General features: G+C 31.7%; 1 protein-coding gene and 2 long non-coding RNA genes across 3 annotated transcripts in view; 2 read left to right on the top strand and 1 right to left on the bottom strand.

Annotated features, from left to right (window-relative positions):
- Positions 1-3,177: 3,177 nt before the first annotated feature.
- LOC145288172 (uncharacterized) lies at positions 3,178-12,424 on the top strand. The gene is made up of 4 exons (XM_080136228.1): positions 3,178-3,214; positions 5,221-5,367; positions 9,263-9,403; positions 10,742-12,424. The coding sequence occupies exons 1-4, from the start codon at positions 3,178-3,180 to the stop codon at positions 10,858-10,860; spliced, it is 444 nt and encodes a 147-aa protein (XP_079992354.1). The 3' UTR covers positions 10,861-12,424.
- Positions 12,425-22,944: 10,520 nt separating this feature from the next.
- Positions 22,945-40,350, top strand: LOC145287950 (uncharacterized). Its single transcript, XR_013869234.1, has 3 exons — positions 22,945-23,476; positions 26,717-26,851; positions 37,653-40,350. It is a non-coding gene; the product is annotated as an uncharacterized LOC145287950 (long non-coding RNA).
- Positions 40,351-60,076: 19,726 nt separating this feature from the next.
- LOC145287951 (uncharacterized) overlaps positions 60,077-70,000 on the bottom strand; it is a 16,094-nt gene continuing 6,170 nt past the window's right edge. Inside the window, exons 2-3 of the long non-coding RNA XR_013869235.1 lie at positions 65,559-65,690; positions 60,077-63,220 (exon numbers count right to left, since the gene is read on the bottom strand). This is a non-coding gene — a long non-coding RNA (uncharacterized LOC145287951). The remainder of the gene's footprint in view (positions 63,221-65,558; positions 65,691-70,000) is intronic.

Below are 70,000 nucleotides of genomic sequence, written 5' to 3' on the forward strand. Positions count from 1 at the left end.
CTTCAACATTTGGAGTTAAAAATAACTGGCTTTACATTTTGAATGACTTTCGTGTGACAAATACATTGAAAATAATGGGGACTATGTAGAAAAAATGCCGCTCGTTTTAATGGTACAATTCTGTCTTTGTAACTCTTCAACTTTTTGAGTTATAAAATAAAAGGCTTTACTTTTGGAGCGACCTTCGTATATTAAAATATCAATATCGACTTTCGTTCTTATGTCGAATTTCGAATTTATTACAAAAAGCAAAAACATTATTTATTGAAGTGAACCATACGTTAGTCAATAAAAATACATTTACAATTATCGAAATCGATTATCCTTCATGAGTGGGATTTTTGAAAACAAAACGATTTATTCAGTGAAGAGATTCTTTAACACAAAAAACATAATTGTTCCGATTCGGTTATTTAGCGATTTCAATCTATGGTATTTCGTTTGCGTTAAGTAGGTGGGTGTAAATCGGCGTTGATTGTAGTATGGAACGGCGTAGAAGCTCGGGATTGCATTTAGTCGACGAATGAACCCTAGTTATTTGCACAAATCAAATGATGCCGCGACAGCCCCAAGTAAATTAGAGGCGCCTCACATCTCTGAACAGTGAAACATTGTTTCATTTCCCACTTTATCTGGTATAGTAGATATTAACTTGCTGTCCAACTTAGCAAGATTTGACACAAAGTCGGAAAGTGAGGATATAAAACCAGCGCCCCTAAAGGAGGATATTCTGGCCTAGCAAAAAATTGCCTGGGCCTCTCCGTTAGAATTTCTCGGTAAGGGCGCCTCAGGTAACAAGCAATAAACTTACTCCATTCAAAAGCCAGGTGGCAAGGCCTGGGAGGGTGGACCTGTTAGGTCATACACAGGTGGCGTACCTTAAGGATTTTTAAACGGTTGGATCGATTTTCTTGAAATTTCACACAAATGTACTTTATGTATCTGTCAGTTTTCCTGGATAAATTTTGTATCGGAATATCTTTGATGAGTATCGATAATCGATTATCGAAAAAAAAATCCGATGAAATAAGAAACAAGCGATTCTGACTAAAGTTAATACTTTATACAGCCTAATATCATAAGTGCATCTGAGAAGTTTTATTACCGCACAAACAGAAATGCTAGGCATATAAAATCACTAATAGGTTCTTTGATAGGATGGAGGCGCGTTCGAAATGAATGTTTCTGTCTAGAGTACAATTGAACCATAATAGTTAACTTTTGCATTTTAAACTAATCGGCGATTTCACTGATTTCGATGACAATAAAAATATGAGAGGGTGAAACATTTGTTGATCTTCATTCAATGCAATGTCGGCTCTCCCTGCTAGTATGCAATAAAATTAATAACTTTAATCGTTTAGAAATTAATATAAATACTGTAATTATATAAGAGATTTTACAATACAAATCGGAACATTTAGCCAGAGGAATTCTTCGACGAATGAAACATGCGCGTGTGGCTTATATGGCATGGTTTCAATTTTTTTAAAAAAAATTTGTTGCTGTAATGTCATTTTAATATCTATTTGCCAATTCATAAATAGTTTCGAAACCTTTCAATCTTTCAACACATGGGGGTTTGCTAAGGCTTTAAGGACATACATTATTTTTCTATTCGAAAGTTCAAACGCTTCTGTAACGTTGTTCACAGAGAACCAACATGTTGTAGCTTCAGTCGGAAAGGAGACCAAAGAATAGGAAAGAGGAAAGAACTTCAACTCGCGTTTTCTTTGCAACAACAACATTTATGTACGGCTGTGACGTCACCCACGTGGGCGTCTTCTTTCACGTGATCTCGAACATTCTTTCTTTACGTGATCTACGTTTCTCCTGTGATCGGCCTCGTTCCTCTTTTATAGTCTTTTCTTTAGTGGTGACGTCATTTCGCATGCATTTGCATATAGCCGTCCACGCTAGCTTACACTTCTAAATTCCTTGAAAATCCGAAAGGTGACTAAGTATATTTTTTCAACTATGAATAAAATATTGAAATCGGTGACTTTCTTTATGATTAATCTTTTTCGCGAATGAATGAATGCAGATATAAATAAGTTAATTAAAAATGACACGAAAAATGTTGTTTTTGCTTCAAGTTAGTTACTTAAAACAAACAAGTTAAAATTTTAATCTATTGCCCAGACATTTTAATAAATTATTTTAATAAATTTTAATGAATTACTTGAATATATTTTAATAAATTATTTTAATGAATTTTAATAAATTATGTGTAGAAATTTTAATGAATTATTTTAATAAATTTTAATAAATTATTTGTAGACATTTTAATAAATTATTTTAATAAATTTTAATAAATTACTTTAATAAATTTTAATAAATTATTTGTAGACATTTTAATAAATTATTTGTAAACATTTTAATAAATTATTTGTAGACGTTTTAATAAATTATTTAAAGTATTTCTTTTGTTTTAATTTTCTGAAGAGTTTTAGTAGGAAAAAGGGCAGACAATTCAAATTTTAATAATTTTTCAAATTACACTTTTTTGGCAATTCATGTCGTCTGTTACGCATTCATATATTTCCGATGATGACAGCAATCGGCGTGAATGTAAAATCTAAAAGAAAACAAACAAACAAACAAAAGTCTGAAAAAATATATCTTCTAAATTAGGTGCATTAACGTCCATTTTTGGAAAAAAATCCTTCAATAAAAAATTTGGATTGTCACCCCTTTATTTACTCGGACTCTATGAAAATTTAAAAAACATCACTTCCGGTTAGTTAAAGTGCATGTTATTAAGATTTAATTCATCTTCCCTAAATACATAGAGAGGGTTTATTTGTAATTTCAGAAAGATTTTCTTTTACGAAAATCTACGATAACACCGGAAAAGAACTAGAAACATGTTGAAAATCCAATAAGGTCTTCGAACTTTTCAGAACGTCGAAGAGAAAAGTAACTAGAAAGGTTTCGAACAACCGCCAGCTTTTTGATTTGTCGACGTGATGAGTTCAACTTAAGCCCCGGTGTGATTTCAGGGTTATAAATCCAATCGAAAGAATCCCCTTTAAAACCTTTTGGCAACAAAAAGTAACTTCTTTTGAAATTTTGACCACAGATGTAAAAAATGAAAAGAATTAAGGTTTCTTTATGTGAATAAATAAACTACTCGATATACTCTGAATTTCTCCCAATTTCTCTCCTAAAACAAAGATGGCGGAAATGGATACAGTTGATGGAAATACGGAACGTAAGCCACCAAACATGAAACGAAACACGAAACCTTGCAGAAACATACCATTTCAAAAAAATTATCCCAATTTCAACAATTCTTATGTTAATATATTTAATATATTATTTTGAAGACTTTATTCATAGAAATGTAAAAAATAAACTTTTCTTTATTTTTTTTTTATTGTTTTGTGTGCGAAGTTCGAAACAATATACAGGTGTTTTGTTTCAAGAAATTGTTTTTGTTTTGACATTTCTTGTGTTATCATGAAAGAATAAAAAAAATAATAAACTTTATTTTTTACATTACTGTAAAGTGTTTTTTTAGTTTTAACAATAAAAAATGAACTTTTATTTTTTACACTTCTTTAAGTTTTGTTTTTTGAAGACTTGTCATCACGAAACAATAAAAAATAAATTAATTTTTTTGTTTTATATTTCTTTACATGAAGTGTTTTGGAAATAATATATTAGCACAAGAAGTGTTAAAACTGAGATATTTTTTGAAATAGGGTGTTTCTGCATGGTTTCGTGTTTCGTTTCATGCTTGGTAGCTTTCGTTCCATATCTTAATCAACTGTATCCATTTCCGCCATCTTTGTTTTGAGAGTGCAATTGTTAAAGATTACTTTCATTTTCATCGTCAGTTTAAGTAAAAAAAAATGTTTCTGCTAACTATTTTTTTTATCTGTGTTAAGTAAACATTACATTTGAATCTATTGTTTAATTTAATTTCTTATTGTTACAATTTTAATAATGTACTGCTGTCTGATCTAATGATATATTAAAAAGTGAAAAATCATAAATTATACATCGTTTGAAAACACATAGATTTTAATAAAAACGGTGAACAATTTATGCAATCGCAAAGATTCTTTTGAAACATATAAACGGGTTTTAAATACCGGAAATGAACAAAATAAAACAATAAAATAAGAAAGTGAAAGATTTTCAAATAGGATTTAAAAATGTCTTAGTTTACGTTATTATACTTTTATTTAAATATCATTCAAGTAATAGTAAATAAAAAAGAATAATTAAATGTGTACGTTACGTAGATACAATAAGATCAAACAAATCTGCATACATAATGGAGGCACTCTAACAATGCTATTAATATAACATTAAAATGAACATAAAATTCAACTTTTCAAAAATCAAGACAGCAGACCTACGAGGATTAATATATCCTTTTAAATAGAGCATTATGAAAATGATAAATGTGTTATCTTAACACCTTGTTTCAATTTTACGATACATCTGTATTATAATACATTGAAATAAGAAATTTAACTAAGTAGGAAAAATAATTATAACGTATCTAACGTATGTTTTTACGAACGCAATACACCTCCCTTTTCCTCTTTTTAAGCATTTTATTATCAACCAATCTACCACCCACAATTAAAATTTCCAAATATAAACGATATAGGGGGGGGGGGGGAATAGTGTGACGCCGAAAATTTGTCGTTGTTTTTCCAAATATTTTCTGATTTGTTGCAAAGTTCGAATGTACTTTTTATGTCAACACTCTTCCGGTCATTTTGTCCCCGGTTTCACTTTCCCTCCTCTCTTCTTTATATAATTTTAATTGTCGTAATGAAGTTTGCTTTACGCCCCCTCCTCCATCATCCATCTTCATTTCCTAAGTTTTTATTAAAGATTCTGTGTTATTTGTTAAAATATGCAACCCTCTTTCCCCCATTCTGTCTATCTCCTTTCTCTGAAGCACCCACACACACACACACACACACACACACACACACACACACACACACACACACACACACACACACACACACACACACGCACGCACGCACGCACGCACGCACGCACGCACACATATGCAAACATTTTATTTTCATCTTTTTTTCGTCTCGGTTCCGATTGACAATTACGTTTCAAATTTCTTTGCAAACTTTGATTTCCTTTCTTTCTCTCCCCTCTCTCTTCCTCTCTCTCCTTCCTGTTATAGCCGCCCCCAGTTTTTGGACAGTTTCTTATGACCAGCCCTAATTTGCGCAGACCCGCCTGATGGCTATAAAAACGGACGACTTGCCATTGAGATCAGACACACACCAAACGATTCCAATCTTCATTGCCATCGTCTCTTCTCATCGACTGCAACAAACAAACTTTCTCCAAAAAACCAACAAATATTCCCAGACACACGTAAGTGATTTAATTTATAATTTTTTCAGTTGTTCTATCTTTCGCAAATCCAAAATATATTCTAACAGTTTATTTGTACCGTTTGAATCCGCTATATTCTAGCCAACAACATATTTACAATAACAAACTCTGGTTGTTAAGTTGGGTTGCCCCTCCCCTTTTTTTTTGTATTTGAATAGGTTTTTATCGTTGTGTAAAATTCGTAATTAGTTGAGATGATTTATAGATGTCACATTTCTATCCCAAGTCCTTGTTTGTATATTTGAAGCATTGAATATAGAGGAAATTTAGATTTTATACCAAGCGACATTTACTCTAGGCGGGTTGAATCGGCTTCCTCCGAAGCAGAAAGTGTCAAAGGAATATTAAATTCACAAGCGGGTCCCCAGTCACTTGCATATCCCAGTCAGAGAAGATGACGCCGTTAGGTTTTGCAGTTCTTGCAGGGAGGTGTCGACGTCCACCTACATACAGCGCCTGGTATTCTCAAATAATCACCCATTTTACTACTGAACAAGCTCAACGGTGCTTAACTTCGCCTTTAAAAAAAAAAAAAACTCTGAATAAAAAATGTCCATGATTAGTATCATCAAATTTTAATTAAAAAAGGTTTTATTTCTATGCAATATCTTTTAAAAATTAGACACAAAAGAATATTGAATAACTATATGGATAACATACAAAGGAGAAAAAAAAACTAAAGAAAAACAGAACTCACCATCTCCAAATCCCTTGAACTACATTATCAGCGTTTGGTAGTTTTACGCAGACGACATTGTATTCTTGAGATCAACTGCGACGAAGCGAGGGAGGTGCAGGTTGCATTGAATGTGTTGCATAAGGTTACGGTTTGCGTAGGAATACACAAGGTGTCGAAGATTAAAGTCTTTTCGGTATTCGGGAGACCGCTATTGAAACGTGGTCGTTACATGCCAACACTCGGGACCAACACGTTGTATGCAGACACAGTCACAAGGAAACAGAGGCAAGGAAAGAATTTGACTCACTTTTTCAGTTGAAATAACAGACATTTATTTACAGTTACTTCCAGAACAACGTCTTGTCTCTGGTTCAATAGTCTTCTCGTACTCCAATGTTCTTAACAAGACTGTCGTGACAAACACGTTGTACTGTGTCTTTGCCTGGCCACATTTAGGACACCTCTTTTTCTGTCGCTCTCAGGCTACGTGTGTAATACGTCTATTCTTGTCTTTCTCGGCCATGTTTTTCTTTTTTTTATAATCTTTTTCTTTCGTTCTTTCTAGCTGTGACGTCCCCTCGCACATAGCTCAGCTATTTGCCTAAGTTGGCTGTTGCTGCTACTCCTATACGCGCTCCTGCGCTCTATTATACTATACATGAAAGATGTTTTAGAAAATATTGAGCCCTTCCTGTGTTTAGGGTCTATCGTTGTTTCGTCTAGGTTTATCATCGAGTTGGTCTGCTAGATCAACGACCTTTGTGGTTGCATAGATATTCAAACATCAAACAATAGGCGTTTCTATCAATCTGTTGTCCGCTAGATCTTCCTCTGTGATCGTGAGACATATCAAATTCAAGTTGAAAGTCATTGGCAGTTACTACCTCCGTACTATTCTGCATTGGCGGTACGCGAACTGTGTCCCAACCGTTATTCTCAACCTAAAGTTTTTGCTGCATTGACGTCACCAATAGTTCAGACATGCAGCTCGTTTATAAGAAATTAATTAATTAATCCTTTATATATTTCTGCCTTAATAGCGCAAGTGTATCAGTTAACAGAAGAGGACACGAAATAAAAATCAAAGAAACTTGGATTAGGTCTCAGATCCACAGATGGTCGACCTTCAACGATTGGAATCGCAATTAATTAAGCATCTCCTCTTACTTCTCCCGAGACTACCGGACAGGGTGTGGTTCAGCCGAGGGAATAAGACAACTCAACCCGACGATGGGGAACGCCATACCAACAACAACAGACGAAATGAAAACCCCCACGACAATTTAGTAAAAACGCTCAATTGATACAACTATTAGATTTCTTGAGAGAAAATTCGTTTGATCTTAGTATAGAACTTACTTTCCAATTGTATCCGCAGGCAGGATAACTAAGATATCACAAATATTTATAAATTAGTAATTGTATTTCTCCGTCGTTGTCCAGAAGTAATTCATTTTATTTTTGGCTAGTTTATGGCTTATTTGTATTTTTAATCTCTAGCGGCCAAGTTATACTATAATAATGTATTTCATGGAAACGAAAACTATTTAAGCATTATTAATGAAAAAGTGAAAAGAAAGTGAAATGTGAGTCTTCTATTCATAAAAAAATGAAATAGAAATAACAAATGAAAAGAGTAACATATCAGTTGATAATTTAATAACAATAGCGTCAAATTATATTGGAAAAGTTCCAAGTGTCAGATTTTCATAATAAAAGTATGTAAAAATGAGTCCCTTTCTAATCGCTTTAACATAACTAGATACGTTCCATTCTGCCGTAAGGATCCAGCCAAATATATGCACAGGCTTTAGTAATAGCATGTTCTCTGACGAAATTATAGCACTTATGCTTCCTTAATTTATATATTCCCGACTAATATTCACTCACAGGCTCTCTCATTATTTTCCTAACTGTATGGGTCTCTTCAGCCACTCAGAAGTGTCAAGTAGAAATAAAATTCAAGTACGAATACGTACGCAGTATCTAATGAAAGCTTAGCCTCGGAGTAAAATATATTTTTAGAAGAGCAAAAAAGAAAGTAAATAAATGATGAAAATGAGTGAAAAGAAATAGATTATATGACATATTTAGTATTGGATAATCATTCAAATGTAAGTATTACGCTTAATAATAATCAAACATTAGAAGATCACTGTGCTATCATTGATATTTGACGCTGAAAATAAAGACGCTTTCTGTTTGCAAAATATTCAGAGCTGGACAAATAATTCTCTGGAAGGAATTAAGCGAAATTACGTTAGTTTTCTGAAAAAAAAAATAAATTGGTGCCACAAACTCCAAGAAGAATTAATTGTTAAAAATAAAATATTGACTTGTTAGAAGCAATTTTACCGCAATCTAACTTCGAGAATCCGGCTTATTTAATTTTATATATTAGAAAATATTGTATGTGCAAAGAGGTCCATTTAATAAAATCATTACAATCCTGAAATGTACATTTCAAAATTATATTCATGATAATTATCAAGCATAATGTTTCTGATATTTTTTTTTTAGATGAGGATTGCTAATTTGTATCATTTGGATTATTCAGACTATTACTCTGATGTTCTGTATTATTCTCACAACGTTTCGGTCGATATAACCTGTGACCCCCTTAAAGTGATTCTTTTTGAGTATGGACACCTTTTTGTCGAACTCAAGGACTCGTGAGAAAGTACTAAGTAAAATTCAGTTCGACATGACACTCTTCTAGAGGTGTAAGGTTCAATCCCCAGTGCAGGCGATGCTAAGCACACGCTTGCAAATTACTTAGGACCTCTACCCGATTATAGCAGACGAAACGAGAACATGCTAGACCTATGAATTAAATAAAGGATTTTCTTCGAAAATTTAAGCAGATTCTCGAATTCGTCAGTTCACATAATCTTACTGCAATTTCTAGTTTCCACTGGAGAACATAAATTTATTTGAGCGTGGGTAACCTTTGGTTACTATGACAATATGCCACTGCAGTTCAAGTCTAGGGAAAGAAATAAGTTTTACAAATGACACTTTTAAAGGACTTCTTCCTGTACATCTACAGACCTTCTCTTCCTATGTTCTTCTCAGCTATTTTCTGTGACTCTTACAATAATTCTGTTTTTATATCATAACGGTGTATCAGATCGATGATCGCGTGTTCAAAAATCTCTCATTGTTCATCAAAATATTTTGTTCTTTCGTTTTCAGATTCTAAAATGGCTCGCAAACTTCTGTTTCTTATTTTGGCAACCTGCTTCCTTATGGAAGGAGTTCTCAGCGCACCTCAACTCGTTCCGGACGGCCTCTCCTTGTTTATGACGCCAAACGATTTGGACACATTAAGTAAGGGTAAGTTGACATTTTGAATTTAGTACAAGCAAGATTTATAGGAAATAGCTTAGATTTCAATTTGGAAGAGTGGAAGAGTGTACAGGAAAATACAGAAAATAAAAACAGATTTTTAATTAAAACTCAACAGATTTATTGATTAATTTTTTTTTCTGATTGGGTTACGTAAAAAGATATGTTTTTTATATGATCATTATATTTTTAATAATAAAATAATACAATTGTGTTGGTGCGAAAATTACATATACCTTTTTATCGTGGTTCAATAACAGCGGACGAGAAAATCTGGTTTGCTTATACTGTTTTGCTTTACGGCATATCAACCCCTTTCGGGTTATATAATACAAAATCTGATGATTTTGATGAAAGTTTTCTGCTTAAAATTCTTTAAAATTTCAGATATTTTTTCCTTTTTACAGCATATCAACCAATATGGTTTTATTTAATGTCGAATCCAATCATTTTAGTAAAAGTGTTTATGTTTCAAGTTCTTCATATAACAAATATTTATGGTGTTCGGTTAGATTTGTTTTGTAAAAGAAAATTGTTTTTTTCATTTATTTATTGCGGACTATTATCCTCACCTTTTAGTTGTTGTTTCACGGCGTTTCGGTCAACTATTCCTCTGGCCTTCGTCAAAGCCGGCCAGAGGCTTAGTTGGTCAAAACGTGGTGAGACAAAAACAACTATGGAAGGCAGTAATTGCTGAGAATGCAGTTAGGAGATTTGGAGTTCCTATCCCGTCGCGGTTACCACCTGACAAATGCCATAGGAATAGTTGGCCGAAACATCGTGAAGCAACAACTAAAAGACGAGGATAATAGTCCGCAATAAATAAATGAATAAATAAATAAATGATTAAATAAATAAATAAATGAATAAATAAATGAATAAATATTCATCTCCATAAAATTCCAATTAATTAAAAATAATATATAAAATTGTTTTATGTTTTGGACTGCACAGAACACAAGTACATTTTGCAAAGGGAAAGCAAAACAATATAAGTATTTCGTGCATTTTAGGTCACGCAGCCAGTATCTTCGTACCTTCTGGGAAGGTTGGACGTGGGGCCAGCACCCTCACCCTGTAAAAAGAACTCCTCGCTACAAAAGCATCTACAAAGTTGTAGATGGCCTATGCCCCTAAGGGGCTCAAGGCTATGGATAGATGGAGCCAGTATCTTAAGACAGCCTGATCTGGTAGCACCAAGGGAACGTATGAAGGGAAACTGTAAATGATTGCCATTCATACATTAGATATATAGAATATAATTATCGATTACACTGGGAATAGATATTACCTAGTAAATTTTCTTTATTTTATTTTCATTTTCAGCGACTGGAGAATTGCAAAATGTCTTTAATTTGATTCAACGCCGAAAACGCAGCCTGTCCTCTTTCTACGTCTTTCTCAGGAAAAAACCAACCACGCCTTATAATCCTGCCCGGGCATAAATTATCGCTTTCGAAAATCGTTCATTTGATACATCGCTGCCAACCTACTGAACCAATGATGTCACAAGACCGGCCAATCTCTACTCAAAATGTCAACAGACATTTAAGAAACAACACATGAACCTCATTTTTGTTTTGAAAATACACTTTTTTAAAAATCAGTCTTTAATGTTTTAATTGTTAAAACGTAGAGATCATAGGATAAACGTATGCTTAATAAGTAAACTTTTGTTTTCTTTTTCATAGCACTTATTTGCTTGCGTTTTCTTTGCAGAGAAACTGCAATGAAAGTTTGATAGCCATTATTAATCATCATCATAATTATGATCATGAAGTTATGAATCCTAGGTTAACAAATGATGGCTATGATGAAACGAGTTTTCAGTTTTTCCTCCAAAGATACACGATGCATAAATCTGTCTTTCTTAATTATTTTCTTTTTTTGATTTAAGCTAACCAGTCTGAATTTAAGACGCATTCCTTATGTGTTTTAATATATAAGTTTAAACAATTTAAATGGCTCTCCTTATCGGCTTTTATGAATGAAAATATCATCATTTTTAATTACGTCTCAAAGCGAAGAGCGGTCATGGTTTTGTACATAGAAATTCAGATTGATTAAACTTATTTCAAACAAGAATATAAAAAAAACTACATGAAATGACAATGGCTAGAACGTTTATATATGCCTTTTCTTTTTTTATATCATTATAATATTTTTTTGTCTAAAAAGTAATACAAACGACATAAATTAACTAAACATAAACATGTCCCTTCGCTTTAGCTATTTTAGTTCATATCATGAGACATTTTTTCTCAATATGCATAATTTTAGCATCTATTACAATTATTTAATTTAATAATTATTGACCATACTAGCAATTTACTCGATAAAACAGTATTTCAAATTCTTAACATTTTAATAGTCGTCCAATTAGTCTTTTCTTTTTGTAATTGTCAATTTATATGGCGTTTTTACAGGACGTTTTTGGCAGGATATAGAATTCTTCAGTGTCAGTGTCCAGAAAAGGCTGTTTGAAACTTCATTGACAGAACAAAAATGCGATAAAATAAAAATAAAAAACAATTTTGCGCCATTATCAGATGAAACAAAATCATTCACACGAACACATTTAAAAAATCCCTTTTTCGTTTGAATCCTTTAAAACTTTCATTTATGATTTTCAAATTATTTATTTTTACGATCCTCCTCGTTTCCACTCCAAAATAAAAACTTTGACATTTTTAACGTTCAATTGTGTAAGTCGTTGTGATAAGTTTTGCTTACTATTTTAATAGAGTGAACTTGATTATGTTATTTATTATTTATTATAAATGAATTTGTTGTGTGATTTTGATGGAAAATTTCAGTTCGCGTACGTTTATTGTATTTTATCTTAATTTTTTTTTAGTAATAAGGGTGAACTGGATTGTTTTATTTATTATTAAATGACTATTAGAAAAGATTTTGTTTTGCTGCAATCAATAAAATTAGAAGAATTGTAAATGGCAAAATTCATTTTATATTTTTCTTTTTATTTCTAATAAATTTGATTTTAAAATTTACTTACGCTGTCTTTTCTTGTTTTCTATCCGAAAATAAAAATTCCGTACAGGTTTGTTATCAATTTCGAAAATTATTGTTATGATTGATGCATTTTTCTTTTTGCCGTTGTATACGTTTTGCAATTTGCAGAAACTTCAGCATAAACGTTGACAAAATAATATTTGTATTTGTTAATTAAAATATTTGTCTGCATGATTGCTTTTCAAAATCATTCCAATAATCGGAAATATTTTGTCGGAATCCCAAATTAATACTGGATCTCTATATGAGATGCATAGATATTCGAATATTCTATTGAATTTCTGCTTTATATCTTAAACACGAGTTAGTAAAGAAGTTGAAAACATAGGTTTCCTCTCCTCAATTTGACTATTTAAGGCTGCTGGAAAAAATGGTGGATCGTTGTACCGCCCCAGTAGATATCTCATTGCCGATGCGATTCTCTACCTGCATAAGAGCCAAGTACGTACAAGGATGGAATACTGCTGCCACATCTGGACAGGAGCTGTTAAAAGCAGCGTATCCTGCCTTGACAGGGTCTAAAATAGACTTCGTAGCCTAGTGAGGGATGGCCTTTTATCTTCCCTGTAACCTCTTTCCTACAGAAGACACATCGCGAGCCTGTCTCTGCTTTATCGTTATTTTCATAGCAAGTGCTCGTCTGAGCTCCAATCTATGGCTCCCCTTGTTAAACTTTCACGAAAAACACTCGTATAGTTGAAACCACTATCAATAGTTTACCCAACTATTTATCTGTGCCTAAATCTAAACGTAGACTCCATGAACAAAGCTTATTTCTTAGAACTGCACGCCTGTAGAATTCTGTTCCGTTTCCCCGCTTTCCAACTGACTACAATATGGTCGTCTTCAAGCTCAACATGAATAAATTCTTAATGATCCGTTCTCCGTAAGTAATCCAATTTACCAAATTTCCCCTACTAACGATTATTACTGCAGTTTCCCATTGACTACTGTACACTCATTAACCTTTATTCTCGAATAGGCTCTAATAAATGGTGAATCTTTTGTAAAAAACAAAACAAAAACAACTCTCTATCTTGTGGTCTCTTGGTCTTACGTGATTGAAAGACAAGAATTGAAGTAACATGTGTACGTATATATGTATATGTATACATATATATATATATATATATATATATATATATATATATATATATATATATATGTATATACATGTATGTATAATTGTGCCCTTAATATGTCAACACATTGCAAGGAACAGGAAAAAGGAATAAGAAAGAACTTCAACTCCTGTTGCACATTTTAAGAAAATACTTTATGCCTCGTTCTCCCGCCACGAGTGACTCTTGTTACGACTGTGTCGTCACCTACGTCTCTAACGTGCTCTTCGGTCGTCACTTCGTACACAACTCGGCATTTGCATACAGCCGCCATACGATCGTCTGCGCTCTGTTGATGATTGCAACGTCTTGTCAGACGAGTGCCACTCCCTCAGACATTTAAAATCCATGAGCCCAAATGCCTGAGGGAGTATCTATACAAATATGATGTTACAGAGTCTTAGCTTTGTACGACAGCTAAGTCTCTCTCTCGGTTCAAAATGTTGAGATCCAGCAACAAGCAAGAGCAAGATAGCCAGCAACAAATTAAACTGCAGACCAGCTTAATGCGGGTAATGGTCTTCCGCTTTATGGTTTTTTAAATCAGAGATTTGCTTCTCCTAGAAAGGTTGCCTTCACCACGGCTTACAGGAGCCCTCTCCACCCCAATACACACACACACACACACACACACACACACACACACACACACACACACACAAATATACACGGTGCTAGTTGGCCGTTGACCCATAAAAATAGTTCATTCGTCCTTTGGTCTGCGCTCTGTTACACACGTATATATTTACATATACATAGATATGTATGATATGCATACATACATACATATGTATATATAAATGTTTAGTGAATTAAATAACAAACTTTTCTTCAAAGATGTATTATATCAGCTTTATTTCACAAATATTCACACCACCAACAATTAAAAGCTCTTGTGAAAAGATTTAACGTAAATAGTTACGGTAAAGTTTCCACGATACTTGTCAGTTGAAAGGAGTGCGTTACGCACCTGTTTACTTTGAACTCGGGACTACAACTGATTATTAAACGGGAAAACCTATGTAAATAGTTCCGCGAAAGTACCTCTATTATTGGATAACAGACCAATCACTCTGTTTGGGAACATAAATCTACATTGACAGAAAATAGTTCATCAATATGTGATTGCTACATTACCCCCGCCTTAGGAATATAGCTAATAAAAAAGAAACCAGATATGGTTTATCAGTTCGATAGAAGAAATTCGAACAAACATACATGTTCAAATAAAAAGAAAATTAATGTGTATTTCGTAAAAAAGAGGAAAGGCAAAAAAAAAAGAGAGAGAAAAATGGTAGCATTAAACTAAGTAGCACATATTGCATTTTCAATTTACTGTGTAATACTCTGAATATAATATAATATATATATATATATATATATATATATATATATATATATATATATACTCAGATAAATAGTCTTGCGTCACTTTCTAGAACAATCGATATATTTAAGCGTCTAGTGGTGATGTATGTTGGAAGACAAGCTGTGAGTATCTCTGGAGGTATAATCTCAGTAGACTTGGGAAAATTTTAGTGTGTGTAGGGAGAACGTAGGACTCTTGAGGGGCGATATCCCCAAAAGGTCTGTTTGAAACTATCGACATATAAGATCTTTATTTTACACTCAAACTAACAAATTTATCCGCTCGTGCAAATCTTTCAGTGGAATTATCCATGAGGCTATAATCGACACTATTTTGTTTCTTACACTTACATGATCGATTTACTTATTGTTGGGGTTTCTTCATGACACAGAATGAATGCGACCGATGCTGACATTTTTCTTTTAGACTCAAACGAAAACAACCGCAAAACATGGTTGAATAAACGATCAGAATTTGTGTAAATTGCCGAGTCTCCGTTTTTCGGCGTATAATTTTAAAATAAAATCTCTTGATGTACGCGAAAAATATTTAAATTGTTTATTATTATTCTCATGCTAGCGAGGGTTAATTTTGTACAACCAATTTAATTCATATCAATCTGAATTTATAAAATATAAATGTTCTAAATTTGATTAAAATACTACTACGGAGGCCTAAGGAACGGTGTGAAAACTTTTTTTTTTTTTTTATATAAAGCAGGTTTAGACCACCTCGTAAAAGTATGTTGTTACTATATAAAAAAAAAAAATTAAAATACAATTATAAAAATATAGACCTAATGAAATTTCCAGAATTCTACCGTGACCGTCTCTTCTGGGAATCCAAGCTTCGTTGAAAATATGAAGTTGCTGATATAATGCACTATATATATATATATATATATATATATATATATATATATATATATATATATATATATATATATATATATATATATAAAATATTTTAATTACGAGAAATAAAAGGCAAGAGACTTCTAGAGCGAAGCTTAAGCTACAATTTTCGAGGAACTCCATAAAAATAATTTTATGCTGTTAAGCACCAATATATATGGAATGGGCACTTTTATCGATAGTACACACATTAAACTCTAGTCTTCTTTAGTAGTAATCTTCTCCGGCTGCAAGGCATTTGTTGTACTTTTCCAAAAACTTCTGGAAGGCCCCATGAAAGTCCTTTTGTGTGAGCGTGTCAATGACCCTCGTCACAGCATCTTTCATGTTCTCAACTGTCTCATGACGACAATTTCTAAGGTTTTCCTTGATCTTCAAGAATAACTAAAAGTTACAGAGAGCAAGGTCTTAACTATAAGGAATGTTAGGAACTCTCTTGATGCCCATATTGATCAAATAGTCCGAGACAAGGATGAAGTTATGGACTAGTGCATAGGGACGCACTTCGCGCAAATCTTCCGTATCTTTAGTTACCCGAGAATAAATGTGTGTGCAGTTCCCACACTGACATCAAACTGTGTACTTATTGTCTCTGTAGACACACAACGGTCCTTATCCATTAAATTCTTTATTTGGCCAATCAACTCTGGTGTCCTGACTTCCTTACTTCTTTCACAGATTCCCTGTCTTCAATGAGTCTCTTATGCCACTCAAAACTGATTCTAGATTCACGCAAGATAGTCTAAAAGCAGTCTGAAGCATTCCATACGTTTCTGTTGCATTTTCCCAAGTTTAAAACAGAATTTTATTGTTATCGTTCTTCTAAAGTATCCTCACGTCCACATTGCGTTTTTGAAATACACCAGCTGTGACAATCAGGCTTTAGTAGAGTGTATTTCAATTCCTACTGTAGCTGTTCATTTAAACCTGAACTCATAAAACAATTGTCAGTCATCTCATAAGATGTATAGCAATAATATGCTGAATATTTTATAGTCTACGACTACGACAAATTTAATGCCTTACAAAAACATCTGGAAACTTATTTAAGACACTTCGAATATATATATATATATATATATATATATATATATATATATATATATATATATAATTTGTTCAAAGTATCACACTAGGATTGTGAGCTTCTTGTGGAACTTGATGGTAAAATCCACACTGTATATTTTCTGCATTATTTTAATTACAATGATCCGAAAAATAAAAGGACGATACCTTATATAATTTTATTATGGCAACTGTGATCCATCCATATGTGATTGTTGGAAATGACATCAGTAACGGATAAAATAGAGATGAATTGGAGCGTTTTACTATGTGAACAATCCCGGGCAACCTCGGTTGTCGGTTGTCTTGCTGATTCAATTTGTTTAGTTGGTGACGCAAACCAAAAGAAGGAAAAATAACTTTAGACGAACGAATTCAAGGTTGATAATAATAGTTAATAATATTGTTATGAAGGAACCCATTGCATCGCGTATGGTAGTTTGCACGATTATTTTGTCAAAACTTGAGTTTTTGGCAGAGCGGATGTGAACCCGAGGTCAAAGTTTCAGGGGTTGTCTGTGGGAGAAACTTATGATAGGCATTTACTTAATTAATATGTACTAGGGATTTAACCAATTTAGCCAATCAGGGCGAATTCAATTTTGACACTATGAAGATGGATTGGCTGGTATACTCCACCTTGCCAACTGACGGAAGATATATATATATATATATATATATATATATATATATATATATATATATATATATATAGAGAGAGAGAGAGAGAGAGAGAGGGAAACAAAGACAAATGGATCATCGCAGATTTTTTTTCTAAGTTCTGCTTTGTTAAAAGAAAAAAAAAGGAAATAGCATACAATTTTTTTTTACATCTGTAAAATAGAAAATATTGTAATCAAGAGTTAATAATTAATCTTTATAAAAACAAGAATTATGACTGGAGTGATTTTGTTTGTTGCTTACGGAATTCGTGACTCAAATAACAAACGAGTGTCATCAATTTGAGTTGATTTTTTTAGGAGAGAGCAAGCAGAAAAAAAAAAGACAGCAAACCTAACGCCGACCCAAACTGTGACCCGCGACACTCATATTTCTCTGAAGACTATTAGTTATTCACTTTGTTTTTTTTTCTTCTCCAATATTTTTTATTTTTTATTTTGTAGTTTTCCTTACGGACCGCTGTGAAGCAAGGAATAACAGGAATCGCACATCCATCCCGTCATCGTATAGGCGATCACGACCACCTTACTGAATATCTTGGTTGTTCCGAAATCGGAACCACTTTGGACTACACTCGTGTACCGGTGAAAACTTAGGTCTTTACCCCGTTGCACAACAATATAACAAAGGAGGCTTCCAGTGTGGCGTGGAAACTATTCTTTCTTAGAAAAGCAGGTTGTTGTCGCTGTCAAAAATCCATAGCACATATTATTGTCTTACGATAATTTAAGAAAAGTGACACAAAATAAATCTTACAGAGCGATTCCAAATCTTGGACACACACACACACACACACACACACACACACACACACACACACACACACACACATATATATATATATATATATATATATATGTCTTTTGCAACTTTGCAACACACTGATTCCTGAGTCATTTATTCTGATTGTCTGTTGGTAAATAGCTACTTGTCTGATCAAACGTTTCTGTACCTTGAAAATTTAAAAACTTCAAAGTTTACTCCAAATCCGTCGGTGCATCGTCGAAATGGTTCTCATTTCTGATAATATTTGCCATATATCGTTGCGAGAAAGCAGAGGATGACAATAAGCAGGTAAAAATTTTTTTTTTTTACATGGTAGTCACCACTTATCAAGGCCCGGAAACTACTCGGGGATAAGGGTTATTGCGTGTACAGTAATTGATGGGATAATATCGTAGTAATCGTTAGTGGTGGAGATTTTATAAAGTGTCTTACTTAAGGTGGCGGTTCATCAGGAATTTGTTTATGTTGGACTTGAAGACATCCAAGTTGTAGTCAAGTGAGAAACAGGCAAACGGCAGAGAGTTCCACAGGCGTGTACTTCTAAGAAAGACGCTTTGTTCATGGAATCTACGTTTTGATTTAGGCACAGATAAAGAGTGGGGAAAATTACTGACAGTGGTTTCAGCTAGACGGGTGTTTTTCGTGAAAGATTGGCGAGGGGAGACCAGAGATTGGAGCTCAGAGGAGCACTTGCCATGGAAATAACGATAAAACAAAGACAGACTCGCAACATCTCTTCTGGGGGAGAGAGGTTGCAAGGAAGAGAAAAAGGCAGTACTCCATCCTTGGACGTACTTGGCTTTATATAGATAGAGAATTACATCAGTAGTGAGATATCTTCTGGAGTGGTAGAAGGATCCCACCAATTTTCCAGCGACCTTGGCAACGGACTTGATGTACGTGTTCCATTTCAGATCAGGAGTAAAGGTCAATCTCAGAAGCTTTTCAAGACACGAAGCCTCCCCAAGCAGTTTGCGACAAGACAAAATAAAAGAGATATCATTCACTTTTTAACGCAATATGTAGTATATCTTGTCTGCATTATAAAGTGAACAGATGCTGTGGAATAAAAGAAGTTGAAGATCAATTCATGCTATTTCGTTTGAGTAAGGTCGGTAGGAGTGTAATGGCGTTACCGGAGATCAACAGGTGGGAATCTTGAAGATGTGCACAAATTCAGTCGGTCAATGAGTTCAACTTGTTTGCAAAAATCGAATCATGACTAAACAGCAGTTATCAATCTCTTTTCTTGGAACACTCAATTACTTAAACCACATTTTCTTGAGTAATTTTGCTTGAGAACCTGATAGTAAGCGCAGTGTCTCTTCTAAGAAACCTATGTTTGTTTTTTACCTTTCATTCTATTCTTGTCGTGGTTTACTATACGATCTCAGTCAAAAAGAGATTTGATTTTAGTAGATTACGTACTTTGCAGAATCCTGGTTCGAGAAGGATTGGTAATTAAGTTTATTAATGAAGAAGTTGGTTATCAATATATAGTCGTACAAGTACACACATGCACAAGCACACACATATATAGTTGTAAGATATGGAAATATATGTATATCAATTAAGCTACACGGAGGCTTCCGCATTCTACTCTCGTAGAGTATCGTCATGCAAAATAGCATTGGATAAAATACGTTTCGTAGAAGCCCCTCTGTAGCTTGATTGCTATAAATATATTTTCATAACTTACTACCTAGAATTGTTGTGTTAAATACTGAAAATCGATACAAAAATATTATATATCTTTATAACATTTTATGTGGGTATATTACACACACACACACACACACACACACACACACACACACACACACATATATATACAGACAATATTCTCATAATTTTATAACTATGACTTTCTACACCTTGCACACACACACACACACACACACACACAAACACACACACACACACTTATAGATTACTGTTTTAAAAATAATAATAAAATAAATAAAAATATTATATATGTCCAAAGAAAATATGGTCGATTGTAATTAAATTGAAATTATTGTATAATGTGTGTAGGTAGGTAGAATATTTTAGATACATTGACGATATTTTAATTTTTCTTCCTGAAAACATGCACATAGATAACATTAAAGATAAATTAGACTCAGTTGGAGCCTTCATTAAGTTCACCTATGAAACAAAACAATCACTCATTGTCTTTTCTAGACATAATTATTATAAAGTTTAAAAGTCAAGTATCATGCTTCAATTGTAATCTAAACAGAAACATTCGTCCGAACGCGCCTCTGTCATATCAAAGAACCTACTGTTTTTTTTCTTTTACTCACACAAGGCATATCGCCATTTGGACATAAGGGGCTACTATTTGGGATTCTGTCTTGGAAAGATTTACAAGATGTTAGTTTACGTTACATTTAAACTTCTGTATATCAGTACAATCAGGGAAGCAGGTAACAGGAAGGGAATCCCAAAGTCTTTTGGAATTTAGGGACCTCAACATTAAATGGGTGTAATTTTATTGCTAAGCGGGTTAGTCGGGAATATGTACGTCGACGAGTTCATCAGAGACCAATCCATTAAAATACTTGTTAAATAGGCGCAGGAATAGGTGTATCAGAATTTTTGTAGGAATTTTTGACACCCCTAACACGAAACTGCAAATAAAATATAAAAAACTCGTATTTTCTCTTTTAAAAGTGGGTTGCTTATTTTCTTTATGGATTATACTTCCAAAATAAACTATTAAAGTTGTATAAAAAGTAATAGAAATATTTTTTTAAAAATAGTAATGAAATTAATTGAATGTTACGAGTTCAGTATTTTTCAATTTTTAAACTTAAAAAATCTATCAAAATTTTTCTATTGATTCTGTTTTTACGATATTTTCAGGGTCAATGTGTAATGTTATGCCTTTTCCAATAAACCGAATATAATATTTTAGACAAACGTTGTTTTTTAAATTCACGCCCCCCCATTTTCAAATGTCTATTAAAAAGTAAATAATTAATGTATGTACCAAAGTTTTATATATCACAAATTGAAGATAAAAGATCAATAAATAATATATTCAAATTTAAAACAAACAAAAAATAGTGTTTTTTAGAAATTTACTTGTAAAGTTCGAAGTTTAAAACCTTTAAAAAAAAACACGTTTTTTTTTTTTTTTTTTTTTTTTTTTTTTAATGAAACCTTGGTCCTTGCTCCTTTAATTGAAAAGAAAAATTAGGGCTTGAATTACATTTTTCGAGGAGTTATAAGCTTCGAAAGATAGCGGGTGGAATTATTCAATAGTTTTCATGAAATTTCTGACACTGCGCAGGAATCCAACATTGCGGCTATAGGACAGAGGTTTGGACTGTTAGCAAAACGACGTATTAGACTGAAGACTTTTTTGGACCCTATCCAAAAGGGAGAAATTAGTGGTAGATGAACCAATCCAAATGTGGCAACAATACTCCATGCATGAGCGGATAGTGGTTTTGTAGAGGTGCAGCATACTTTCAGGTGGGAATAGTCTTCTAGCACGATAAAGGGAACCAATCTTCTTTGCAGCAGCCTTTGCAATGTCCTCAATGTATTTGTTCCAGTTCATATTGCATGTGAATATTAAGCCGAGGAGTTTGAACGAAGAATTCGCACGTAGAGTGTTATTTGTCATGGATATTAGTGGTTGGAGAGGTTTCTTGCAATTGTTAAAGGAGAGCAGCTTTTCTTACTGGCATTAAATGTTGCCATCCATTTACGGCCTCATTCCATTACAGTCTGGAGGTCATTTTCTAACGATTCAGCCGTTGTCTTAGTTTTGTGTACATTCGTTTTTCCCTCGTGCATGTCAAAGAGCGTTGTCTCATCAACAAATATATCTATCCCGGATACAATATTATCAGGGAGGTCGTTAATGAATATCAGAAATTATAGTGATTCAAGGATGAACTTTTGAGGCAGCTCCGCATTAATGTTATTCTGTTTGGATGTACACGCATTAATGACAACCTGGATGGTTCTATTGTCTAAGAAGGATCTAATTATATTTAGTTTTCGTTCAGTTATACCGTATCTAATTTTCATTAGCAGCCGTTTGCGCAAGACTTTGTCAAATACCTTGAATATATCTACAGCTCTGGATTTGCACGCCTTGTTGATTTTATATGCCGGGCCTGTTATAAAACTCCTCAAATACACTTCTGATGTTAGGTTGTATAAAGTGTTAACTTTGGTCAACATGCCCTGCTCCTTCTTTCATCGGATTATTCCTATTATTGATCACCAATATTTATCGAAGACATTCCGATACGAAACCTATCTAAGAATACTGCCAGTACCTCTGTGTAAAATTTCACAAAATTTATACAGCCGTTTTCGAGTCCGTAGGGAACGAACTCGTTCACACTCAAATACACATGCTCAAACAAAGTTCCTTTTATTTTTACACACGCAATACTTCTTCTTTCTCCCCCCTCTCCCACCTATCATCGAAGACTCCAAATATAGACGAGATGAAAAAACAAAAAACAAAAACAAACAAACAAAAAAAAAACGTGACGTAGAAAATTCGTTGTTGGCTTTTCCAAGTCTTTTAGAGTTGGCTGCAAAACTTGAATGTATTTTCACGTCAACGCCTCTCAATTCACTGTTAAACATTCTGTACTCGTATATTCTTTTTCTTTATCTACCATTCTCTTTCTTCTATTTTTAATTTGGATTGTCGTCATGAAATTTGCTTAACGCCATCCTAACATCTACCCTATTTCTTCAGTTTTTATTCAAAATTCTGTGTTGTCAGTTGTATTGTGCGCCACACCCCTTTCTCTCTCTCAGGCGCACATACACGAAAAAAATATTTTCAACTTTTTTCTCCTTAGTTTCGGTTGACAATTACATTCGAAATTTATTTTTCAACCCCTCCCTCCCACCTGCTGTTACCTCGTACCGTTTAGACAGCGTTATAGGACCAGCCTTTTTTTTGTGCAGACCCGCCTAATGGCTATAAAAACTGGCGAGTTATCGTTCTAATTATACACACACAAAACGATTCCAATCTTCATTGCCATCGTCCATTCTCGTCGTCTTCACCAAACTTTCTCCGTAAACCACGAAACAATTACAGACACATGTAAGTTATTTGATTTCTCATATTTTTCAGCTGTCATATTTTTCGCGAATTCAAGAATTGATTTAATTTTATCCAGATTCTTTGAATTCACTGCTTTTTTTTCAGTAGAAAAAAATATCATTTACAAATTCCTGTTGTTATGTTTTGTTTTTCATATCTTGTTTAATAGACATATTGTATTGTTGCGTAAAATGCATAACTTTTTGTGAGGTGATGGAATTTATAAACGCCATCTTTATTTCCCAACTCTGACTACTTATTCGGGTGTTTAAATGTTTGTTGCATTTTAGGTCAGAAAGCCGGTGTCTTCAGACAGCCAGATCTGGTAGCATCAGTTTTCAACGTTTATATTTGAGTATAATTCCTACTTTCTCGCGTACGAGAATTGAAATTTTCTTCGGAAGATGAAAATTTCCACCATATAAAATATTATGATAATTACGAAAATCATATTTTTGTTCGACTTGTTAGGTATCACCCGCTTCATCTACTGGCTTTTTATCGTGCGGAGAACATTTTAATTTGCCTGAAACATTGCCAAAACCTGTGCAACAACAGCAAAAACAACAGCAAAAACAACAGCAAAAAGCCATCGCATTTGACTGAGGTGTTACATACAAAGAAAATATTGATAACATTTCCTTATTTCGCATCGAAAACGATACTTTACTTCGCATCTCCAACAGTTGATTATGTTTTGTTTTAAAACATAAAATACTTAATATCCGTTTCGGAAAAATATCGTTCCCTTGAAATTCATTTGTTCGTCGCAACAGTATATTTTCCATATAATTAAAAAATAAAAAAAATAAAATCAAGTAGTCTCCAGTACATTTCTGAAACTATTTTCCCGTCCTCCAGCAGTATTGAGCACACTCTAACCGGGGCGTCCGAAAGAAGTTTGTAATTGTCTTGTTTGGAGTGGCTGTCTAGGCGTGTGTGCGAACAATGCCTATAAGCTCAATACAGGTGAAGACAGATAACGGCGTTTTTTCTTCTTGAAATTCATTTGTCACCGCTTGACAATAATTGAAAAATGTATTTCGTTTTTTTTTTTCTTTTTATAATGAAACAGTTTTGCTTAGACGTTTCAAATATTCTAATTAGCACAAGGGGCAGTTTCACGTTCTTGGCCTTTAAAGTAATTTCCTCAGACAACAATGTGTTCTTTTGAGTCTAAACAAGCAAATACCTTTCATTCTCATCGTCAAATGTTTTTTTTTCTTTCAATACAAAATAATATTAAATAATTACACAAACGTTTTATAATTTCTTCTAAAAGATATAACTTATTTTTTTTTTACTAAGGAATGATGCATAATTTTTTCCTTCACCAGCATGTGTAACGTTTACGGAGACATTGCATTTTAGAAGTGTAAACCATGTTTAGTTTCAGATCAGTTTCCGATGGTTCGTTGTTCTACACAAGTCCCGGAGGTGACTGATTCGCAGCAGACAGTTCTCGAGTTGGAATCCACAGAGCAAAAGATTCTTCCCGTGTTGACACGAAGAAAAACATATGCAAAGTTGCCACAGAAAGGTTTAATATTTATGGAGCAATTCTGGTTTCTGATTGGTTGGTAGCAGAACGTGAATTAATTCGATTCGTCAGTTCCTAGCAGCATCGTTTATAAATAGAATCCCCCGGCTGTGCGGGACCATGCCCCATTATAAGGTAAAAATATTGCAACATGGTCTTCTAGCACGATAAAGGGAACCAATCTTCTTTGCAGCAGCCTTTGCAATGTCCTCAATGTATTTGTTCCAGTTCATATTGTATGTGAATATTAAGCCGAGGAGTTTGAACGAAGAATTCGCACGTAGAGTGTTATTTGTCATAGATATCAGTGGTTGGAGAGGTTTCTTGCAATTGTTAAAGGAGAGCAGCTTTTCTTACTGGCATTAAATGCTGCCATCCATTTACGTCCTCATTCCACTACAGTCTGGAGGTCATTTTCTAACAATTCAGCCGTTGTCTTAGTTTTGTGTACATTCGTTTTTCCCTCGTGCATGTCATAGAGCGTTGTCTCATCAACAAATATATCCATCCCGGATACAATATTATCAGGGAGGTCGTTAATGAATATCAGGAATAATAGTGGTTCAAGGATGGACTTCTGGGGCAGAAATTAAATAAATGATGAAAACAAAGCGATTAGAAAGCGAAAGAAAATGAATGAAACGAAGTAAAACTATGAAACCTATTTAAGCATTGATTTTCAGCATTGTTTACAAGTTTTCATTACAACATGGTATTTCAATAAAAATAAATAAGGCTTAAATAATGGATCGTTTTATGTAAAAATGATAATCGTCCAAACGGGACCGTTACGTTACGTTACATAAATATTAAACAAAGATTAAGAGAAAATTTACTTACAAACAACGGTAGATATGTGACTGACAATCGGTGTATCTAAAGAAACTATTTGTTTCTTTTTTATGACATCAGTTTATAATAAAAATTGTAATTGTTATATTTTTATTTTAGGACATTTGTAATAAATATATTAACTTTCTCTCTCCCTCCCCCCTCTCTCTCTCTTTGAATGTTAAGCAATTGAAAAAGTTCACGTTCGCACCTGCATGGTTACAGAAGAGGCTGAAGAAGTTTTTGTTTTGTTTCATTTTGCAATAAAAAGTCGTGACAGGTTTAAGAATTAACTGGGGTTACTTTTTAGTGTCCTGAGGAAACAGAGTTCCGCCAACCACAAAAATAGCTGCTTATAAAATAAAGTAGCGATAAAACGCTATTGCCGTCTAATTTCGACAATACGACTGACTTAATGTTCTCTACTAGAAAATTATATCGTGAGACCGCTGGCGACCTCACGCTGTTTCTTCATCTTCTATGCTTCTAGTTCCCTTTCTAGTCATGTTGTCTTAGCGATTGCCAGGGGCACGAGCGCTGGGTTACAATAATAAAAATGAAACGCAAACCCCGATACAATCTATAGATATCAGTTGTACTCTGTACATAACATCGCGACAAAAGGATCCAGCAAACGCTAACCTACATACCTTCTTTTTTAATAAAAAAGATACTTTTTGAACACTTCATCCCCCTGTTTGCTCTACATTGCAAGACCTTTTCTTTGCGCTGCATAGATGTTCACATATTTTTTCAGAACATTTTCGGCGATGTTTCGTTTTATTACCTGTAAGCCTCTCAGACAAATGATGGCATTTTCAAAAATCTCTCATCATGAGTTTTTACTTTTTTTTTTTTCTACTTTTCAGATTTTAAAATGACTCGTCAATTTCTCTTTCTTGTCTTGGCAATCTGCTTCATTATGGGCGGAGTTTTCAGTGCGCCTTCAGCTCAACTCGCATCGGACGGCCTCTCCTTAATGACGCCAAACGATTTCAATAAAGGTGAGTGACTTTACATTCCGAATTTTTCATTAGCATAATGTTTAGAAAAAAAAACACACAGGGTGGAACATATATTTGTGTGCAAATCCCAAGAGCGATAAGAGCCTTCTATCATGTCTGAAAGTGACACAATGCTCAACGAGTGAGATCGGAGATGCGGCGCTGTACAACTCAAGCTCTCTACCGATTCAAGTTATAACAGCAGGACCATTGCCAGCGCCCTCAAAATACATCGCTGGATTGCCACGAAAGAGAGGCGTGCCCAGGATGATGAAAATAAAGTTTCAGGTCAAGGTTATAGTCTTTGGTGTTGTTTCAAGTAAGGGTCATATAATGCCACCTCACATCTTCGAAGTCGGCTTGAAAGACAACACCAAAGTGTACCTGGATGTGCTGAAGAGTGTGGTGATCCCTGGTGCAATCAGGTGGCTACTGGCAGACCTTAGGAGTGGTAGTAGGACTCGGCGCCGACTCACAAGTCCAAAGAGGCCCAGGCTCGGCTTCAGAAGTGGAAGTGCTACGACTTTGTAACCTTACCTCACTGGCTCCCTGTCTTCCCTGACCTGAACCTGCTGGACTACTTTGTTTGGTCATACGTCGAGAACATCACCAACATGACCTCCCACAACACCAAAGTTAACCTGATCGCCGATATCCTGTGTAAAAGGCATGCTCCCAGTTCCGGACCTGTATCGGTTGAGGCTAAAGGCAGCTACATTGAATAAATGTCAGCTCTACTACATAATCAATTAACCTGATTTGATGAGAATAATAATAACAAGAATACATTTTATACAGCAAGAAAAGACAGTATTTAAAACTGCGTTGTGGTATTGATTGTAAAGTTGTAAATAAAATAATCAGATTTCATTAAATATCATTAATTCTCATTAAATATTAATTTTCATTAAATATTAATTTTCATTAAATACCATTAATTTTCCACTATAAACAAGCTTAAATATACCAAAAAGTGATGAGATCTTTTTCGCTTGGATTATTGTCTGTATCTCACAATTCGATGTTCCATGTTTCGTTGCTGAGTTCGCATTCGACCATGTACCTGCTGCTTATTTATATTTTTTTCCTGCAACCCCCCCCCCAAAAAAAACCCCAAACACAGAAACGAATATATTATTAATAGACGCCCGTTGCTACAAGTTCAACTTGAGATATCTATCTATATATCTATAAAAGTGAACGTGTCTGTGTGTCTGTCTGTGCGTATGTGTACATTTCCTTACGCAATAACTGTCAATTTTAATCTACAGACTCAAAATTTGATATACCGGGTACTGAGATTTTGGAAAATCTATGTGATCGGTTTTCGGCCAGAAATTTGGCGGTTAAGGGGTCAAAATTAAACGATTTGACCTGTGAGAACTCTACCAAACTCCTCCGCCAATTGTGGGTCTAAACACTTGAAACTTTAGATATAGGTTCCTTGGACATGGATCTAACTTACTAACTTGATTTGAGCCCAAAACAATGAATGTTAAGGGGGCATAATAGGGGTCAAAGTTAAAAAAATTGACCGTTTTTTTTTTTTGCTCAGCATACACCCCCAAACACCCGGGCAACACCGGGCACCCATGCTAGTATATCTATAAACGTGAAAGTGGCTGTGTGTCTGTCTGTGTGTCTGTATACATTTCCCTACACAATAACTCTGTAAATTTTAAGTCTACGGACTCGAAATTTGATATACAGGTTAGTGAGATTTGGGAAAATCTTTGTAATCGGTTTTCGGCCAGAAATTTGGCTGTTAAAGGGTAAAAATTCAACGATTTGGCATTTGAGAACTCTATCAAACTCCTCCGCCAATTTTGGGTATAAACAATTGAAATTATATATATATATAGGTTCCTTGGACATGGATCTAACTTAATAACTATATTTGAGCCCAAAACAATAAAGGGGTCATAATAGCGGTCAAGGTTAAAAGAATTTGACCTCTGCGGTCTGTACCAAATTACTCAGACAATTTCTGGTCTAAACATTTGAAATTTGACATAAAGGGTATTCGGAGATAGGGCAAACTTTTTAATCAGTTTGGTTCGAAAATTTGAGCTAGCAATATATAAATGTATGTATGTATGTTTGCATGTCTGCCTAAAACTTTCGACAGAGGCGACGGATTTTCACAAGATCATATCGTTTTGAAGCTCGACCTTTTAGACGACAAATACCGAAAAATTGACTAAAAACATTAATTTCTTTACCCTCAACTGGGCGCTTTTCTACAGAGAGGGGTCGTTTTTTCTTGGATATTTTCGAAAGTCATCCTTTCTTTTCGATTGTCTACCCTTAATTTAAACCTACGTCACTTCCGGTTTGGTGGTGGTCGTAACAGCAAAGACGTCAGGTTTTTTCCCGTTCTTTTCCTCCTTCGCAGTACTGGTTCGAGCCTGCGTTCCTACTACCACTTTTTTTTTTGCTCAACACACACCTCAAAACACCTGGGCAACGCCGGGCACCCATGCTAGTAAGTAATATTTTTTGAAAGATTAGTGAATGAGATAATTCAAATTTATTCCCGTACAAATTAATACCAAGAAAAATCTTTCTCGAATATTACTTATAATTATTATATTTTTATTATATATTTTAATTATTACATACTACCAGGGCTCCCATCGTTGCCCAGTCGTAAGATGCGTTTAAATATGATATTTTAATTCATGCAGATTACGTAAGAGAAAAAAATTAAAACTGTAAGTTGAACTTTATAATCAAAATGGGACCTAATAGTAAGAAGAGAGAAATCCAAAATAAGAAAAAGTGATTTCAAGCGGGGGGGGGGACTAGTTTCGAATACCTCGTCGCCAGTTAACTAGGGACAGACTTCCCTTTGGACTACTGCACTGCCCTAAAAATTTTTTAAAAATTATTTCAGCTGTTTTGTAAAATTTCCAATCGGATTTTTGAAAACTTTTCAATCAGATTATATACATCGTCACGCTGGACTTATTTTGGAATATATTCTATCTAAAGAATTATTTTGCATTTTGGATCAACTCTAGAGGAGTTTCATTCAAACTGAAATATTATGCGCAGTTTGTTTTTATATTAGTTTTTTTACATATCAAATATTTTTTCATTTTTTTTATTTGGAAATTTATAACTACAACAAATTGTGGTTTCACTTAATGCATTAACTAGCAAATTCTAGCATTGCTACAAATATAATTTGCTGATTTCTTTATGCCCTCCGATGAGAATAATAATAAGAATAGCATTCTTTGAAACTCTGCGGAATAAGGATTTTATAAATTGTTTTTTTGAGTATTCAGTCGAACAATAAATTTTGATTGTAAAGTTCAACTTACAGTTTTAATTTTCTTTCTCTTATAATAAGCTCTACTCTCTATTGCGCATTGAGCTTTTTTATGTTGGGATTACATTTTCTATATATAAATTCTATCATTTATATCAGTTTGAAGTTTACCATTGCGTATATCAAGTAAACGCTACATCCCTTTGTTTTCATTAATATATATATATATATATATATATATATATATATATATATATATATATATATATATATATATATATATATATATATATATACCTGTCATCCCTTTTTTAAAAAGATGAAATCGCCAGATTGTCGAAGGCAATATGCAAGCAATCAAATAAGATCCTTAGAAATTTTGAATTATATAGATTATAATTATATCATAATTTAAAAATTATTTTTTTAAAATCTTTGCATATTTATGTTATTAACTTTTGTAATTATTACAATAGCGAAAGAAAGAGTTGAAAAATTGCGCTAAACTATTGAGCACAAGTTTTTTGAGTGATGCAATCCTTTCAACTCTGACATAAATGAATCTTTCTTTAAATAATATTAAAATTTGTCGTCTGAAGGGTCGAGTTTTAAAACGATACTGATCTTATGAAAATCCGTCGCCTCTGTCGAAAGTTTTAGGCAGACATGCAAACATATATACATACATTTATATATTTGGAGGTCAAATTTTCCACCCACCACTGGTATATATTTTCTTCTTGCAAGAAACAACCACGAAGACGACGTATTATGAATAGACGCTCTATGACACAATAAACCCAAGGTTGAATGTAACTTTAATATCAACTCATTCACCCTAGGCAATACAGATTTTAATTTTCTCAATATAGATATAGATTAATAAAAGGATGTAACAGGATGTAAAACCATAGACGATATCAAGATCAATACATGATTGATATTTCTTTGACAATTAATAATAGAATTTCTATTATGTATTTAATATGAAACCAGTTAAATAAAATAAGGATTAGTAATGAATATTTTTTTACAGTTATGGGTTAAGCTGATATGCCTATTTCTGGAATAACTGACTTGCATAGAGACTATAATATAGTTACATCTAATACATTATTTAGTAGCGATTCGTGGCAGGTATGGACCCAAAATTATGACGTGTACCATTGTAACACATTGTTTTTGCCAATACACTTTTTTTTTTACTATTCCATTGCGCTTGTCTTGATTATTACTGGCCTACAAGAATACAACACTGGCGACGAGGTATTCGAAACTTAGACCGTTACAACTTTTACGCTTAAAAAAGTTCTTCTTTAATAGATTATGAACCAAACATTGGAAGTCAGGGGTATTCTATTTTTCATTTCACTAATATTCAATGATTGGTTTTATTCAACAAAATCAACCTGTAAATTGCAAATAAGATCCATTTTTCTTTGATAATCAATAAAAATGCTACTATGTATTAAATATTGAATATGAGGTCGACTAAATGAAATATTTGTATATCATTGCATGTGGCCATGCGAGATAACCTTATATATATATATTATATATATATATATATATATATATATATATATATATATATATATATATATATATATACTAGCAAAAGTACTCATCGATGACTGGGTTCAAAATCAGCCTACAGAAAATGGACTCTGATTTATGAAAGTAGGATAGGTTATAAAAAGGAAGGGTTGTAAAGAGATAGCTTCGAAATTTGGGGTATCAAAACCAAAGCAAAATGTGATGAAAGCAAAAATAAAATAGATAAACCCCATAATTTATTATACGATACCTGTTCACACTGAAACACTTATCAAAATATTCTGTGGATCTATATTAAAAAACCTTGTTAAACTTTGTGACATATTTCCATTCGAACGAACACCCCATACTTTTATTATACCATATTTCTTCAAACTGAAGCATAATTATCAAAGTATACTTACGCAGACAGATATCAAAAGTCTTTATTAAAGTTTGTGCCAATTTTCATTGGCCCCACAATTTTATTATACCATCCCTATTTAAGTTAAAATATACTTATCGAAGTATTATTATGTACATCTATATACAAAAACACTTGTAAATGTTTTTTTAAATTTTTTATTTCCATACTTTGTGAACCAGGCGCGTACGCAACCCTACAATTTTAATGAATCATCATTACGCCAGATCAAACATACCCATTCCTGTGTCTTGATACATCTTCTATCATTATTTGTGATCAGTTTTCTATAATAGTCAACCATATAGGAGCCTATTCGTGACCAGACACACACACAGACGTTCAGCTTTATATATATATATATATATATATATATATATATATATATATATATATATATATATATATATATATATATTTGGATTTAACCGTCACCAGATTATTTATCTTCCACCAGACTATCCATTCATGTGTAATCACCTTTTTCTTCACCGTATTCCCTCTGCTTCACTTTTTTTTTGTTTTCAAGTAAGATCTTTGACTTGCTTGTTGTTCTATCAAATACTTTTGCATGCAAAATCCGATCCCGCATTTTGCTAATTCCTACTCTCTGATGAGAATGAAAGTATTTCTTCGAAACTCCGCGGATTAAGGACTATCCACTTATCTAGTGTTTCCTTTTCAGATTAAGTATGTTTTTAACTCATTTCAAAGTGTTTTTTTTAACATATTTTATTAACTGTTTGCTCGGATATATATATATATATATATATATATATATATATATATATATATATATATATATATATATATATATATATATACGTTTTATTTTTTGTTACCGTATCTTTCTGTTAAGTTACATTATTGTTTCAGCTACTCGGCCGTTTTTTGGCCGTCTGTAGCTTCCTCCGACTTTTACAGAAATATATATATATATATATATATATATATATATATATATATATATATATATATATATATATATATATATAAATGTTTCAGCGTTATACAACTTGTCAGCGTGACCGAACCTAGCAAGATTGAAGACCAACTCCCGAGTCTGGAGCCTTAAGCTCTATCACTAAGTCAATCGTCGCTTGTACTAAGTGTATCGCACTTTTGTTTTTATTGTTTAATTGTTTATTTTGCCTACGAAATACATGTGAACATGTGTGTGTGTTTTACTTTTTTATTACCGTTTTATCTGTTTGGTTACGCATGTTTCGAATGTTGGACCATATTTACGATCCAACAGGCTCGTCAGACCTTGCAAAAATGGTTGTTAGTATTTAGTGTTAGAAATACTAACAACCATTTCTGTAAGGTCTGACGAGGCTGTTGGATCGTAAACATTGTCCAACATCCGAAACATATGTAACCAAACAGATAAAACGGTAATAAAAAAATAAAACATATCTTTGCTCTACATTAGTATTTAGCACTCTCTTAAGGTTTTTACTAATTACCAGTTTTACTTTATATATATATATATATATATATATATATATATATATATATATATATATATATATATATAGTGTTATAATGGAATAAATCCAGAGGAAATCCGGGTATGAGAGCTCAATGTGGTAAACAGAGCAATAAGATAAAAATTATAACACGGAAATTACATAATTGTCGATGCAATAATTTATTTCAACCTTATGGTATTTTCAAGCATCTAAATCAGACAATTACATTTTTGATACTGAAAAAGAAAAGAAAAATCGTGCTTCGACCCTCAAAAAACCAAAGGTGGTGGTAGTAGCAATCCACTTAATACATTTATAGAGAGGGTGGTAGGGATTTAAAAAAATAAAAATTAAAAATTAAAAATAACAAATAAAAAAATTAGATTAGACACTTATAAGCGGCAGCTCGATGTAATCATAGATACACACACACACACACACACTCACACACACACACGCAACACATACACATACACACACACACGCCTCTAAGATGTACGTTCTGACATGTAAATGCCTTGACACGCGTTTACTAACCTAGGAAGGAGGGGCAAAAGTATACGGATATATAGTGAAAGAAATAGAACAGCGCGTAATGGAAAAAAGAAGAAAAAAAAGGAAGAAAAGAAGAGGATACAGTGATTGAGTCATGGAAAGTAGGTCTATTAAAAGATAAATAAATTAATAAAAAAATATAACTAAAAAAATAAATAAATAAAAATAAGAAAATAAAAATAAAAATAAAAAGAATATTATATATAAAGTTTTAAAACTATCTGTATGTTATTATGTAAAAATTAATATTATCTTATAATTCATTTAAATATTTTATATGTAATATAATACTATGAATTTAAAAATTGAGTCTTATATATTTAATATTTTATATATTTTCATGTAAATAATTTTATTGGTGATTATAGCGGTCGTTGTAATTAATATTTCAATTCTTAATTGATTAAGAAGTGGGAAAATGTAATATTGATCGCCCCCAATTCGATAGGACGTATCTAGTTTCGGTTAATATATACTTTTATTCCCTCCGTACAACAAAATTATTCTCATGCACGCATAAAGAAATAAGTAAAATAATTAAATTTTTGTGTTGATTTGTATCAAATCTAATAATATCTAGTTTTAGTATTTGGTCTTTTTGACTTAACTCAGTTTAATAACTAATGTATTATCTGCAGAGAAAAATTATTATCTTAAGGCTATCTCATTTATTTATAAGTAATTTGGACAAGCCAGGTACTTCGGGGAAAATATATATATATATATATATATATATATATATATATATATATGCCTAGCTTAGATTTCGGACAACAAATCGTAAAGTAGTTATTATCGAGTATATACCGGACAACACTATAATTGCCGGTGGGGTGGGGTAGGATTGTTTATCGTAATTAATCTAGTGGTGTTAGATTCGGTGTCTTTACCATTATAGAATTCTCTGTTCGTCGGATCTAGAGTTATTGGTTATTTTAAATTTACATTTATGTCTACATCTGGCCATCAGTTCATCTCGTTTGTTTAGGAGATTACTGTGTTGGTACTTCAGGATTCTTATTTTTTCCTCAAGGCATAAACTGCATCTCTGCCTAAAGCCGTTTGGAACGTCCGAATGACATAGGATTGACCATGAAATCACTGGGGATCGATTCTCATTTTTTAATAACCACCATTGTTTAGCTAACTCGGTTTTATTCTTAAGTTCTGGGTTATTGAAAGAATGTTTGTGGTCATAAAAACGTTGTTTCCAGCTTCCGGCGGAGATACCGAAGTAAACTTTTTTGTCCCTGTTATTATCTTCTGGGTGGATAGTGGCCTTATAAACCACGCACTCAACTTTACAATTACCGTCCAGTGGGCAGTTATTTTTCACTTGGCAGTTACATTTGTCTACTGTCGCCTTATTTCTATTAGAGTTGTTTAATATTTTATTATTATGAGTGCTAATTATTCTGTCCATGTTTTTAGTGCACGAGTAACTTATTTTAATTGTTTTTCTATTAAATATCTTCCTAAGTGGATTATTTATGGTAAAATGTTTATCTATTAGGTTCAAAAATACCTTCCCTATGTTTATGTTGGATAGTTGACAGTAAGGGGGATTAAACCATATTATTTTCCGGCCTCTGTTCTTAGATTTATTTTTGTTTTTATTTTCCTTCTTAATATATGTGAGTTTTTCACTGTATCCGCTTATCTCTAGTGCTCTATTGTATAATTTTTTATTTGCTTCAAAAATTTCTTTGTTAGCCGAAAGTTTATTAATCCTAGTGTTAATCGTTTTAGGTATATATATATATATATATATATATATATATATATATATATATATATATATATATATATATATATATATATATATATATTACATTTTACAATAAAATAATTAACAACCCTATTTGCGTTTAGATGATGGTTTGGCTTTCATCATCAATCAACATTTGATAGAGGCTCCTTCTGATCCAGACACTTAATGACATATTTTTTGTTTAATATAAGAGCGATATTTATGTAATAACATTTTATTTTATTTTAAGACAGTACTTAAAACTGTGCTGTGATATTGATTGTAAAGTTTTAAATAATAATATCTCATTAAGTAACATTAATTTTCCACAATGAACTTAAATAGGTCAAAAAGTGATGAGATATTTTTCATTTGGATTACTGTCTGTATTTCACATTTCCCATGCGTCATATCCCGATGCTGAGTTCGCATTCGACTGCTCCACTGCCACTGGTGTATATTTTCTTCGTGCAAGAAACAGCCACGAAGGCGACGTATTATGAATAGACGCTCTTTGCTACAAGTATTAAACAATTCGGTGCTTCATGTCTTGTTGCCAGGTTCACGTTCGACGCACACACACACACACACACACACACACACACACACACACACACACACACACACACACACATACATATATATATATATATCAGTAGAGTCCCGGCATCGTCTTGTCGTAATGTACGAATAACTATTGCAATTCATGCAGATTTCTTAGTAATTAATATAGAGCCAATTCTCTATTGAGTATTATCTAAGATATAGCAATAATTCCGAAAGTTCTTAAAATGATTTTGTTACTATCCGCTAAAATCGAAACTAGAACCTTTAATGGTCCGGCTTCAGTCGCTATTTATCTCTCCAGTGTCGTTACTGCCTGAGCTACAGGGAGATGGATAAAGGTTGTAAATTAAGCGATTTTTAGCGATGAATGTATAATTTTGAGCATGCTTAAAAGTAACAGCAGGGAATATATATACAGGGTGTGCCCCCCCCCCCCAAAAAAAACGGGCCCAACTCTAATTAGGCCCCGTTTCTTAGTGTTTCGTCTTAATGAAATGTAACTTTGGTCATAACTAATTTAGTATATTCAAAACATCACATCAAAACACTAGTGTCTTTGGCCTTTTTTCTCCGTTGACTATAAAATGCTATATATATATTCGACTGTTTTGTTTTAAATTTTGTACCTCTTAGCAGCAATTTTTACTTACTAAAAGACAAATCGAAAGCATACTACAGGTCCAAATATCCTATGTATCAAATTTCAACTATTCAGACCACATATTCAAAGAGGTGTTTGGAAGAGTTTTCGCACACACACCGACAAGGTCACTTATGTAAATATATGTACACACATTCATATATTTCTGTGTAGGTTTTATCTAAAATTCTACGCAATTATGCAGAATGTAGATATTATGCAAAAATAGAATTTTACGTAATAGTTAAATTAATTAGATTATCCAATCAAAAATCATAAAAACGAATAAGTAATTAATTAACGATCGATTTTCAAAATAATATGTAAATTAGTTAACCTTCATGTAGTGGTTCGCGCATCTGAGTATTTTAAAACTAACACGTAGTTTGGAGCGAAAACAGCATACTTTGTTTCATCGTCTTTCAATAACGTCTGAAGGAAAACTTTAAAACATTTGTTTTATAATTTGCTCGCTAGCTAGATTAAGCAATGCGTGGAAATAAATATACAATATCGGGAAAATTTACATTGGAAAAAAAATTCTCTAATAAATTTTCTTTTTTCTTTTTATTTTCAGAGACTAGAGAATTAGAAAATCGGTACAAAACTCGACGCCTGGTTCGCAGCCTTTCCAATATTTGGGCCAATATCCACAGAGAAGCAACCACCACTTCTGTTTAATCTCGGGCATAAATTATCTCTTCGGGAAACCGTTTATCCGATTCATCGCTACCAACTTACCGAACCAATGACATTACAAGATTGGTTTTTTTTTCTCAATTTCGATTGGTTTTTTTTTCTCAATTTATACAGCGTTATGAACGCAGATGGGAACTCTGGCTTAATTCTTTAATAACAGAACTACCTGGTATTGGTTAAGGCAAATTTGTAACATATTTCGATTTAAACTTCTATCTCTTTACTTCAATCTATCCGTCTCTCTATCTTTCCCTCTCCTCCCTCTCCACTCCCTCCTTCCCCTCCGCCATTCCTTTCTCTGAGCATACACACAGATAATTACCCTTTATAGAGATTACTCCGAAGAAATTAATCGGCATAAGGGAAATAATTCCTTCATCAAAAATCGGAGTTACTTTTCATTAATTAGTGCATAAAATGCTTTTTTTTTTTTTTACTTGAGTCACCACTTGTCAGGGCTTTAGGACCACTCGAGGATAAGGGTTAATGAATGTAAGGTGGTGGTGTAGTAATCACTTATTGGTGTGAAATGAGTAGAAGTTGATTTTTTAGGAGGATGGCTTAACAGAAACTTGTTTACATTAGACTTGAAGGCCACCGTGTGTATTTAACTGGGAAGCATGCCAGCGGAACAATGTTCCAAAGTCGGGCAGTTTTAGGAAAGAAGCTGTGTTCATGGAATCTGCGTTTACATTTAGGCACAGATAGAGAGTGGGGAAAATCATATATAGTGGTTGGAGATAGTCGAATGTTTTTGTGAAAGTTTGGCAAGGAGGAACCATAAATTGAAGTTCCGTCGAACACTTTCCATTAAAATAGCGACAGAGCAGAGACAGGCTCGCGACGTCTCCTTTGGAGACCGATCCGTCCTGACGTGTTCTGCATCAGTTTAAGGTAAAAAGTTTTAATAATTTATTTATTTACTAGGGAGGGGCTCCCGGTCTTGGCCAATCGTAAAATACGTTTAGATATATTTCATGCAAATTTCGTATTATTATTACAGGCCCAATTCTGTATCGAATATTATAGTTTCCCTAATATATAGTGCTGATTTCAAAAGATTTAAAAAAAATGATTTGAGTGCCATTAGCCAGAATCGAAACCAAAACATTTAGCACTCCACCCGTGTTCCTTACTGTTCGTAATTATCGACAGATAGATGACTAAGATTTTAAATTAAACCACTTCAAGCTATGATTGTACTGTTATACAGAAGTTCAAATGTAACGTAAACCAATATTTTGTTAATCTTCCCTAGGCATGGTTTCAAATAATAGCCCTTGCGCGTCCAAATAGCGATATGCCTTGTTTTGGGTGAATGTGAGTAAAAAAAAAAAAAAAAAAATCGTTACGTACAATATGAATCCCCATTCCCTCCATCCCAAAATAGAATAAATCCAAACGTAAATTACGCATTCTTTATTTAAATTAACGTGAATGCTTCTCATTGGAATATAAAATTATATTAAGAAAAATGGTAAGATAGTGAAACATCAATTCCTTGCCGAGATTAGATAAAATCAAATTCCTTCACGTGAACACATTCGAACGATAATTTCTTTTCATTTTACTCATTTCAAATTTTCATTTTGTTTGTGATTTTCAAAATATTTATATTTTTAATGATTTCTCTTCGTTCCCATTCCATAAGATTAAGTTAAAAATTGTTAACGTTCGATTGTGTGAATCTCTGTAGCGAGTTTTATTTATTTGTAATGAAAGAAACTGAATTAGTTTATTTTTTATTCATTGAATAACTTTTCATGAAATATTTCATTTAGTTTGTTCGATGGAATTCAAAACGTTTATTTAGTTCCTTTAATATTTCTGGCGGGCTTCAAAGGTATTTAAACGAAATTCGCAACATTTCTTATCTGGTTGATCCATTGATTTATTAAATTAAAAAACCAAAAATTTAAGACTTATTAAAAAAACAAGGCCGATCGCCATTAGTCGCGTGCTCTTGTGTAATGAATGAATGAGTGAATGTAGGATTGACATGAAATTCTTAAAGATAAACTAAAATGACCGAAAAATAGGCTGAAATGACTTAAATAAATAAAAAGTAAATGACTTAGAATGACTAATGAATTGAATGACCTTAAGAATGACCTGAATGCTTAAAAATAACTGGAATCCTTCAAAAACAACTTGAATGATCTGGTGAATGACTGTAATGGCTTTGAGACTGACTGGTTGTAAAGTGGGTGATCATGTTACATTAAATTAATACAGAAAAGTAATCCCCCACTTTATATCACAAAGTTACAAACATAAGTACAGCATGTAGTAAGATACTACACTTTGATCTTAGCCAAAAGGCCAAAAAAAGCTTAAAAAGCTAAGAACAGATCTATTAACAACAGACCTTTGATCTTAACCAAAAAGGCCAAGCACAAAAGTGTTACGGACCGACCGACCGACCGACCGACGGAGTGACTTATAGAGTCGCTTACACGCGACTAAAAATGGTGAATTTCTTGTATCTTTACTGTTTTTCTTTTCTTCGACTCTTCTTAATTTATACTTGTTACTTTATCTTTGATTTGTTACAATAAATTTAATTTTCAAATTCACTTCGAATTTTTGTTATCTTTTTTTTACCTGAATAAAACAAGTACAAAAAATGATATAAATTACATGAACAATTATTTCTGTATTTGTTTTAGATATTCTATTATGTTGCATTCGTGCATTTGTAACAACTTATCACATATATGAGGTGGGCTCTCTCACCCGTGCTAGAAAGTTACTTACACCTGAAATTATCCTGTACCTCTAATAGGCTACCATTCGCCCATGTATGCAGTATTGCTGTCACATTTGGGCTGGTGCATCTGCTGTTAGTCTCTCACTTCTGGACAGGGTTCAAAAGTGAGTTGCCAACCTGATAGGTCCTGAACTGTCATCTAAGCTTCAACTCTGTCTCCTCGACGAAACGTTGCGTCCCTCTTCTTGTTCTACAAGTGGTGGATGTTCTGATGAACTACAAGCCTTTGTACCCCCCTCGACGTAAATACCCCCGACAAACAGCAAAATCCCCCCCTGCACAGTTTTGTTTGCTTTATTTTATTTTTATATACTTATATTTTATATACTTATATTTTATATACTTATATTTTATATATTTATATTTTATATATTTATATTTTATATATTTATATTTTATATACTTATATTTTATATGCTTATATTTTATATGCTTATATTTTATATACTAATATTTTATATATTTATATTTTATATGCTTATATTTTATATGCTTATATTTTATATACTTATATTTTATATATTTATATTTTATATACTTATATTTTATATATTTATATTTTATATATTTATATTTTATATACTAATATTTTATATGCTTATATTTTATATACTTATATTTTATATATTTATATTTTATATATTTATATTCTATATATTTATATTTTATATACTTATATTTAATATACTTATATTTTATATATTTATATTTTATATATTTATATTTTATATACTTATATTTTATATGCTTATATTTTATATATTTATATTTTATATATTTATATTTTATATATTTATATTTTATATATTTATATTTTATATACTTATTTTTATATACTTATATTTTATATGCTTATATTTTATATATTTATATTTTATATATTTATATTTTATATACTTATATTTTATATGCTTATATTTTATATACTTATATTTTATATATTTATATTTTATATATTTATATTTTATATACTTATATTTTATATACTTATATTTTATATAGTTATATTTTATATATTTATATTTTATATACTTATATTTTATATACTTATTTTTACATACTTATATTTTATATACTTATATTTTATATACTTATATTTTATATACTTATTTTTATATACTTATTTTTGTATACTTATTTTTATATACTTATTTTTATATACTTATATTTTATATGCTTATATTTTATATACTTATTTTTATATACTTATATTTTATATGCTTATATTTTATATACTTATATTTTATATACTTATATTTTATATACTTATATTTTATACACTTATTTTTATATACTTATTTTTATATACTTATATTTTATATACTTATATTTTATATACTTATATTTTATATACATATATTTTATATACATATATTTTATATACTTATATTTTATATACTTATATTTTATATACTTATTTTTATATACTTATATTTTATATACTTATTTTAATATACTTATATTTTATATACTTTTTTATATACTTATATTTTATATGCTTATATTTTATATACTTATATTTTATATACTTATATTTTATATACTTATATTTTATATACTTATTTTTATATACTTATTTTTATATACTTATATTTTATATGCTTATATTTTATATACTTATATTTTATATACTTATTTTTTATATACTTATTTTTATATACTTATTTTTTATATACTTATTTTTATATACTTATATTTTATATATTTATATTTTATATATTTATATTTTATATACTTATATTTTATATACTTATATTTTATATACTTATATTTTATATACTTATATTTTTTATACTTATTTTTATATACTTTTTTTATGTACTTATTTTTATATACTTATTTTTATACTTATATTTTATATGCTTATATTTTATATACTTATATGTTATATACTTATTTTTATATACTTATATTTTATATACTTATTTTTATATACTTATATTTTATATATTTATATTTTATATACTTATATTTTATATACTTATATTTTATATACTTATATTTTATACACTTATTTTTTATATACTTATATTTTATATACTTATTTTTATATACTTATTTTTATATGCTTATATTTTTTATATACTTATATTTTATATACTTATATTTTATATACTTATTTTTTATATACTTATTTTTATATACTTATATTTTATATACTTATTTTTATATACTTATATTTTATATATTTATATTTTATATATTTATATTTTATATACTTATATTTTATATACTTATATTTTATATACTTATATTTTATATACTTATTTTTATATACTTATTTTATATACTTATTTTTATATACTTATATTTTATATGCTTATATTTTATATGCTTATTTTTATATACTTATATTTTATATGCTTATATTTTATATACTTATATTTTATATACTTATATTTTATATACTTATATTTCATATACTTATTTTTATATTCTTATTTTTATATACTTATTTTTATATACTTATATTTCATATACTTATTTTTATATTCTTATATTGTATATATTTATATTTTATATATTTATATTTTATATACTTATATTTTATATACTTATATTTTATACACTTATTTTTTATATACTTATATTTTATATACTTATTTTTATATACTTATTTTTATATACTTATATTTTATATGCTTGTATTTTATATACTTATATTTTATATAGTTATTTTTTATATACTTATTTTTATATACTTATATTTTATATACTTATTTTTATATACTTATTTTTTATATATTTATATTTTATATATTTATATTTTATATATTTATATGTTATATACTTATATTTTATATACTTATATTTTATATACTTATATTTTATATACTTATTTTTATATACTTATTTTTATATACTTATTTTTATATACTTATATTTTATATGCTTATATTTTATATACTTATATTTTATATACTTATATTTTATATACTTATTTTTATATACTTATATTTTATATACTTATATTTTATATACTTATATTTTATATACTTTTTATATACTTATATTTTATATGCTTATATTTTATATACTTATATTTTATATTCTTATATTTTATATACTTATATTTCATATACTTATATTTATATTCTTATTTTTATATACTTATATTTTATATACTTATTTTTATATACTTATATTTTATATATTTATATTTTATATATTTATATTTTATATACTTATATTTTATATACTTATATTTTATATGCTTATATTTTATATACTTATATTTTATATACTTATTTTTATATACTTTTTTATGTACTTATTTTTATATACTTATTTTTATACTTATATTTTATATGCTTATATTTTATATACTTATATTTTATATACTTATTTTTATATACTTATATTTTATATACTTATTTTTATATACTTATATTTTATATATCTATATTTTATATACTTATATTTTATATACTTATATTTTATACACTTATTTTTTATATACTAATATTGTATATACTTATTTTTATATACTTATTTTTATATGCTTATATTTTTTATATACTTATATTTTATATACTTATGTTTTATATACTTATATTTTATATACTTATTTTTTATATACTTATTTTTATATACTTATATTTTATATACATATTTTTATATACTTATATTTTATATATTTATATTTTATATATTTATATTTTATATACTTATATGTTATATACTTATATTTTATATACTTATATTTTATATACTTATTTTTATATACTTATTTTTATATACTTATTTTTATATACTTATATTTTATATGCTTATATTTTATATGCTTATTTTTATATACTTATATTTTATATGCTTATATTTTATATACTTATATTTTATATACTTATATTTTATATACTTATATTTCATATACTTATTTTTATATACTTATTTTTATATACTTATTTTTATATTCTTATATTTTATATACTTGTTTTTATATACTTATATGTTATATATTTATATTTTATATATTTATATTTTATATACTTATATTTTATATACTTATATTTTATACACTTATTTTTTATATACTTATATTTTATATACTTATATTTGATATATTTATATTTTGTATATTTATATTCTATATATTTATATTTTATATACTTTTATTTTGTATACTTATATTTTATATATTTATATTTTATATATTTATATTTTATATACTTATATTTTATATGCTTATATTTTATATATTTATATTTTATATACTTATATTTAATATACTTATATTTTATATGCTAATATTTTATATATTTATATTTTATATATTTATATGTTATATATTTATATTTTATATACTTATTTTTTATATACTTATATTTTATATGCTTATATTTTATATATTTATATTTTATATATTTATATTTTATATACTTATATTTTATATGCTTATATTTTATATACTTATATTTTATATATTTATATTTTATATATTTATATTTTATATACTTATATTTTATATACTTATATTTTATATACTTATATTTTATATACTTATATTTTATATACTTATATTTTATACACTTATTTTTATATACTTATTTGTATATACTTATATTTTATATACTTATATTTTATATATTTATATTTTATATACTTATATTTTATATACATATATTTTATATACTTATATTTTATATACTTATATTTTATATACTTATTTTTATATACTTATATTTTATATACTTATTTTTATATACTTATATTTTATATACTTTTTTATATACTTATATTTTATATGCTTATATTTTATATACTTATATTTTATATACTTATATTTTATATACTTATCTTTTATATACTTATTTTTATATACTTATTTTTATATACTTATATTTTATATGCTTATATTTTATATACTTATATTTTATATACTTATTGTTTATATACTTATTTTATATACTTATATTTTATATACTTATTTTTATATACTTATATTTTATATATTTATATTTTATATATTTATATTTTATATACTTATATTTTATATACTTATATTTTATATACTTATATTTTATATACTTATATTTTATATACTTATTTTTATATACTTTTTTTATGTACTTATTTTTATATACTTATTTTTATACTTATATTTTATATGCTTATATTTTATATACTTATAGTTTATGTACTTATTTTTATATACTTATATTTTATATACCTATTTTTATATACTTATATTTTATATATTTATATTTTATATATTTATATTTTATATATTTATATTTTATACACTTATTTTTATATACTTATATTTTATATATTTATATTTTATATATTTATATTTTATATACTTATATTTTATATACTTATATTTTATATACTTATATTTTATATACTTATATTTTAGGTATTTATATTTTATATATTTATATTTTATATACTTATATTTTATATACTTATATTTTATATATTTATATTTTATATATTTATATTTTATATACTTATTTTTATATACTTATTTTTATATACTTATATGTTATATGCTTATATTTTATATACTTATTTTTATATACTTATATTTTATATGCTTATATTTTATATACTTATATTTTATATACTTATATTTTATATACTTATTTTTATATACTTGTTTTTATATACCTATATTTTATATGCTTATATTTTATATGCTTATATTTTATATACCTTTATTTTATATACTTATATTTTATATACTTATATTTTATATACTTATTTTTATATACTTATATTTTATATACTTATTTTTATATACTTATATTTTATATACTTATATTTTATATACTTATATTTTATATACTTATATTTTATATACTTATTTTTATATACTTATGAACCATTGCGCATCTCTCGACAGCCGCAAATGTGAAAAACGATGACACAATCAGAAAAGAAAATAAAAGAGAAGAAGACCACTAACAAAACCTTGCAGTCAGTTGTTGTCGAGCGGGGTCTCATCGACTCTAATTTAAAAAAAATGTATATATAACTTATATCTCAAGTTAAACTTGAAAAAAAAAAAACTGATAAAAAAGTCGGCCCTGTGTTTTTTTTTCTGCAAAGTCCTTTGAATTTCCAGCAATGTAGAGAAATACCGCTTAAAATGTGTGACTAAAATCCATGATAATCTATTTTGTTTGATAACATGATTATAATGACCTTGGATTAAAATTTATTAATTCAAAAGAGGTATAAAACTGTATAAAATAATAGACTGGCTATCAAAAGTCATACCTTGGCAGAGAAATTTGTGTGGATTTCCGCAACCATGAGTACCTTTTCCTGGCCCCATTCTAAACTCTTTGGTCAAGTGCCTTAGTAGGGCCGCATCGCAGGTTTTCAGAGATTGTCGAGCCGTACTAAAAAAAAAAAAAAGACTTCCTCGATTCAGTGATCTTTTTATGTATTATTGAAAGGAATTCAATAGGGGTTTAGAGAGGGGGCTGCTTAGGATCCGTTCGTCGAACGGGTGACTGGTCAGAATAATTGAGTTGGGTGCCAGCTACAAATCATTTCACCAACAGATCTTTCTGACCTGGATATTGGCCTAGAACGCGTTACCCCTCAATGCTATACAACACAGTTCCGAAATATAGGACTATGTATGTTCGTCGCGACATGCTCGAACAAGCAACGCAATATCACACAGGTCAGGATACAATGTAATAGAAAAAGATTACATTCCTCGGTTTCTAAAAAAATGTGTGGATAAATATAGTGAGCTTGCATGTAGAAAAAAAGAAACAAGTACGCTTTCCCTGCCTAAACATGGCGCAACCCGGTTCCTGGTTCTATCTGGTATATTTGCTTTTTAGCTAATTGAGTTAATGAGTTACTCCAACGTGATAATAGAAATTCTCCAACATACCCACTCTTCAATTTTATTTTTTGTCCTCGGCATCTCCCAAATTGCATTTATCTTGGAAAACATCATTTATTCTTCAAACTCCATTTCCAGTTTTCTTTATTCTCGCACTTAGATCCCACTTCCATTTAGAGATTAACCTGCTTGTTTTAAGTTCCGTACAAACCGGAAAACAGTTGGTGATTTATTATTTAGAAAGAATTGGAAGAGCCAGAATAACCGATCTTCTTCTTTCCCCCCCCCCATGTTATTCCAGTGAATTTTCGTTCATAAATAGAATTTTGGAAATTTGGAGATATTTTAAGTGAGGCGGTGTTTAGAGAAAATTGTAGTATTGTTGTGATAGAGATGATTCTAGTTAAGAGTAGGAGATACAGTTTTATCATTTTAGATTAAGAACAACCTACACAATTTTTTTTTAAATGTGATTTAAAAAAAATTATTTTATGAAATGTAATAATAAATATTTCAATCTGTGTTCTACATGGCCTTTTGGTCAAGATCAAAGTGTAGTATCTGTTCTTCAGATGCTGCATTTCCATTTCTTGTTCTCTTTCGGTGGAGGAGAAATCCTTAACGACTGAGACAATTTTTATTTTTGTACCTTTTCTCCACGTTAAAAAACGACCCTGGTGTCTAACTATGTCCCGTGGGGAGGCATAGTAAATAGGTACATAACAGCGACATCAGATTTTTGGCCGTAAGAAAGACTGTGTGTGTGTGTGTGTGTGTGTGAGAGAGAGAGAGAGAGAGAGAGAGAGAGAGAGAGAGAGAGAGAGAGAGAGGGGAGATGCCGATAGACAGACAGAGGAAAAATATGGCAATCGTAGCATAGATACTATTATAAAACTATGACAAGTCAGTTACACGGAAATTTCTGCAACCTGCCTTAAAAAGCGTGAAGAGTCCGGCTAGGGATTTTTTTATCAACCATTTTGTCAATCATTTCACTAATGACCCGGTCCCTGTTGATTTTTGCGGTGGGAGTTTAGTTTTGTGTAGTTCTCCCATGCTTTACTCTCTCTCTTTGAGAAAGGGTTAGTTTATTGCTAATTACCTGAGGCGCCCACACCAAGGAATGCCGACGGGGAGCCCTCACCGAGTAATGCCGACAGGCACCCTCAGCGAGGAATGCCGATAAGGCACTCTTACCTGTTTTTTTGCAGGAAAGAGTGCCTCTCTTCGGGAACGCTAACTTCTCAATCCCACTTTCCGACGCTGATGTCTAAGTTCTTGCTGCGCGAGGCAACTAAACAGTTACATATATAACAAGAAATTAAAAAAAAAATAAATTTAAGGATATTTTAAGTAGGACGGTTTATGGAGTAAATGTGGTATTGTTGTTACTGAGATGATTCTGTTTAAGAGTACGATGGGCAGATTTATAACTTTTAACCAAACCGTTTGCCGGTGGGGTGTTACTTGATTGTCATGGGGACGTTTCTAGCCCCACCGGTGTGAACAAACGTTAGTCAACCGTTAAACATCAATTGTAACAATTATTTGTCGGGGAGAGTTACTGGATTTGTCGTGCAAACGACATTAGCTCCATCGGTGTAATCAAACGGCATTCAAAAACGATACAACATACCTCAATAGTATGGACTTCTTTTGCTTGGCCGCTGTCCAGCCCAGGCCATCGCCTCCTAGGGTCACTCTGGCTGTGATGTCTGCTTGGTGTCGATTTCTGGCTGTGATGTCTGCTTGGGTGGTGACAAATAACAGAAAAAAAACCCTTAACTACTTTATTTTACAACTAGCAGTTCAGCCCGGCTTTGCTCAGGCCCCATGTACTGTTCATACCTTTATGTGCATAAGTATATATATATGTATTAAAAAGTTTGAATCATGTCCAGATAACCTATATCTAAAATTTCAAGTGTTTAGACACAAAATTGACGGAGGAGTTTGGTAGAGTCTGCAAAGGTCAACTCTGTAACCTTTGACTTCTTGGCAGCCGAATTTTCGCCGAAAAACTGATTAAAAAGCTTAGTGCATGTCTTAATACCCTTTATGCAAAATTTCAAATGTTTAGACCAAAATTGGCTGAATTGGAGCCCGCAAAGGTCAAATCTTTTGAACTTTGACTCCTTGGCAGCTAAATTTTCAGCTAAAAACCGACTAAAAAGCTTAAAATGTAAAATTTCAAATATTTAGACCAAAATTTGCTGAGTAATTTGGTAGAGACTACAGAGGTCAAAGTTTTTAAAACTTTAGCCCCAATTTTGACCATTTAACATTTATTGTTTGGGTTCAAATCAAATTAAAATGTTTGATCCATTTCTAAGTAACTTACATTTAAAATGTCAAGTGTTTAGACCAAAAATTGGTGGAAGAATTTGGTAGAGTTTTCAAAGGTCAAATCGTTGAACTTTTACACCTTGGCAGCTAAATTTTTGGTCGACAACCAATTAAAAAGATTTGCACAAATCTTAGTACTTCTTATGTCAAATCTCGAGTCTGTAGACTGAAAATTGGCAAAGTAATTTGGTAAGGAAATATAAACACACAGACAATTTCACTTTTATAAATATATAGATATTAGACATTAAATAAGATAAACTGCATTAAATTACAAATCATTTCTTTTATCCTAGCTCTGCTACATTAGCTAATACTTTGCGTGGGAGGAAAAGGTGCCCCCTTTATCTCCAAACGGAGACACGAAAATATGCGTGCCCACTGTGTGCCCACTGCGTGCTCACTGCGTGCTGGTCAGTCGAAAATGTGAGAGAAATTGTTGTAAGAAATGGGATTATGGGAAATTTAATGCCTAACCCTTACACGACAGGCCCCATCACTCAGCAAGACTATCTGTGTTACTACGCTGAGAGACACCAATTTCTCCCACACTTTTATGTGCTTGTGCCTAATTTGATGCACCGTAAGCTCTTTCCCTTATAGCAAATAAATAATACAGTGTAGTATCTGTTCTCACTAAGTATTTTTAATAAATTATAAAAAGCCTATTTAATCTAAAGCCTATTATTGCACTACCTTTAAGAATGGAGTGTAGTATCGGTTTTGTTGTCATGAGACCATCATCCAGGCATTTACTTTTACTTTGCAGAAAGTGTAGTAAATGTTCGTCTGTCATGATACAATTTTCACATACAAAACCCCCTTTTGTTGGTAGGCAGTGTAGTTTCGGTTTCCACTCTCCCAGCATGACCGTTTTTATATGGGAGACTAATGTAGTATGCTTTCTGCTGTCATGATATTATCTTCACATGCATTATATCTTCCTTTTGCAATGTTCCGCTACAATAAAACCACCCTCCTTTGCATTATCTCCTCCTTTTGTTGATAGCATAGTATATGCTCGGTTTACTTGAGACTATGAGATCAAACATTATCCCATTCTTTAAAAGGTAATATAGTATATATTCCTTCGTCATCATACTGTCCTCCCAGGCATTATATCCTTCTTTTTAAAAATAAGAATAGTGTATTATCGGTTCTTTTATCATGTGACTAATATTCATTTTTAAGAGAGTATAAGATATAACTCGATGTCATGAAGCCATTCTCCAATCATTATAGCTTCCTTTGGGCCATGGTTCAGTGTCTATTTTTTCTTATGTTACAATTCTCCCAGGCATTACTTTTTATATAAGGTAACGCAATGATACTTGTTATAATACTAATAATACCCCGTCTTTTTTTAGAAAGGTGTAGTGTATTATTTCTTTTGCCGACATTAGACCATTCCTCAGTCATTACATCTGTGTTCATTTTAGGAGACCCTCTCAGGCATTGCCTCTTTTTTGTTCAAATAGTGTCGTATATCTTCGTTTGTTATGATACTTAATATATACTATTACTGCAAGCTTTCCTGTATTGAAAATACTTTCTTCTTGCTTGCGAATCATACTATCTTATATAGTTAGCCTTATGTTCAAGTACATTCGAAATATAATACAGTGCAAAAAACAGTCACTCATGAAACGAACCTCCTAAATTAAAACCTTGAATAATTATTTAAACTCTAATGTAAATTTATATTTAGCAGACTTTACAAATTGATAATAGTTAATTATTGGATTTTAATTAATTATAAGATGAAACTTTAATGATTCAAACTAGATAGATAACGACAAACCTCCACCCATTAATATGGGAGGGGAGATTATCACCAAAAGTGTCATGAATTATTAACTTCGCACTGGACTTACTACTTAAATAAGTCACTTGTACCCATTCCCCTTCCTCCCCCCCTTTTTTTTTTTTTAATGGAGAGTAGATAATACAGTGGATGTGTTATCGGCAGCTCCAGTAACTCTCGCTTCTCCTATTTTGTCATTCAGTCCTCATTCAATGAGTGATTTTTCTGACAAAGGGTGAAGAAAAAGCTGCTTAAAGGTCGGTACTACTTGATGACCAGTAGTCTGAGATGTCGGATATTTTTCTGTCTCTGTCTGTCCTTGTTGCCATGTCACTAGTAAGGGTGCTGGAGGTAAACGTTTTGTCTGGGCTGACGTTATCCGCCTGATAGTCAGGGACCCGAACCTTGGATTAACCACTAAGGAGGCTGTCCTATCAGCAGGCGCAAAGTACTGGGACTGCTGTATTGCCATTTGGTGAGTGGATCTGGACCATGCAGTAGTCTTTGGTGGGGCCTCTCGATGCCATACTAGTGGGTAATTGTTACGGCTTTACCTTTTCGTGTGCTACAAATAAAAAAAAAATTTTTCCTGTCTTTTTCTCTCTTACTTTCCCTCTCTGTACTGCTCTAACCAAGTATGCCGACCTATTCCACAAATCCCCAAACCTCAACATGAAATATCTCCAGAATAAAAACTCGATTAAACCTAGAACCCCATCTTCCAGCGTAGACCCCTACTACCAGGTCTCCTTCTCCAATATCAGGGGTCTACGTTCCAACCTTCCAGAGGTTGAAACCCAATTACAGGAGACGAAACCGGACATATTATTTCTAAGTTAAACTGGAATAGGGCCGACCACTTCCCTAGATGAGTTCATAATTAATGGATACTCCAATTTAACAGCTAAATCTGACTCCCAAGATCGCCATGGGCATGGAATATGTGCCTACATTAAGGATGGCTTCCCATGTGGCAGGGATATCTCTAGAGAAGATCCTAATTTACCCTATATGTGCTTCAGGGTTGCACTTGCTAACACCACTGCATTTATATTTGCCCTCTATAGGCCCCATAACAGTGGAGTTACTATCTTTAAGAGCATATCTGAGAAAATAGACCACATACTGTCTTCACATCCCTCGGCTAACATCCACATCTGTGGTGACTTCAACGTCCATAACGTGGAATGGCTGACCCATTCAAATAAGACAGATGATGAGGGGAGGTTTTGTCATGATTTTGCCATTGCTTATGACCTCACTCAGATTGTTCGCGAACCCACCCGTGTGCCCGATACACCCAATCAATATGCAAGCCTCTTAGACCTTTTTCTCTCAACGTCCCCTGAGCTATGTTCATGTACCATTCATTCTCCTCTAGGATCCTCCGACCACTCCGTCGTATCAGTTAAGATAAAAACAAAATGTAAGAAGCCATCAGACGTACCCCTCCACCGTACTGTATACCGATACTCTATGGCTGACTGGGATAGCTTCCGTACATGCATATCTGATTTACCTCTTCACTCCATGTTTAAAAAGGAAGTGTCCTCTATAGTATCGGAGCTGACCGAATGGTTAATTGTAGGCATAGACCAATTCATACCATCTAAAAAATTCCAACAAAAACCTAACAGCCAGCCATGGTTCTCCCCAGAATGTGCTGCTGCTATCACGCACAGAAACCACTTTTTCCATAGCTACCAACGTAATAGATGCACTGAGACTAAAGCTGCTTTCAGGACTGCCAGCAACCAATGTAAAAGAGTAATAAAAAATGCAAGAGAGCTATATGCCCAGTCTGTTAAATCCAAGGTAGCTGATCAGCGGCTTGGTTCCCACCAGTTCTGGCAAATAACAAATAGGATCCTGAACAGAAGTGTGCGTTCTATCCCAACCATTATCAATGGACCAGAGGTCATCTCGTCAGCGTCAGACAAGGCCAAACTATTTGCAAAGAACTTTGCAGCTAATTCTACCCTATGCGACGAAGGCCATCAACTCCCCATATTTCCTCCTATAACACAGAACAAGCTAGGTAACATACAAATATCCGTGCATGAGGTCGCCAAGCTAATAAAAAACCTAGATTCCAGTAAAGCAACTGGCCCTGATGGCATCCCAATTATAGTGTTAAAAAAGCTTCAACCAGAACTTGCTCCCATACTTACGAAACTATTTAAGCGCTGCCTTAAGGAGAAGTGCTTTCCGACCCCCTGGAAGACCTCATCAGTTTGCCCTGTATTTAAGAATTCAGGTGATAAGTCATCTCCCTCTCAGTACAGACCAATAAGTCTTCTCTGTGTTATGAGTAAGTTGCTGGAATCCATATTAAATAGAGAAATAGTCAACCACCTCAGCAGGAATAACCTTCTTAGTCACACACAATATGGTTTCCGCTCTGCAAGATCTACCGCAGATGTGCTGACGGTTATATCCCACAGGATTAGTGAATTCTTGACAAAGGCTTCCTTTCTAGGGCAATTGCTCTTGACATATCAAAGGCCTTCGACAAAGTGTGGCATAAGGGTCTACTTCACAAGATTTCCAGCTACGGTATAACTGGAAATGTTTTCTCAATCATTAAATCATTTCTCTCCGATAGGCTCATAAGAGTAGTGGTAGATGGTAAAAAATCGGAGGCCTGCAATATAAATGCTGGAGTCCCTCAGGGGTCAATCCTGGGCCCAACTCTCTTCCTGATCTACATCAATGACCTCCCTAAACACATACTTAAATCATTCGTTGACATCTATGCTGATGACACGACCATCTACGGCAACACATCAAAGGCTGTAAATGACGAAGTTCTATCTGATTCTCTCTCCTCTGATCTCGAGCGCATGGTTCAGTGGGGGAAGATGTGGCTAGTTACCTTTAATGCATCCAAAACCAAACTCCTATCCTTACATCATCAACGCTCTGATCCCCAGCTGGCATCAATTGTGATGGATGGCTCTCGTCTGGGTGAGGCCCCGTGTTTTGACAAGCTTCTGGGTTTGACCTTTACTCCTGATCTGAAATGGAACACGTACATCAAGTCTGTTGCCAAGGTCGCTGGAAAGATGGTGGGATCCTTCTACCGCTCCAGAAGATATCTCACTACTGATGCAATTCTCTATCTATATAAAAGCCAAGTACGGCCAAGGATGGAATACTGCTGCCATATCTGGGTAGGAGCTGCCAAAAACAGCCTATCATGCCTTGACAGAGTACAAAATAGACTTCGTGGTTTAGTGGGGGATGCCCTTTTCTCTACCCTGCAACCCCTCTCCCACAGAAGAGACGTTGCAAGCCTATCCTTGTTTTATCGTTATTTTCATGGCAGGTGCTCGTCTGAACTCCAATCCCTGGTCCCCCCTCGCCAATCTTTCACGAAAAACACCCGTCTAGCTGAATCCACTGTGAAAAATTTCCCCCACTCTATATCTGTGCCTAAATCAAAACGCGGATTTCATGAACAAAGCTTCTTTTTTAGAACTGCACGCCTGTGGAACTCTGTTCCGTCTGCCTGCTTCCCTCCGGACTACAACTTGGATGTCTTCAAGTCTAATGTTAACAAATTCCTAATGAACCGCCCCCTTAAGTAAACACTTCATCAGATCTCCTCACTAACATAATGTACTTGCAATAACCCTTATCCCTGAGTGGCTTTCGGGCCTTGATAAGTGGTGATCTCTGTGTAAAAAAAAAAAAAAAAAAAAAAAAATACTATTCTACCAGACATTTTCTCTTTCTTTATCGAAGCACTGTAGTATATGGACTTCGTCATGACATTATGCTCCCATGCAGTGTCGCTTCTTTCTTTTCTCTGTTCAATATTGTATAACTATTTATGTAAACTAAAATGTCTTTCTACGTATTTTTATTTAGTAATTATGATTAATTGTTATTTATAATCTTTATCATAGATTTCATTTTATTATGATAAATGTGATACTTTGGTCATCATCGTATGAAGACTTCCTTATTCTGCCTGCGACTATATATATATATATATATATATATATATATATATATATATATATACACACACACACACATATATATGTGTATGTGTATGTGTGCGCGTGTGTACGTGTATATATATATATATATATATATATATATATATATATATATATACGTGTCTCTAGAAGGGATAATGTGGTACAGGTATGTGTGAGTGTGTATGTATTTTATTTGTATGTTAGTGTGCAATGTTTATCTCCCTTCCATGACTGGAGAGATGTAACACGAGGTCGGAAAGTGGCATTCGAAAAGCCAGCTCCCTAGAGGAAGAGCACTCTGGCCTGCTAACTATGCCTGGGGAGCCCCGTCAGTATTCTCCAGTTGGAACGCCTCAAGCGACTAGCAATAAACTAACTTTTTCTCAATGGACGAAAAAGCAAAGTCTTGAGAAAGTTGATCATACCTCAGCTAACAGAGGAAAAAGCCATCTCAACAGTGGTCTAGACTGGTAAACTTGGTGCCCGGGGAATCTTCTATCGGCTTTTTTGTGAGTACTTATGTTTGCATGATAGTTATATATATATATATATATATATATATATATATATATATATATATATATATATATATATATATATATATATATATATACCATGTTTTCTGCAGATGGATATCGCCAACATTATTAACATATTTCCAATTTAATGTCTAAATATATTAGTCTTATTCTGATGACGCTCGAAAGTTCCCAATGCCACTCAAATAGTTTCATGTATTAAAAGAAATATGTACGGAATGTGTTGTATTTTTAACAAACATTCCAAAATTATTCTTAGAGTCATTATTTATGATCTGGGAATAAGAATGAATATAGTTTTTAATGTATAACGAGGATATTATAGAATTGTTTTTTATTTAGAATTTGCAATTTATAAATAAAATCAGAACATGTCATGCGATACTTTATAATATTTGACAACCAAACCCACTATATTTGATAGTTGATCATTTTCTCTCGTCTTCATTCCAATACATAATCAAAGTGGGAATCACAATTCTAGACACAAGGTTTAATATCATTCTACTTTAATAATCTTTATAACAGGACATAAAAGTGCTGCAAAAGTTTTCTGTTTGAAGAACTAATTTTTCTTGCTCTGGGACGAGTATTCTTCTAGTTTGTAGATAAAACCAAAAAGAAGCCGATTGACATTTTAAATCATTACGTTGCTAGGTGGAGGATTTAGTCACATGCTATTCAAGATACACCAAATATCCCAAGTTGTTAGGATTTTCCTGGAAGTTGGTCATAGTTTAAATTTTTGGAAACATCAAACATAACCATCTTCGTCTATGAAACACTATAAGTTAAAGGGAAATAACTCATAGGTTAAATGACAATTTATCACCATTTTTAAACGCAGCAGATATTGGTCATAATAATAATTAAAAATAAATTAAAAATAAATTAAATAAATCAACTTTATATAATATTTCTAAATAGAACACTCAAACAATTCTATTACTAAATTCCATTAAAAGTTAGAGCTAATTATTAAAACAGATTTTCTTTAATGTAATATGCAAATGAGATAACCTCTTGAATGTTGAATATAGCATATAGCATATATAGAAATCATGCTGAAATACGATGGGCGTGCAATAAGTAATGCCCCTGACCCACTTCCAGTTGTCTGATCTAGCTGAAATTTTGCATGTGCAATGATTTATATCTCTACGGATTAGTAGCAAAATAGCCCAAGATGTCAAAATTAGTACAGGGTCTGTGGAAAGTATAATTCATGACCATTTGCATATGCATAAGGTGTCTGCCAGATGGATTCCCAGGTTGCTCACACCATTCCAGAAGCGAGAACGCGTCGAGTGCTCGAGGATGAATTTGGAGATGTGCCAAGAAGATGAGTCAAAGTTTTTCAAAAGACTGATTACACAGGATGAAACCTGGGTTCATCACTATGATCCAGAGACCAAAGCCCAGTCAATGCAGTGAAAGCACTTGGACTCCCCACCTCAAAAGAAGGCAAGGGTGCAGCCCTCCGCTAGCAAGGTCATGCTCACAGTCTTCTGGGACCAGGACGGAGTAGTGATGACAGATTTCCTGGCCAAGGGTATCACAATTACAGGAGCCTATAATTCTTCACTTTTGAGGAAATTAAGGGAAGCTATCAAAATCAAGAGGCGGGGCAAGATCAGCAAAGGTACCCTCCTCCTGCAGGACAACGCTCCGGTCCACAACTCGCATGTGGCCAGATCAGAAGCACGGGCGTGTGGTTATGAACCACTCCCCATCCTCCCTACTCTCCTGACCTTGAACCCTCTGACTTTCACCTCTTCCCAGCCATGAAGTTGTTTTTTTAAAGGAAAGCGTTTCCCAGATGATGCAGCATTGATTTCTGAAGTCACGTCGTGGTTGAAGGACCAACCTGGGGTGTTCTACAAAAACGGTCTACAGAGCTACATCAAACGATGGGAGAAATGCATAAGTCTGGGTGGTTCCTATGTAGAGAACGACTAATAACTGTGCGAAGTTTCGTTGCTCTACTGCTATGGGAAGTGGGTCAGGGGCATTACTTATTGCACGCCTCTCGTAAATGTATATAAAATTCTCTGAGAGCCTGTGAAACAGCGCACCTTTTGTTTTTAATAACCAAATCGTAAAGAAGCTAATAGACATGCGTACGACTTCATTATTATAGATTATTATTATATATTATTTTGTCAGGGCAACCTTATGTTTCCACGCATAATTATTTATCTATTATTGAATGAAAATACACTGCATGGAAGGTGCTTTCACTAAATTATTTACATAGATTTTTTTCCCGCTTTATAATCAGTTCACACAATTCCAGTAAAATGAATGCCAGTGATTATATGTATGGAATGTCATTGTTGTATTCTAAGAATATATGCGAGATGACACTTGAATGCATTATTTATGGCATGAGAATAAGAATATACATGTATAGTTTTTTTTCTTTCTTCGAGTATATCAGAGTATTTCTGAAACTTTTGAGAATTTGTAGTTTGTATATAAAATGAGACGTAGAGTCATACTTCAAATCATGACATCCATTCTATAGCGATGGTTACTACTATGGTTGACCATTTACTTTCTGCTTTATTCCAATTCACGACAAGATAATATAAACCGACAAATGGACAATTATCGATTTCTTATCATTTATTCATCATGTTTTTCATAATTTTTTTGCGATCGTTTTTGTTTGAGTTTTAACGAAGAATGTCAGTGTTGGTCGCATTCATTTTGTATCAGACAAAAAAAAAACAATAAAAATAAGTCGTGCAAATATAGGATTTCGAAAATATTGCCGATTATTGAAATGATTTTCAAATACAATCATGCAGGCGATTGTTTTGAAGACATGAACAAATACAAATATCGTCTCTTCAACGTTTGCATTGAAATTTCTACAAATTACAAGACGAAGGCGACAGAGCAGAATACTTTAAAACAGACAAATACTTCAATGATTGTTCTCGAAATTTTAGCAGTTTTGTGCTGAATTTTTCAGGTAAAAAAACAAAAAACAAGAAGAGAAAACACAAGTTCGAAATGAATTAATAAATGAAATTTATTATTTCAACAAAATCGCTTTTTATGCTAAAAATGACAAGCAAAATGTCACGAAACAAAAAGAAAAATCAATGTGAAAAAAATACAAAGAATTCCGACATTTTCTCAAATATGTTTATTTTCTTGATACCAGAAGTTTTAATTGGCAAGAAAACGATGTTTTGTATAGTTTTCAATCGTATCATGCAAAAATATTAACGCAATGGAATAAGTTTATCGTAACTGATTTTGAATTCTATCGAATAAACAAATCGAAATTTCATAAAATGCGTCTAATAAATAAATAATGAAATAATTCAGTTCCTTTTGTTATAAAATATAAACAAAACTCAATGCATTGACTCATGCAATCGAACATTAACACTTTTTAACTTAATGGAATGGAAATGAAGAGAATCATTGAAAATAAATATTTTAAAATCAAAGACAAAAGTTTTAAATGAGTAAAACGAAAAGATATTGTTGTTCAAATGTTTTCGCATGAATGAATTTTGCGTTTCTGTTTTGATGACGTCAAACAATTGGCTTTTTTTTCAACGTGTAAAATTCATGTTTATTTAACCAAAGTAATTAATGCCTTAGCAAATGTAAACAAGGAGCAGCGTATGGGAGAAACGATAACTTATTACAAATGACGTGAATTAACTCGTGAAAAATAATATCAACTGAAAGTTGCAAAAGAGATAGAATTTGACGAATGATTTTTTGAGGATTGATAAGATTAAAATCACAAGCATTCCCCAAATCGTGAGATATTATGTTTGAAATTCGCGCCATAATTATCGATGCAAAAAAAAAAATTGATATCGTATATAATAAATTAAATTTATAAAGCATTAAAAAAATAAAATTTATAAATTTATGAAACATTAAGTAAGAATAAAATTAAATTTATAAAGCATTATAAAAAATAAAATTAAATTTATAAAGCATTATAAAAAATAAAATTAAATTTATAAAGTATTATAAAAAATAAAATTAAATTTATAAAGTATTATAAAAAATAAAATTAAATTTATAAAGTATTATAAAAAATAAAATTAAATTTATAAAGCATTATAAGAAATAAAAAATAAAAATTATTAAAGCATTATAAAAAATAAAAAATAAATTTATTAAAGCATTATAAAAAATAAAATTAAATCCATAAAGCATTATAAAAATAAAATTAAATCCATAAAGCATTATAAAAAATAAAATTAAACTCATAAAACATTATAAAAAATAAAAAAAATATAAATTGATAAAGCATTAAGTAATAAATTAATAAATAAAGTATTGATGTATTTATGTATTTGTGTACAAAAACTGACATCAATTTGCGTTTATTGTTTTAGTTTCATTTTACTTCAGTCGGAGTTCTTAGGAATCAAGTCGCTCTTCCCTTGGACTAACACTTGATTTTTATATGAGATGCATAAATATTCGAATATTCTAATAAGGTTCTCCTTTACCTCTCAAATACCGAGTTAGTAAAAAAGAATTTTCCTTTACCTTATTTGCTAATTAACCATGTTATGTTATATATTCTAGTAATCTGTTGATCTTACCGGATCCCAGTCCAAGAATTCGTCTAGTCTGGTTGAGTATCTGCTGTTACGTGAGGCAATATCACTTGGATAAGGCACACCATTCATCATATAAGCTAGCATGGGTTAGCCATGCCGAAGGATCTTATGTGGGCTCCGTATATTATGCTGTTTGGATATTTAATAAAGATTTACTTGTAGTAGAAAGTATTTGCATTCTGACAAACCCCGGTTCGGAGAGACCTTAGACACTCGACGGTGATATCTTGTAGGTGATATCTTGTAAGCTTTAAAATTTCAGAACTTCAGTGCGCAGTAATGATTAAGATGGTTGCGATTGCTTTAAAGGAGGTTTCGTTTCAGACCATTATTACGAATAATACAAGTCTGAAACAATGACATATTCACAAAAAAAAAAAACCCAAATAACATGAATGTTAATATTTTTGTTCCTTAGAAGCGCTGGTTGAGTTTGAATAAAATAAATACGTAGTATATACGTTTGAAGCTAAAGCAACACCGTAAAAACAACAAACGGACTTCTACTTGATAATTCTCTGCTCCAACAACAACATGCCCCCCCCCCCCAAAAAAAAAGAAAGAAAGACATACTAAAGATGAAACTTTGCCTCGAAATATATTTATAAATTTCAATATAAATTTAAAACAAAATAAATTTTTGTTTATTTTGTAATAATGTGTTGTTTTGGCTTCAAACGCATATAATATGTATTTATTTTAAAAGACATGAATGATATTTCTTTTGTGTTTGTCTACACGTTTACGTAATAGATATTCTGTTTGCCAGAATTTCCAAATCCTTGCAAAAAACGGCAACCAAATAAATGCTTAACGTTGTGCACGTTTTAACAAGAAATCTCGCGCCTTCAATTAAAAATGAAAAAAAAAAAAAAATCTAGGGAAATGCTTTGATCTGGCCATTTCATATAGTTCATATCGTGTTTTTATATTCGTGTTTGGAGCAGGTTTAGTCGGACTAAATTTCTCTGGAGAAAAACAAAATGTCCGCTTTTCGTGTTGAAGGGTAATTGAAAATGACAAGATTCCAATCCGTAAACGTCGGTAATGAAAATTTTCAAAACTTATAAATATACTAGCTTACTCGTGTCCCAGCGCTGCTTGGGAACAATATAAATGTGTACTGTAACGCATTATATACAAAATAGATTTGTGAATCACGTATCTTTAAAGACTTGTTTCATCATAACCAATAATTTATATCTTAATTATAAAAAATGTCTAAACTTATAAATACACTAGCTTACCCGTGTCCCAGTGTTGGCTTCGAATTATACAAATGTATACTGAAACGCATTGCATACAAGAGAGATTTGTAAATCAAACATCTTTGAAGACTCGCTTCATCATAACGAAAGTTATACTATCATTTAGAGACCTATGATTAATAAATAAATGATCATGATCTTCTAGGAAAACGCGAATATATAAATACTAGCAAAGATACCGCACTTTTTTTTTTTGCTGCACGATCGGGTACCCGCTTCGCGTGCACTTTGTAGTAAGTGGATGTTGTAAGAGCAATTATTGCTTCAGGTGTTTAAAAAAAATTTAAAGTGAGTGAAAACCAACCATGAACTTTAAAGCAAGTAGGTTATATCAAAGTTCACGCTTATATTGTTACACATAAAAATTGAAACAATTACAAAGAATCACAATAGTTAACATTTGTTTAGTATCACAAACATATTTTTATCAATTTGGTGTGCACCATCCCTGGGTGGGAGAGTTTATAAAGAGCCGCACTAAATATGATCTTAACCTTTGACCTCGACCATGAAAAATGGTGTGCACCATCCCTAGCTCGGAGATCATCATCATGTCAGGTTTGGTCATGATCGGTTCAATGGTGTGGGCTGTATAAGAGTATGTATAGATAGGCTACGACCTTGATCTTTGACCGTTATCTTGGAAAATTGTGTGTACCATCCTTAGGTGAGGGATCATCATCATGCCAGGTTTGGTCATGACCGGTTAAGTGGTGTAGGCTATAGGAGAGTTGTACACACACACACACACACACACACACACACACACACACACACACACACACACACACACACACACACACACACACACGGACGTTATTACTTTATATATATATAGATTAAAAAAATAAAAATAGTTGATGACAACTGCGTTCACAACTTCGTAGGGTGATCTTCATTTTAGGTTTTACGAAATGAATCTCACCGTCATTAAGCATACCAGGAAGTTATTTAAAACGTAATTTTCAAACGAAAGCGATGCATTTATGTTGTTTTTTAAAAGTCTTTTAGGATACGTTAAAGAAAAAACAGTTCCGCACACGCACACACGCACGCACACACGCACGCACACACGCATACACACACATCGGAGAATCATGTATAGACATTGGCCAGGTTTCCGACGTTGTGTTTAGTGAGTTGACAGCGATGAATTCTTTACGATCTCCGAAGACGATGGTTTATGCACGTGCCGAACGATAAGGCGTGGTTAAGCTTGATCCTTTTTGACTAAGAATAATATAGAAAGAGGAAAGACTGCGTTTTCGGCGCCGGATTATCTTGAACATATTTTCTAATTCTTCAGTTGCTGACAAAAAAAGAAAAGAATAAAAAGAAAAAAAGCATAATTAGATATAGAATTTTTTATATTTTTCAGTGTTCTAAATTCATTTTCACCGCTCTCTCTCTCTCTCTCTATATATATATATATATATATATATATATATATATATATATATATATATATATATGATATCAAAAAGATAAAAGAAAAACAACCAAAACTTTTGTCTAATCTTGTTATAAATTTATTTCAACGCAATATGGGCTTTTTCAAATGAGAGAGCTAGTCGAGATTTGCTGTTACACTGAAAGATGATAAAACACGCTGTTTTTTTTTTCTATTTACAAAGTCGAGGTGAGGGAGGAAGAATTTAGAGGTGGTAGATGAAACAAAAGCTTTACAGTGCCATCGCAATGGAAACTGCCCGCCTACTCATTTTGGTCTAATGTGACAGACAGTCTGACTTATAACTCAACTAGGTCGCAAGACAAGCGAAAATTAAATATAGTTAGCATACGTTCAAGCCACTGATTCTTATAAATTGTACAATTGTATATGTTGTAAATATTAAGAAGTTAATATTTAAATATTAACTATTAATCTGTATATATATATATATATATATATATATATATATATATATATATATATATATATATATACATATATATATATATATATTTAGTGGAAATGGTAATTAATAAAAACTGCTCAATACTCTCTGTGTGTGTGTTTGGGTGTCTATCTATTTATATATCCATGTCTCCATCTATCTATCTAACTATGTATTTACATATCTTCACTATATATTTATTTCCCCTTTTCTCTATCCATTAAATTATCAATTTTTCTACCTATCTGTTTATGTATGTCTCATTCTATGTCTCATTCTATCTATATCTCTATCAATCTGTCTATTTTATTAACCTATTTTTCACTGTATATATGTATGTCTCTATCTATCTGTCAATTTATATTTCTTTCTCTCTCTCTCTCTCTCTCTCTCTCTCTCTCTCTCTCTCTATATATATATATATATATATATATATATATATAGTAATTTATAAAATATATATGGCGATTAAGCTTTCAGAAGAATCCTAGAGTGGATGAAACGCGGAATATTCAGTGTAGCTTAATCGCCATATATATTTTATAAATTACTAACTAGCTCTACGTACGTATTGAGCACTTTTGAAGTAAATGCTCAAAGTTTACGCATAAATTTATACTTTTGTATATTAATTTCATGTGAGTAAATGAAGTAGTTGTATATATATATATAAATATATATAAATATATATATAAATATATATATAAATATATATATATATATATATATATATATATATATATATATATATATATATATATATATATATATATATATATATATATATACACGTGTTGTATGTGTAAAGCTTATCGGAGAGAACCCCAGCAGCAGAATAACCGATTATGAAGAATAATTAAAAAATAAGAACATGTTATTTATATATGTGTTACAAAAGATCAGTATAACATTGATACCGTTGGTTTCAAATCAAAGCAAATGAGACCTATTATTGGTCGCCTATTTTGGAATCTCCTCAGCCTTTGGTCTTAGACAGAGTGTGAGGATAGTGCGACATAGATTTGTGTCTGTAAGTGAGAGAGACGTAGAGAAAAAGAAAGCGTTTATTTCGTAATGTTGGAAAAATAATAATTCAGAATGAGAATAAAATTATTTTCCGTTTATTTTATTATATTGCGTTGATTTTGTGACTTGTAAAACATTGAAAATTAAAAAAGTAGCAGTAAATATCCCCTTAAGGACAAAAGGAAAGCCGCTCATATCAACGCATGAAATCAACACTGTAATTAATTTCTTGAAGGCGAATTAGGACAATTAGTATATAATCTTATGATATGCAAGTTAATCAAAGAAATAAGAATCTTATGGTTTATCAGAAAGCTTGCTTTTTTCAATTTAAAGGTAATTTAGTAAATAATATCATCAGCCTTATTTCTAAAAGTGCTGGAACGAAACGTTTTTTACTAAAAATTTGCTATCGGTGAAATGCGTGGCAGTGAAAACAGATGTAAATGAGAAGGTAGAAAAACTTTATTTATTGTTAAGAAAAAAATATTCAAATGTTGAATAGGACCCAGGATATACAACAAAGAAATTGATTCAAAATAATTTTTTATTTAAAAACATGAAACGCAAATTGACCGAAATAATTAGATTTTTCTCAAAGTTATTCCGGTCAAATGCAGAGAAGAAGTCTTTACTTTATATATGAGATAATTGGGATCAGAAATAATTTTTAAATCAATAAATCTATTGAAATTAAAGTGAAAATCTAGTTAAATCACTCACCTTTACTCATTTTTTCCATAAACAAGGAGAGGCTGTTTGGATTAAGTTGGGGTGGAGGCGCACTGAGAACTCCTTCCATAATGAAGCAGGTTGCAAGGATAAGAAACAAGAGTTGACGAGCCATTTTAGAATCTGAAAACAAAAGAGCAAAAACACATGAGGAGTTGCGAGAGCAATGATGCATCTGCGAGACTATCAGAAAAAAAAGAAGGTAGCGTTTGGAAATGCGATTTCTTTCTCTAGACTTGAACTATTATACTACGCATCCCTGACAACCAAGTCCATAGTCAGAGAAGCTTATTTTTTTATGAAAACGAATTGTTATCTTGAGAGTTTCACAATGAAATAAAATGTTCGAAATACTTCATCTCAATTACAAAAAGTAAACTGAAATGTCAGACCTAAACAGATTAACAGGTTCCCATTTTATTAAATGGAATCATTTTTTATTAACTAGCGGGGGTGGGGGTTGCCCGGCCTTTTCCGCTCGTAAAACACGTTTAAATATCTTTTAATTAATGCAAATTTCGTAGTTATTATTACACAGCAAATTCTCTATTGAATATTATATTATACCTAATATATAATAGTCATTCCAAAAGTTTTTTTTAAAAATGACTTGGGTGCCATCAGCTAAAATCGAAACCAAAACATTTAGCGCTCCTACCACATTTCCTACATTTTTAACTATCGGAAGATAGATAAGAAACATTTAAAATTAAACCACCTCAAGCTATAAATGAATTTGCGCATGCGCAAAAGAAATAGAAATATGTCAGCAAATTGAAATGAACATTTTGCATTTCAACTTGATGACATATTTCTGTAGGCATTATTCTGCCATCCAAACAAAGATTTTACTTGCTATAAACTATGCTTGGTGTATGATTACTATTTCGTGTTAATTTTATTATTATGTAACCAGTAGTTTAAAAGAGTTTATCGGTTAAATATTTTCATGCAGACACACATACATTTTTTTTTTACACAATGATCAACACTTATCAAGGCCCGGAAGCCACGCAGGGATAAGGGTTATTGCAAGTACATTACGTTAGTGTAGAGATTTGATGAAGTGTTTACTTAAGGGGGCGGTTCATTAGGAATTTGTTAACGTTGGACTTGAAGACATCCAAGTTGTAGTCCGGTGGGAAGCAGGCAGACGGAACAGAGTTCCACAGGCGTGCAGTTCTAAGAAAGAAGCTTTGTTCATGAAATCCGCGTTTTGATTTAGGCACAGATATAGAGTGGGGGAAATTTTTCACAGTGGATTCAGCTAGACGGGTATTTTTCGTGAAAGATTGGCGAGGGGGACCAGAGATTGGAGTTCAGACGAGCACCTGCCATGGAAATAACGATAAAACAAGGATAGGCTCGCAACGTCTCTTCTGTGGGTGAGAGGTTGCAGGGTAGAGAAAAGGGCATCCCCCACTAAGCCACGAAGTCTATTTTGTACTCTGTCAAGGCAAGATAGGCTGTTTTTAGCAGCTCCTGCCCAGATATGGCAACAGTATTCCATCCTTGGACGTACTTGGCTTTTATATAGATAGAGAATTGCATCAGTAGTGAGATATCTTCTGGAGCGGTAGAAGGATCCCACCATCTTTCCTGCGACCTTGGCAACAGACTTGATGTACGTGTTCCACTTCAGATCAGGAGTAAAGGTCAAACCCAGAAGCTTGTCAAAACACGGGGCCTCACCCAGACGAGAGCCATCCATCACAATTGATGCCAGATGGGGATCAGAGCGTTGATGATGTAAGGATAGGAGTTTGGTTTTGGATGCATTAATTGTAACCAGACACATCTTCCCCCACTGAACCACGTGCTCGAGATCAGAAGAGAGAGAATCTGAGAGAACTTTGTCATTTACAGCCTTTGATGTGTTGCCGTAGATGATCGTGTCATCAGCATAGATGTCAACGAATGATTTAAGTATGTGTTTAGGGAGGTCATTGATGTAGATCAGGAAGAGAGTTGGGCCCAGGATTGACCCCTGAGGGATTCCAGCATTTATATTGCAGACCTCCGATTTTTGTCCATCTACCACTACTCTTATGAGCCTATCGGAGAGAAATGATTTAATAATTGAGAAAACATTTCCAGTTATACCGTAGCTGGAAATCTTGTGAAGTATAGGAGAGAAATGCATCCACTGTTTTATTTATGTAGATGAGTCAACACGTATCAAGTCCAAAATCCACCTAAAGAGAAGAATTTATGAAATGATGGATCGGAACAATTGAATGGAATAAATAACGTTTGATTAATAAGTTTTTGACAGGGGAAGCGTAAGATTAAGTGACTTTGATTTGTGAATCAGAGGCAGGACAATAATCTCGTAAGTTTGCATTCACGCAGGAAAATATATTAGATTTATAACTTGAAAATAAGGATTGGACCTTATAACCATATTATCGTTGCCCTATGAAACTGCCATAAAGAAAAACTAGAACTACGGGTTTTAGTAGAAAAGAATATATTGTACAAGAACGTGAATACAATCCAAAGGATGTTGGAAATTTCCAACTGTTAGTTAGACAGTCTTTAGTATCGCGGTAGGCCGTGATAATTTCCCCACGTGACGATGAGACTCGGCGATTTTATAATGATTAAAAGAGTACATTACGAACGAAAGGGGAAATCCCCATAATGCATACATATTCTGAAATACTGTCCCTAAGATACTTGGATATTTCATTTTGCTCAAATAGGAAGCAAAAATATCGCAGGGTGTGCGTTCGCACCCTATATCCATATACAAGAAATAGTGATTATTACTTCTTTTTTTTTTTAGAAAATAAGAACCTATAAATGTATATATTTTGAAATTACATTACTCAGGGTACATAGGAAAGTATATTTCATTCTGATCAACAATGGAAAAATAGTATCGTAAGTTAGGCGTTCCTATCACATATTCATAAAAAGAAATACTGGATAATGCTTGTAGTTTTAGCATATGCACACAAATATATACACAGACATGACAGAAAAGAATAGACAAGATAAAGATAAATATTTTTCTAATAATAATATATGCTTATTTATATATACAGATAAGAATAGTGCTAAATAACTTAGAGTGTCTCATTAAAATTGCATCTAACAACATGGAAGCATGCAATGAACCAAAAGAGTACCAGACCTTTCAGAATTTCTGCGAGGACGGATCGTGCGTCAACATGAAGGGGGTCTTAATCAACGCAAAAATAGCAGGAAATCTTTCAATGCATCTTTCTATGATTTTCTATGATCGTACAATTCACAAGAGAGGATAAAGAAGGCACAAAACCTCATCCACGTCTCCCCGGACCCTCTGAAAGAACCTTGCATCTTGTGAAAAGAAATGCTGAAGAGGATCCTCAGTGCAAAGCCTCTGACATTGCAACACAAGTTGGAGAACAGTTGCCAGGTATCTTCAGAAGCTGGGCTACTGGGGTAGAGGTGCGTGAAGGAAACGGATTCTTTGCTCTCCAATATGAAGCGCAGAAAAGATTGGGCTCGTGTAATGGTGAAGAAACCTATGACCTTTTCGACCAATGCCATTTTCTCTGATGAGTTACGATTTGCATTATTTCCCGACAGTGGAATAGTGTGAGTATGGAAGATGACATTCTAGCATTATTGCGTCAGATGATATTGCATCAGACATAGCAAGAAATTTCTCAAGATGATATTCGTCAACTGATCAATGACATGCCCAGAATAACCCTAGCATTAAAACAGCAAAAGGAGCGTCAACCAAATATAAGTTATTAAATTTGTGACCATTTATTTTTGATTTTGTTCTATAAATTATATATTTATTGAAATAACGGTTTCTATGGGGGTCTATTCTTTTCTATCATGTCTGTGTATTTTGAAATATGTATATACATATATATATATATATATATATATATATATATATATATATATGTATGTATATATACAGACATATATATACATATATATATGTATTCTCTTCTTCTTCTTCTTCTTCTTCTCTCTCTCTCTCTCTCTCTTCTCTCTCTCTCTCTCTCTCTCTCTCTCTCTCTCTCTATATATATATATATATATATATATATATATATATATATATATATATATATATATTCCGCCTTGGAATCTTAAAGTAAAGACTTACTGGAAATTGTATCATTTATTCTATATTATTTTATATCATATTTTATTTTTGAACTTATTATCAACACTTTCTTGAACATTTTTCTAATCCCATTTTCTTCACTTTAAGATCGTTTTATTTTTATTTTTATGTTTTACTTTATATATATATATATATATATATATATATATATATATATATATATATATATAATCTATTTTTATATATATCTCCATGTCTATTTTTATATATATTTCCATATCTCTTCCCCTTCTTTCTCCACTTTCTCTTCTATCTTCCCTATTTTTTCATTTCTTCTTTTATTATTGGCTCT

The sequence above is a fragment of the Euprymna scolopes genome, chromosome 11, assembly GCF_053919585.1.
Source record: "Euprymna scolopes isolate OS-2025 chromosome 11, ASM5391958v1, whole genome shotgun sequence".
Lineage (NCBI taxonomy): Eukaryota > Metazoa > Mollusca > Cephalopoda > Sepiida > Sepiolidae > Euprymna > Euprymna scolopes.

Coding starts and splice junctions, on each gene's coding strand:
- LOC145288172 (XM_080136228.1), top strand. CDS start 3,178: ATGGCGGAAATGGATACAGTTGATGGAAATACGGAAC. Junction 5,368..9,262: donor ACAAATATTCCCAGACACAC/GTAAGTGATTTA, acceptor TTTCGTTTTCAG/ATTCTAAAATGGCTCGCAAA. Junction 9,404..10,741: donor TTTGGACACATTAAGTAAGG/GTAAGTTGACAT, acceptor TTTCATTTTCAG/CGACTGGAGAATTGCAAAAT.